Source organism: Coffea arabica, chromosome 6c (genome assembly GCF_036785885.1).
Source record: "Coffea arabica cultivar ET-39 chromosome 6c, Coffea Arabica ET-39 HiFi, whole genome shotgun sequence".
In the NCBI taxonomy this organism is placed as follows: Eukaryota; Viridiplantae; Streptophyta; class Magnoliopsida; order Gentianales; family Rubiaceae; genus Coffea; species Coffea arabica.
Genome location: NC_092320.1, coordinates 42,252,492 through 42,324,580, shown reverse-complemented (window position 1 = coordinate 42,324,580; position 72,089 = coordinate 42,252,492). Strand labels below are relative to the sequence as shown.

The 72,089-nt window shown below is 37.7% G+C and overlaps 3 long non-coding RNA genes across 3 annotated transcripts; all 3 read right to left on the bottom strand.

Moving 5' to 3' along the window:
• Positions 1-3,010: 3,010 nt before the first annotated feature.
• On the bottom strand, positions 3,011-5,541 carry LOC140008127 (uncharacterized). Its single transcript, XR_011815530.1, has 3 exons — positions 5,361-5,541; positions 3,944-4,004; positions 3,011-3,204 (listed from the first exon to the last, which is right to left on the bottom strand). It is a non-coding gene; the product is annotated as an uncharacterized lncRNA (long non-coding RNA).
• Positions 5,542-37,821: 32,280 nt separating this feature from the next.
• On the bottom strand, positions 37,822-38,417 carry LOC113692767 (uncharacterized). The gene is made up of 3 exons (XR_003449051.2): positions 38,366-38,417; positions 38,026-38,098; positions 37,822-37,905 (listed from the first exon to the last, which is right to left on the bottom strand). It is a non-coding gene; the product is annotated as an uncharacterized lncRNA (long non-coding RNA).
• A 10,000-nt stretch (positions 38,418-48,417) lies between these two features.
• On the bottom strand, positions 48,418-52,364 carry LOC140008060 (uncharacterized). Its single transcript, XR_011815475.1, has 3 exons — positions 52,046-52,364; positions 49,803-49,883; positions 48,418-48,625 (listed from the first exon to the last, which is right to left on the bottom strand). It is a non-coding gene; the product is annotated as an uncharacterized lncRNA (long non-coding RNA).
• Between the last annotated feature and the right edge of the window lie 19,725 nt (positions 52,365-72,089).

Sequence of the window (72,089 nt, the reverse complement as noted above, 5' to 3'; positions counted from 1 at the left end):
ATACCTAGATTTCAGCAATACCCCACATACTCATCACCTTATCCATACCATCTAAACGCATGCCCTGTTTACAATACTACTATTGTGATGACCCCACTACCCCCTAAAGCGAACCAAAGGGGTTAGCGGACTGCCTGCCCAACTCTCGCCAGGACTACGGAGTCAAATCACTTAAAACCTACAAAACGCGCGATAGAACCCAAAAAAAATCAAACAATTGGGGACCACAAAGTCAAAACATGATTTACCAATCCATACGGTGAAATGGAACTTCAATAAAACACTCCAACGAAAATGAAAACGAAACGAAAAAAATGGAACGAAACTCGGCCACATATCTTGGCCGGATAGCCGGCCGGATTCCCCTAAACAGTTTCCTGCCAAATTGTTTCTTTTCCGATCAAATCCCACTCTCGCTCAAATCCCCACCGGATACAAGTAAAGTTTATGTAGACCCATGGAACGTACATTCACTAACAAATACACGAAGGAAACATGAATAAACACTTTTATACATATGTTGGAACTTTACAAGTCAAAGTGTGATGGTTGATCAAAATACAATTAGGGTTTTCAACCACAGAGGAGCTATACAAAAGAATAGCTAGAGCTCGCTCTACTCATTTCTTCAAAATCACGGTTCAAAAGTGTTGTTCCCTGTAAGGAAAACAAAAGGTAACGGGAAAGGGGTGAGCTTACGCTCATTGAGGTACCACAATACTAACAGTCAAGAATCATGGAACTCCAACTACTATTGAAGTGTTTGAAGTGTCTGACCAACTACTATTTATATAGGACCAAGAAAGTGCCTTATTAAAGCTTCCAACGGATAGAAAGTAGCTGAAGAGTCAACTAGCCGTTGGAGTGTCGGACGTCCGATAGCCCTGTTTTATGCGTCCGACAGCAGGCAGTGAGTTTCAGAGATTTTCTTCAATTCTTTCGGACGTCCGGTGCAAGCTCTTTGTGTGTCCGACAGCAAACAAACAGATTTGAGAAATTATCTTGTTTCTATCGGACGTCCGGTAGAGACATATTCAGCGTCCGATAGTTTCGTCGACGTCGAAAGATCCTATCGAACGTCCGAAGTGTCGCGCCTCACTTTTTAAAGAGGTGAAGTGTGGTGTGTGAGTAGTGTGAAATATGTATGTGAACGTGTGAAAGTGAAAATAAAGGTCGTGGGATTGTGAAATGCGACGGTTTGGCCAAATAAAGTTCAAAAAGGGGTTTGGATGAATAAATGGAGTCGCCACTTGGTATAGAGTTAGGGTGTACCAAGTCACCCAAAAATGATTTTTGTTTTGTTTTTTGAAAGAAAAAGTAAGCCAACCCTTTTAAAGAACTTTTTAGGTCTACGTAACCAAAAAAAGGGATCGGGGGTCACATTTGATAAGGGAGAAGGCAAAGGCAAAGCCTAATGCACTCCCTTACCCTAGCCAAAGCTAGTTGCGTGACTTAGCCCCATTTTTCCTAATTATTCTACCCAAGGTATGTATCGCATGTTGGATATGACTAATGGATGCGAAAAGGAAAGAAAAATGCAATCCTAAATCTAAAATGTTTCTCATGAGGCTTTTAGGTCCCAACCACATGAATTGTGGTGGCCAATAAGGAAAGCTCTCATAGAAGTCGTGATTAATGCAAGTGAGGACTCAAGTGTAAGTGTGCAAGTGTGACAAAATAAAGGTGTTTGTGTGCAAGTGAATAAAATAGGATAGTAGATACATAAGTGCAATTGGGTGCCATTTGTGAGATAGAAAAATAAATAAGTGATAGGAAGAAAGTGGTGAGAAAGTATAGAGTGAGAAAAAGTCTAAGTAGTGAGAAAATGTGGCTAAAAGAGTGTGGATGTGATATAAAAAGAATGCAAGTGTATGACCCTAAGGGAATGCATCAGGTCGGGCACGGGAAGGACTCCAAACTTTACGACTTTGATTTTCCATTGGATTAGAAGAAAGAACTAGCGTGCTAAGGCTATTTTGTAACCAAACTCGCTCGTTTCCCTTATCGAAAGGGGACTTTCAAGCAAATGTACCCTATAACTAGCATGAGGATGCAAAAACCTAAAATGTGGGGAAAAGGATTGGAGGAGCATGTCAAATGATAAAAACTAAGAAAAATGTATGAAATGTAGTGAACATGCAGGTATGCACTAACGAAAAGGAAATCCCTAAGGGTCTAGCGTTGGACTAGCCCTTTCTATGAATTCCTAAAGGAATAATGAGCCACAACTAGCATTGGACTAGTGTGGTGACGTACATTCATCCATCTGTGAGAACCCGTTTTGCCCTAATATTTTTCCTTGGGTTTATTTCCCCCTTAATTGCATGTTTTCTGCATTTTTGGGCCTAGGAATATTTTTCTGGTAGATTTTATGAGTAATTATAGTTTTTAGATGATTTTTCTAGTATTGGTGAGTTTTTTAGAAAATTAAGAATATATTTTGGACGTGGGACCCACTAGTGCGAAAAGTACGGAAAAATTCGGCCAATAAGGTTAAGTTTCGGATACTGGTGGAAATTTATCGGGTGTTAAGAGATAAGTAGAGGGTGACATGGCATTGATGTGAGAGGAACCAAGTGATAGGAAGGCATTAAATGAAGTGCCAAGTGGCACTATGTGATTGGTCCACTTGTTGGACATTTTTGACTTTTCTTATCATGGATTAAATATCTCAAAAATTGACTAAAAATTCATTCTTTCTTACCTCTTGTTGGCCGATTCTCTCTCTTGGACAAGGAAGAAAAACTTCTTCAATTTACAAGCTTCAAACTATCTCAATCTTCCATTCCAACCAATTAAACTTAGATTTGCTCCATAAAATCACTCCATTAGGTGCTAGTAAGTGACTTGGTGAAGTTTTTGGAGAAGCTAAGGTGTTCCACCACTATCTGTGACGACCCCACCTCCCCCTAAGGCGTACCAAAGGGTTCGGCAGACCGCCTGCCCAGCTCTCGCCAGGACTCACTCCCTATCTCAAACGAGTCATGTACACACATCCATGAACCATAAATAACATTCCCAATTCAAGCTTATAATTTACATTGATAGAAATCGAGGTACAAAGTCTCAATATACTCAAACTGGTTCAAGGCGTATACAATCCAAATACAAAACATTCTATTCGAGGAATAGCACGAGTACAAGTCAAAAATCAAACAACTAGTCTATGCTAGACTTTACATATCTCGCACCTCGCTCGTACCCCTGAAAGGAAAACAAATGGAGTGGAATGAGCTAAAAGCCCAGTGAGGTTCCAAATAGCAAATTGACCATTATTTATAAGTACGAGTTTTCGTTATAGCCAAGTAACGAGCATAAAGTGTTCATGAAGTGTTCATAAATGTGAACAGTAACACGTCAAGTAGCAATCTTAAAATGAGCGAGTGTAAAAGTTTTTCAAAAGAAACAATAATCCAACAAACAATAAGTATTCCAAAGCGTAAGGATACGGATGGCTCTCAGGAGCCAAATTCCCCTTTGCATTACCAGAAGCTTGATCACGTAGTAGTTGACACTCCGTCAACTTTCAAGTAAGTAACCAATCCAGTAGAACACCACTTAAACGACTCTCCGTCCACCGTTCAACCCCCAGCTGGGCCCAAAATCCTCAAGAACATGGGTGGTAATACTCGAGTATACCGATTAGTCGAGGAGATATCACTCCACTCGACAATACAAGAGACCCAGGGTTCGTTACCCAATCGACCAAGCCCTTGCCGGCTCGACTAGAGTAACTCGCCACAGGGTTTCTGGAATTCCAGGAAGTGCGCGCATCATAATCAAGTATATCAAGTCAATTGCAACAATAAACAAGTATATCACGTAAGGGCAAGTGCGATAAAGTACACTCTTGCCCTATCAATTCACGTATATACCATGTACTCATATTGGTCACGTATCAAGTTCAAGTATCTAGTGCAATTCGGTATTTGAAAGCACTCACCAAAAGATATAGTGCCTTTACTGGTCACTTTCAGGTTATACTCCGGGTTCGGAGTCCAAATCTGCGATAAAACTTAATTTGAGAACTTTGAAACATGACTAAGATTCGAAACTTAGACGTTTCGTTCAATAAAATCAAGAAATTGAAATTCGCTCGGATAGTAGTCGTGAAACACTTGCTCGCTTTTTAAACGGTAAAACTTTGTAACATTTATACTTGAAAATGCCATGCGAGTCGAAAGTACAAGAGAAACATATTTCAAATAGTCATTATTTCATTTCTCAAGGGTACAAGTTCGGCCAAGTCCTTCCTTATATACCTCGGAACAAGAATACTCAAGTACCCTAGATGGTTCAAGCAGTAATCACTTTTAACCCTTACTCAAGTTGCAAGTAGTTCTCTAGACCTCGAGCGTAAATTTGGGCAGCATGCCCTTTGTGTTTACCTAATTTTCCAGCCATTTAGGCTTCATTATTTTTCTCAACCACAACCCAACATCACATATCTCAACAATTCAAGCCAAAAGCCGTTCCATAGGCTCACAATATCATAAAAACAAGATTCACAACAATTACAAGTGCAGAAATTCAACTTAGCACAAGATAGATTTGACGTACGAATGCGGAAATAACATATCCGAGGCTACGCTTACCGGATTGAGGCGTAACCTATGCCGTTTCGAATCTAAGACACAGATCTACAATGTTCATGAAGGTCACTTAATCCAGTTTCTAATGTAAATTGGTCAAATTCTCCAATTACCAAACCTGAAATCAATTCACCGGCTGTTTAAATGCAGAACACTGTAATGGACATAACTCAGTGTACACAAGTCCGAATCAGGTGTTCTTAGAGGCATTTTAAAGCTATTTCAGAGCACTACAACTTTCATGTTTTGGTCCAGAGATAAATCAGAATGGATCCTGGTCAAAAACCGTGATAAACTGGACTGAACTGAAGAAACGGACTACTGGGAAATTCTTAAAGCAGTAGGGGTATTTTGGACTTTTCACGTTCTGCGTTGCTCCGATTGAGCTGAAATTTTGTAGGCACCTATAAAACACCATTCTCTACAACTTTCCTTCTTTGACCAAAGACCAATTCGGCCTCTAACATACAGATACAATTCGGACAGAATGCTTGGGAAATTTTCCAGAAATCTGGAATTTTTAGCTCTAAGTGTAGTTTCCTCAAATTTCTGGTTCCAATCACCACTAAACAACCTTATATAACTTTAATTGCAACATTCATGCATCATACATCAACTTGAGCAGAAAATCAGGAACCCTAGTTCATCAAATAAATTGGGGAAAACTACTAAAACATGCTCATCATCCATAATCTCACCATAAAATCAAGTTGCCCATCTTAATTTAACCAAATTAAAAGCAAAACTTGGAGAGATAATCTCTCTTACCTTGAGTAGAGGTCACTAAGAGTAGTCCAAGCTTCCTTCCTTCAAAAACTTACCACAAATCAACACTTAGTCACTCAAGAACAAGTTTAATCGGTTTACTTTGTTTATTTTCTCACTAAGTTGTTGGATTTGAAGATGAAATGGAAGGTTTGCTCTCTTGTTTTTCCTCTCTCTCACTCACGGTTCTTCAGCAGCAAAATGAAGAGGAATGAAGCTAAGTGTTGGTCTTATAAGAAGTAAGAAGGTTAGAGTTAATTATGACCACAAATTTCTACTAACACTTGGACTAATCTTGTCCACTAATTTTTCTCTTTCTTCCCCTTGCTTCTTAGCCACAAATTTCGGTCCTTCTTAGCTGAATATAAGAAGATATTTTGGCTCAAATATCAATGAGCTTGTGGTGCAAGAAAGTGGTAGTCCAGTGGTGCGTTCAAACGGTAGTGCGCGGGACCCGCCGGTTCGCGCCGTTTTTCTTAAAAACTCACGTACTACTGTTTTTTTTTCTTCCCATACTCTAACCTTATATCATTGCTACTACTCACATATGATTTTTCACTTAAAAGTCACTTTTAATCATCAAATTGATCCTTGGCCAGTACCGAAAATTCATCCGGCGGAAAAATCGAAAAACCCTAATTTTGCTAAAATCTTGAAACTGAAGTGTAAAACCCTATTTCCAGGTTCATCTGCACTTATTGTTGAATAATTGGGTAGTAGGGCCTTAATAAATAATAATTTTCAAATAAAAAGAATTTTGTAAGGAAACGTGAGGAATTTACAAGTTCAATAATTAACATCAGGATCTCTAGTAAAATATGAGAGATTTAAGAAACCGTTTAGTCACAAGTAAACTAGGGTTTTTGATTAAAACATTAGGGTTTCTAGTCTTTTAAAACAAAATAAGGTTTTAAATCAAACCCGAAGAAATATACTTTAATATTTTCTTCACAAACAACCTCCTAATATTCGGGTTGTTACACTATCTCTCTCTTGTTTACTAGGTAAGTGGTACTTGAACTTCCTCCTACACTTAATGATGTTTAATTTGTGCCTAATGGGAGCTAAAGTGATGGATTATGTGATTTATTTCTTGGTTTGTAATGAATTGGTGAAGTTTTTATTTTTTTGAGGAATTTTCTGGTTTAATATGATCATGGTGTTGTGGTTGTTTATGATGGTTGATAATGAGGGGTAATGACTATGGTAGGTGTGAATGATAGATAATTGCAACCAATTTTGGATTTGGAAGGAAAAGTGAAAGTTAGGGTTCTATCATCCCCAATTTCTGTCCGGTTTTATATCATGTGGTTAGAGGCCGAATTAGACTTTACTCAAAACATGAAAGTTGTAGGTATTGATGTGTTTGAGGTGCCTGTAAAATTTCAGGTCATTTGGATGAGTGTAGAGTGAGTTATACCGTTTTGACTGTAGCTGTTCTGCTTTGATCAGAATGCGAAAACTGCGATAGTAATTGGCCCTTTTGACTGGAATTGGTTTGGATTTTGAAGTTGGTGTCTTCTGATGAAATGTATCTGAATGTCTTAGCTAACATATGCCTTTGGAATTTCGGCATTTGGACTTGTATGGACTGAGATATACCGATTACAGTTTTCTGTGTTTTGCAAACCTGTTTTGGGAATTCTGGGTTAGTATTTGGCATATTTGACCTAGTTGTGTTAGGAACTGGATTGAGTGGCCTTCTACATTGTTGTAGCCCTGTTTCATAGCTTCGAAACGGTGGGGCTTACACCCCCATCCGATAACCGTAGAGAATTTTACACCATTACCGCATAATAAGGGCAAAACAGTTTTCTATTTGGGGCCAAGACTAAGGCCATTTTCTAATTTCTGGTTTGCTATTATGCTCATTTATGCATATGAAACCCTAGTGGGGTTGTGTTTAGCATTGCTATATGACTCGTTACCGAGTCTCTTTTAGGGCTTGCTTTCATTTCGGTTGTTTCCTAGTTAACTTTTGTACTTGTACCACTTTGAGCCTAGTGAACGGCTTTTGGGAAATGAGATGAATTTTGTGTGAGATGTTGGGACTGATTTGAGGATAGAATGAAGCCTTAATGGCTGGAAAAGTAAGAAATTTAGGGGAAGTGCTGCCCGATTTTCTAGGCCGTTTGGTTCCTTTAAGTTGGGTTTACCTTTTGGTAGAATGAAAGGCTTTTGGGTTGTTTGCGCCTAGGTCTTCATGCTACCTTTTCGTTTCCAAGAAAATCATGTTTTGCACCCTTGCATTAGTAATTATTTGGCGAGGCATATGACTAGTAGTCGAGCCTCACATGTGCATTCTGTTTACTCGATTCTGGAAGTAAAACCTTCAATTGGTTTATTTTGATTATTTTAGGGTTTCTTGGCGATTAAGGCCAATCTGAAGTGAAAACTTTTGAAGTTGAGCCGGTGAGTGTACCACTCCCCTCCATTGCTGTTTAACTTGATTTTTGCTCTGCAATCTGTTTAATTGTTGGAGACGAGGGTGTACTTTATCACACTCGTTCTCTTGTCTGTCCATATGCCAATTTTGAGTGCCTATCTGAATCTGCTATCTGAATCTGCTATTCTGTATCTGTATCTGAATCTGTTATCTGTGTCTGCATCTGTTCGGATTTCTATGACCTATGAGCTCAATCCTGTGGCTAAGTTATTCGAGTCGGGCCAGCAAGGGCCTGGACGATTAGATAACGAACCATGGTAGCCTGTTCGGGGATTTTGGGTATTGAGACCCTTGATTCCGGGTATACTCGAGTATTACCATTTCTGTTCGGTTACGGTGAGCGGGCCCGGTAAAGGGGTGTTTGGTGGACGGAATTCGGTGTAAAGAGGGGTCTACGGACGTTTGGTTCTATATACGTTGACGGAGAGTCAACCGGTTTGGATCAAGTACTGCGCTGGAAATTTGGCTCCTGAGAGCCACCCGTATCCTTCTGATTTGAATCATTGGTTCCTTTGCTTTACATCTGGCATGTGTATCTGATTTGTTAAATGTGAAATGCCATGATTTTGCTGCTATATGTTTGGTACCTCATTGAGCGCAAGCTCACCCCTTTCTGTTCCCTTTTGTTTTCCTTACAGGAAAATAAACACTTTTGGTCTGGACTTGACAAATGGCTGCCAAATTGAGCTAATTGAACATATCTTTTGTATAGCTCATGTATTAAAACCCTAAGTGTACTTTTGGGGCGTTTTCTCTTCTGATTTGGCAAACCATGTATATGTATCAACTTTTGAAAACTTTTGTATGTCCTTTTGGATTGTAATCGCTAAAGTTCAGATGTGAATGTTTGCGTGCTCTTTCGGTTGCGTTCTGACGGGTCGGTTACTATTCATGGCCGACTCCGGATTTCATTTTTTTTGTTTTGGGTTATTTTACCATCTTGACTTGTTTACGCTCGTTTGTAAGTTCCGGATCGCTATTAGTAGCTCTACTCTGATCCGTAGTCCTGGCGAGAGCTGAGCAGGCAGTCCGCTAACCCCTTTGGTTCGCCTTAGGGGAAAGTGGGGCTGTTACAAGTGGTATCAGAGCCACTTCGCGTGGTCTCTGCGCGGAGTGAGACTGGGCCAAGTGGTGTTGTGGTCCTAGTTTCATGAATATGTCTAAGTGCTCGTTTGAGCGTAAGTTATGAACCGGGCATGTGATAAGTGTACGAATCATTATCATGGGACTCGAGGAAGCTAGGTATGTATGTCGGGTAGGAATCCTTAATAAAGATGGTTTACTCTTGGGACCGGCCGGCTCGAGTTGTGAATTATCTTCGATGGGATTCTTGCGCCCGGATACGAAAGATGTGAGGGCCTAGGTTAGAAAGGATTTGGTGAACTAGAAAGGTCTTTCCTCGGTGGATCGTCTATGTTTGTACTTGACTTAACTAGCTGTATGTATGTGTGCGGCCTAATTTTGACTGGCTTGTATATATATGCTTTGATCTTGTTTGGAATGTATAAATGTGTGTTATCATAAAAGTTTTGAGTGTTACTTACATGCATCGTGCTTATTTTGGTTTAGTATTATTGCCTAGACCAAGTAAAACTCATGGAAGGTACACGGAGTGGACGGGGCCGTGGGCGTGGAAATAGGCAACCTACGCCTGAAAGGGGTACTGGGGAAACCTCATCTGGACCAAACCCTGAACTTAGGGTTAACCCCAATATCCAAATAGCTGCTGCCATGCAGCAAATGACTGCTTTGCTAGCCCAAGTGGTGCACCAACAAGGTCAAAACCCTAACCCTAACCCTGAGAATCCTGGTCATCACATGGAGGGCGAGGATAGAGCCCTTGAGAGATTTCAGAAGTTCTCCCCACCCAAATTTCTTGGAGGCCCTGATCCTGACATAGCTGAGAAGTGGCTGGAGAAGATGATCGATATTTTCGCTGCCTTACACTATACCGAGGAGAGACAGGTGACATTTGCTGTCTTTCAACTAGAGGGAGCCGCCCGTTCCTGGTGGAATGTCATTCGAATGAAATGGGAAAGAGAACAAACTCCGAGGACGTGGGCGAACTTTATGAGAGAATTTAATGCCAAGTTTTTCCCTTCTCTCATTCAAGAAAAGAAGGAAGATGAATTTATTCGGCTTCGCCAGGGAACACAAACCGTAGCCGAGTATGAGAGTCAATTCACTCGGTTGTCTAAGTTTGCGCCTGAACTGATCATAACCGAACAAAGACGGATAAGGCGTTTTATTCAGGGGCTAAATGTTGAGATTCAAAAGGATTTGGCTGTAGCTCAACTTAGTACCTTTAGTGACGCTGTGGAGAAAGCTCAACGGGTTGAAGATGCGAGGCTACAAGTTAGAAACTTCCAAACCAAGAAAAGGGGCTTTCCTGGGAGCAGCTCGGAACAGGAAGATAAGAACACACCCCCTAAGAGTGGAAAAGGGAACGGGGGAGTACGACAACCGGGGGTGGCCAGTGGTGTCTCATCGGGAGGATCGGGCACTGCTACTCGAGGTCCCTGTGGATACTGCGGAGGGCCAAAGCACACGGAGGCAAATTGTTGGAAGAAAGAAGGAAAATGCCTGCGCTGTGGTAGCGCCGAACATCGAATTGCTAACTGTCCAGCACGACTGCGCGAAGGGAGAGGGACTCCGCCACCAACCAAGACTAACTCTCAGCAACCAGCTAAGACCAACCCTGGACAGTCGAAAGGAGAAGGGACTGGAGCGAAAGTACCGGCTCGAGTATATTCCCTGGAGCATCATCAGGTCCCTGACTCGTCTGAGGACGTAGAAGGTACGATCCGTTGGGTACCTTAGATTTGATGGATTCCGCTGATAAGGAATTTCGAGGACGAAATTCTTTTAAGGGGGAGAGAGTGTGAGAACCCGTTTTGCCCTAATATTTTTCCTTGGGTTTATTTTCCCCTTAATTGCATGTTTTCTGCATTTTTGGGCCTAGAAATATTTTTCTGGTAGATTTTATGAGTAATTATAGTTTTTAGATGATTTTTCTAGTATTGGTGAGTTTTTAGAAAATTAAGAATATATTTTGGACGTGGGACCCACTAGTGCGAAAAGTACGGAAAAATTCGGCCAATAAGGTTAAGTTTCGGATACTGGTGGAAATTTATCGGCTGTTAAGAGATAAGTAGAGGGTGACATGGCATTGATGTGAGAGGAACCAAGTGATAGGAAGGCATTAAATGAAGTGCCAAGTGGCACTATGTGATTGGTCCACTTGTTGGACATTTTTGACTTTTCTTATCATGGATTAAATATCTCAAAAATTGACTAAAAATTCATTCTTTCTTACCTCTTGTTGGCCGATTCTCTCTCTTGGACAAGGAAGAAAAACTTCTTCAATTTACAAGCTTCAAACTATCTCAATCTTCCATTCCAACCAATTAAACTTAGATTTGCTCCATAAAATCACTCCATTAGGTGCTAGTAAGTGACTTGGTGAAGTTTTTGGAGAAGCTAAGGTGTTCCACCACTATCTCTCTCTTGTTTACTAGGTAAGTGGTACTTGAACTTCCTCCTACACTTAATGATGTTTAATTTGTGCCTAATGGGAGCTAAAGTGATGGATTATGTGATTTATTTCTTGGTTTGTGATGAATTGGTGAAGTTTTTATTTTTTTGAGGAATTTTCTGGTTTAATATGATCATGGTGTTGTGGTTGTTTATGATGGTTGATAATGAGGGGTAATGACTATGGTAGGTGTGAATGATAGATAATTGCAACCAATTTTGGATTTGGAAGGAAAAGTGAAAGTTAGGGTTCTATCATCCCCAATTTCTGTCCGGTTTTATATCATGTGGTTAGAGGCCGAATTAGACTTTACTCAAAACATAAAAGTTGTAGGTGTTGATGTGTTTGAGGTGCCTGTAAAATTTCAGGTCATTTGGATGAGTGTAGAGTGAGTTATGCCGTTTTTACTGTAGCTGTTCTGCTTTGATCAGAATGCGAAAACTGCGATAGTAATTGGCCCTTTTGACTGGAATTGGTTTAGATTTTGAAGTTGGTGTCTTCTGATGAAATGTAGCTGAATGTCTTAGCTAACATATGCCTTTGGAATTTCGGCATTTGGACTTGTATGGACTGAGATATAGCGATTACAGTTTTCTGTGTTTTGCAAACCTGTTTTGGGAATTCTGGGTTAGTATTTGGCATATTTGACCTAGTTGTGTTAGGAACTGGATTGAGTGGCCTTCTACATTGTTGTAGCCCTGTTTCATAGCTTCGAAACGGTGGGTCTTACACCCCCATCCGATAACCGTAGAGAATTTTACACCATTACCGCATAATAAGGGCAAAACAGTTTTCTATTTGGGGCCAAGACTAAGGCCATTTTCTAATTTCTGGTTTGCTATTATGCTCATTTATGCATATGAAACCCTAGTGGGGTTGTGTTTAGCATTGCTATATGACTCGTTACCGAGTCTCTTTTAGGGCTTGCTTTCATTTCGGTTGTTTCCTAGTTAACTTTTGTACTTGTACCACTTTGAGCCTAGTGAACGGCTTTTGGGAAATGAGATGAATTTTGTGTGAGATGTTGGGACTGATTTGAGGATAGAATGAAGCCTTAATGGTTGGAAAAGTAAGAAATTTAGGGGAAGTACTGCCCGATTTTCTAGGCCGTTTGGTTCCTTTAAATTGGGTTTACCTTTTGGTAGAATGAAAGGCTTTTGGGTTGTTTGCGCCTAGGTCTTCATGCTACCTTTTCGTTTCCAAGAAAATCATGTTTTGCACCCTTGCATTAGTAATTATTTGGCGAGGCATATGACTAGTAGTCGAGCCTCACATGTGCATTCTGTTTACTCGATTCTGGAAGTAAAACCTTCAATTGGTTTATTTTGATTATTTTAGGGTTTCTTGGCGATTAAGGCGAATCTGAAGTGAAAACTTTTGAAGTTGAGCCGGTGAGTGTACCACTCCCCTCCATTGCTGTTTAACTTGATTTTTGCTCTGCAATCTGTTTAATTGTTGGAGACGAGGGTGTACTTTATCACACTCGTTCTCTTGTCTGTCCATATGCCAATTTTGAGTGCCTATCTGAATCTGCTATCTGAATCTGCTATTCTGTATCTGTATCTGAATCTGTTATCTGTGTCTGCATCTGTTCGGATTTCTATGACCTATGAGCTCAATCCTGTGGCTAAGTTATTCGAGTCGGGCCAGCAAGGGCCTGGACGATTAGATAACGAACCATGGTAGCCTGTTCGGGGATTTTGGGTATTGAGACCCTTGATTCCGGGTATACTCGAGTATTACCATTTCTGTTCGGTTACGGTGAGCGGGCCCGGTAAAGGGGTGTTTGGTGGACGGAATTCGGTGTAAAGAGGGGTCTACGGACGTTTGGTGCTATATACGTTGACGGAGAGTCAACCGGTTTGGATCAAGTACTGCGCTGGAAATTTGGCTCCTGAGAGCCACCCGTATCCTTCTGATTTGAATCATTGGTTCCTTTGCTTTACATCTGGCATGTGTATCTGATTTGTTAAATGTGAAATGTCATGATTTTGCTGCTATATGTTTGGTACCTCATTGAGCGCAAGCTCACCCCTTTCTGTTCCCTTTTGTTTTCCTTACAGGAAAATAAACACTTTTGGTCTGGACTTGACAAATGGCTGCCAAATTGAGCTAATTGAACATATCTTTTGTATAGCTCATGTATTAAAACCCTAAGTGTACTTTTGGGGCGTTTTCTCTTCTGATTTGGCAAACCATGTATATGTATCAACTTTTGAAAACTTTTGTATGTCCTTTTGGATTGTAATCGCTAAAGTTCAGATGTGAATGTTTGCGTGCTCTTTCGGTTGCGTTCTGACGGGTCGGTTACTATTCATGGCCGACTCCGGATTTCATTTTTTTTGTTTTGGGTTATTTTACCATCTTGACTTGTTTACGCTCGTTTGTAAGTTCCGGATCGCTATTAGTAGCTCTACTCTGATCCGTAGTCCTGGCGAGAGCTGAGCAGGCAGTCCGCTAACCCCTTTGGTTCGCCTTAGGGGAAAGTGGGGCTGTTACACCATCACATTCATCTACGACTATAGAAAGCAAGTAGACATGCCAAACACTCATAAACACATAGCACATAACACTTAGCATGCTCGACTAGATGCAAGAACCTAATAAAGCAAGTAACACATAACATATAGTCATGCAACCAAACTAATGAACCTATTACATTTGCTAGCTAGGCACACGTCTTCAGTAGGTCTTCATCAAATGCTCTCCAAACCCTATCTATTACAAGCCAAGAGGTGTACACATACCCCATAAAAGAATAACTTAATAAAAGCAAGAGTAAATGAAATAAAGGAACTAAAGAAAGGTAAGAAAAGCAAATTAGACATGCAATTCTCACTTAGCACGTTGGATCACATAGGAGAGACAAAAAGATAAAAGAAATTATACCTCCCCCTTTTGTGGTGCTAATAAGGTGGACAAGACTTAACTCGGGCTATAGTCACCAAAGAATGGGATAACTTGGGCTAAATCCATCAAAACAAAAGATTAATGCACCAATTTAATAGTAAATTATAATCAAAAACAAGTTAGACCAAATCAATCCTCAAATCCATCTCAAAATGTAATCAAATAATGCACGGTTACCAAGAAAGATAGATTACCAATCAAATTTTGAAGTAAACACTACTATTGACTCACTTGCATACATTAACAATCTCTCAAGTCCGATCAAACATTATGGAATTTCAAGGGTCCAAGATCAAACAAGGGTCAATGAGTGGTTTAATTTGCATTTTAGGACCCAAAAGCAACCATTAATCAATCAATCAAGGCCAATTGAAATATTCAAGAGCTTCAAAGGTCCCAAAAATAATAAAAGAGCCAAGTAATGATCAAGTAATGGTACAAATGCAAATATTTTAGGGCCTAATTGCAAGAAATCAGCACATATTTGGGCCTTTGAAGAAATAATTGAAAAATTAGGGGTTAAAGCATAAATTTCAGAATTATTTCATGCATGCAACGTAGAAGATTTCTGCATTTGAGCTTTCTACAACTAAACGTACGCCGGCTGCATTTTTTCATTTCATAAGCAACTTCTAAGCAGCTTTTATTCCATCTATCCAAAATTTGTATTAAGCATCAAAACAAACAAATTCCACATCTAACAAACAAAACATGGAAGGAAATTATACAAATACTTATGAAACATTTATGCAAGATGAAAGAAGATTGCTGCAATTCGGAAGCCTTGGCAACAGGTGAAGCTTTTTGGGCAACCAAACTAATTGTGACTTTCATTTCCAAATGCAGACTTCAGACCCAAAAGGATAGCTTTGTTCAAAACAGAAAGTGTTAACCAAAATCATAGTGTGGAACTAAACTACAAGGCCCGAAACTTTGACAGCAAACAAGCAAAAAAAACATAACAAAAACTGATGCAAATTTCTTGGAAACTTTCATGCAAAAATGGTTTGGCTACTTATTGTCTATGTGGCTAACAAACGTTCAATCACAGCTCAAGTATTTTTAGACCCAAACACCAAAACCCAACACTAAATCATTCCATTCCTCGCCCTCAATACAGATTAAACATGCAACTTAGGTGTAAAGACTTGGGGAGCAACCACGGAACAGAAAATGCAACTTCTTTGTGTTTTGCTGCAGAATTTTGCAGCGACAAGCTCATGTAGATTAAATTGCCGAAACATGCATGTGGTATATCAAGTGACCAACAAATCCCAGGTCTCGATCAAATTATAAGTTTCAGCAACAACCAGAACAAGTAACTCCAACATCCGAACAGGCCAAGACAGATTTTTTCACTTTTAAAACCAAAAACTAGCAAACTCATCAATCAATATACAAACGAACCTCAAACAAAAACCAGAAAAACACGCTAAACTAGAACTTCAATGAAGTCGAATCTCCCGTTTTTAGCCAAATCAGATGCGATATGCATATTAATTTAACAGAGACGCAGCAAATGAATCAAAACCCAGTTCCATCTTAGCGAATTGGGCTCCATTTAGCGATAGGAAATGAACAAGAAAAAGGGTGGAAAGTTACCTATTCCACTGCTTTAAACCCGTACCCTCAGCAACAGGCGCAATGGCGGTAGAAAGATAGCAGCACCAGCAATGGCAGCGCTACCACCTCAGTCAATATTTGAACATAAGATCCTCGATGCTCCTTGGTTGCTCTCCAGATGAAACACTCTGACTTTCCCTCTCTCGCGGTTGTTTTTCTCTTAATCCAAGCCCCCCTTCTCTTTTGGCTGCCCTTCTCTTCCGTCGCACACACACACTCTCTACTTCCTCAAGATTTTTCAGCCGCCACTCTACTCAGCTCTCTCCCCATGAGCTTTTTCTGTGTTTTTTTTTTTTCATCCCCTATCGAGCTCTAGCCGATACTCTATCCTTCTCTCCAAAACTTCTAGCCGTCACTAACTCCTCTCTCTCTCTTCTCTAGGTTTCTTCCTCTCCTGACCCGAAGCTTTCTTCTTTTTCTGTTTTTCTCCCAGCCCCTAAAGACCCAATCTTTTTCTTTTTGTTTTTCCGTTCCTCTCTTCTTTGTTTGCTGTTTTCTTTTTCTTTTCCCAGACTTACAGCCATCATGCTCTATCCCCGTATCTCTCTCTTGCATCTCTTTTTTTTTATACCAGGAACTTCCAACCCTAAACCCTTAGCAACTTCTTCTGTATTTGCATCCAAGGGGCTGCCCGATCCTCCCTTGCAAGCTGCGACAAAACGCAGCTTGCATACCGCGTATTCCTCTTTTTTTTTTAAAGATTAATTAAAATAAAAATAAATAAAATGCTAAAAGATTGAATTTAAAAGAAATAAAGATATTTTGTGAGCAATTTTCTTCTTTTTTCAAATTTTATGTTAGAAACTTAAAAATTAAAAAAACTAAAAAACTAAAAAACTAAAAAAGTGAATAAAACTTAACACGACAAATAAAAACTAAGAAATAAATAGTAAATTATGCTAAAAAAATTTGGTATCTACAGTTTGCCCCTCTTTGTCTGAGTTTTGAAAAAACCTGAGACAAAGAAGTAGACACCAAATACTTACCTGTATTATTTGGCTGGGAACGACTCGAACGATGGGGACTGACCCCTTTTGATGAGATTAACTGGGACGAGAAATTTTTAATGGACTATCTGAACAAGAAATTTAAAACGGGACTGACTCGAACAAGAATTTAAAACGGGACTGGCCCGAACAGGAATTTAAATGAGATTGACCCAAACATGAATTTAAAAACGGGACTGACCCGAACAGGAAATTTAAAACGGGACTGGCCCGAACAGGGAAATTTAAAACGGGATAGACCCAAACAAGCTTTTAATCATGGGACTGACCCGAATAAGCTTTAAAATCATGGGACTGACCCGAATAAAATTTTAAAATCATGGGACTGACCCGAACAAGATTTTAATCATGGGACTGACCCGAATAAACTTTAAATCATGGGACTGACCCGAATAAAACGAAAATCATGGGACTGGCCCGAATAAAATGAAAATCATGGGACTGAGCCGAATTAAATGAAAATCATGGGACTTGCCCGAATAAAATGAAAATCATGGGACTGACCCGAACAATCTTTTAATCATGGGACTGACCCGAATAAACTTTAAATCATGGGACTGACCCGAATAAAACGAAAATCATGGGACTGACCCGAATAAAACGAAAATCATGGGACTGACCCGAACAAGTTTTTAATCATGGGACTGACCCGAATAAGCTTTAAATCATGGGACTGACCCGAATAAAATGAAAATCATGGGACTGACCCGAACAAGCTTTTAATCATGGGATTGACCCGAATAAGCTTTAAATCATGGGACTGACCCGAATAAAACGAAAATCATGGGACTGACCCGAATAAGCTTTAAATCATGGGACTGACCCGAATTAAATGAAAATCATGGGACTGGCCCGAATTAAATGAAAATCATGGGACGAACGCTAGTGGGACTGACCCACGGCTAGCGGCGGGGTAAATGAAATGCTCACTGGTGGGACTAACCCATGCTCCAGTGGCTGTGAAAATGAAATGCACACTGGCGGGACTAACCTCACGCTCCAGTGGCTGTGAAAATGAAATGCTTACTAGCGGGACTAACCCACGCTCCAGTAGCGATGTAAATGAAATGCTTACTGGCGGGACAAACCCACGCTCCAGTAGCTGTGAAAATGAAATGCACACTGGCGGGACTAACCTCACGCTCCAGTGGCTGTGAAAATGAAATGCTCACTGGCGGGACTAACCTCACGCTCCAGTGGCTGATTGGTCAGTGGGATAGAACCCAGCTTTACCGAGGTTGGCGGGATAAAACCCAGTTCCAACGTGATATAAGCGGTCAGCGGGATAGAATCCAGTTTTACCGAGGTTGGCGGGATAAAACCCCAGCTCCAACGTGATATAAGCGGTCAGCGGGATAGAACCCAGTTCTGCCGAAGTTGGCGGGAACGTGATATAAGCGGTCAGCGGGATAGAACCCAGTTCTGCCGAAGTTGGCGGGATAAAACCCCAGCTCCAACGTGATATAAGCGGTCAGCGGGATAGAACCCAGTTCTGCCGAATGAAATGTTGGCGGCACGAAGTCCAGGCCCAACAGGATGTTATGAACAAGAAATTGAATTTGATTTGTCAAGAAGCAAGAAGTTAAACTTGAGTTTTTTTTTTGACCTTTCTGATGATGATTTTTTGATTTTTTTGATTTTTTCTTTCTTTTTCTGATTTTTTTTCTGATTTTTTCCTTCCTTTCGGATTTTTCCGACAGAGAAGTTTTTCAAAATAATTTGCCCCAGTGTCGGGTCCATTTTTCCCTCCTTCTTCTTGCTTTTCTTTGCAATATCGGCTTTCCGCCTCACTGGATGCTTTTCGTCATTTTGAACCATGAATACCTGCACAGGGGGGCTTAACAAAGCATGACATGCACTTAAATTCCATGAAAAGAGCAGCGGGATTGATTCGAAAAATGTTATTATTTGATTTTTGGACAAAAATCTCAAATGTATTACAAAAAATTTGCCCCAGTATGGGCTCCCTTGATTGCAAAAATTTGTTCAGATGATTTCCCATTTATTTGAACAAAGAAAACCGCACTTTCTAAAATTTAGAAAAGAATGCACATATACAACAATGTGAAGAAACTTTAAACGTCAAGTTTGAACTCATGCAGAAATTTCATGATGAATTCCTCGAAGTAACACCAAATTCAAGAAGATTTCTTCCTTACTTTTAGCATTGGTGCTTAGGGTAACGGATTACCACTTCTGGTTGGCTCATCTTTCAGGACCAATCAAATGGGTGTTATTTCTGATTTGGAAAGTGGCTAAAGGAAATTGGAGGTCAAGATTTGTCTTATTTTTGTGCTTATTCGATATCACGTCTTAGTGAAAACAAAGAGTTTGTCACCCTTATTTCTTAAGAAAATGTAGTCCACATATGAGCTTTATAGGCTTGCAACAATATGGATAACGATAGCTAATCATGTGGGAACTGGTTATACCCCTATGATCACAAATAATTGATGGATTTTCTTATGAGCATAATCCTCACTTTGGATTGTCATGAAGAAATAAGTCAACGATGGACTTTATTAGCTTGTAATGTGGCTTGAAACGATAGTTGAAGGATAAGTCTTTCAAGGACATTGCACCGAAGATCGCATTTTTCTCAAAATTGCCCTCATTTTGAACTCAAAAAACTCAGACTTTGTTTGCATTTTTTTTCTCATCATTCACCAGGGATTTCAGCGTCGAATTTTTTCTGCATTTTCCTTGCATTTACTCTTCTTGCTTTGTTTTTTTTTGCCTCTTTTTCCTTTCCCTCAATTTGGTGGATTTTCACATGGTGAGTAGCGTCAACCCCATACCCAGGCAATTCAGAAATACAGCTAAAATTTTCCGGCATCAGAAATTTTCTTGACAGGGCCATTGCAAAGAATAGAAGTCAGGACTTTCGGCTTTTGTAATGGAGTCAGGTGGGGTGCTTAGAAAAGTTAAGGCTTGAAAGCAGATTTCAAAAATGGTTTGAAGAATCCGAGATCGCATTGTTGCGCCAACTCTATTTTTAGGGCTAAATCAAGACTTGCCTCAGAGTTTATGCTCAATTGAGGCTTTTTCTCTTTCATTTTCTTTCGATTTTTCGGCCTTCTGCCATTTTTTTTTGAACTTTCACAAAATTTGCCCCAGTTTATTTTTGAACTGAGGTTCTCTTTTCTTCTTTTGCTTTTTGATTTTGTGGCTTTTCACTTTTTCACTTCTTGAAATTTTTCTTTTCAACTCAAACCTACCCCCAGCGTGGGGTTTGCGATTCTCAGGGGTTGCCAAACGAAATAATTTATTCTGATAGCTCAAAAGGGATAACTAGGGATAGAATGTTTGATTGGAAAAGAAGAGGGTCTGACCTTTGTTCCGTCCCTTACAATAACTCTGAAAGGAAACTTTCGTTAATGCGAAATTTTTGCATGTATCTGAATTAACTGACTGAGGAAGACCCTTGTTCATCCATATTTGTGAGACATAGGCGGTCCGTGCGGACAAATCTCTTCCTTTTTTTTTTCAACATTGGAACCCAAGTGGAATCAAATTTTCCCAATTTGCGGTTCCCTTTTCCCTTTTCTTTTTTTCTTTTTCAAAATTCCCCAATGTCCTTCCCCAATGTGGGGTGCGATCATATGTGCACTCGAAAAGAACCTACCAATTTTTTGGCTCAAATGAGGATGCAAGGGATAAATGGTGTTTGGGTCGTAGAAACGATGGCCAAAGCATCATTCTTACGCTTCATGACAACCAAAGTAACGAAATGGTCATTGAAAATTCATTCCCCTTTTTGATATTTGAAAATTTTCCAATATAGGGTAGTGATCATTAGGGCTCTTATTTGAAACAAAATTACTCTTTCAAAGGCTCAAATGGGAGAGCAAATGATAAAATGTGTATAGGTAGAGAAAAGAATGCTCGAAGTATCATTCCAAATTTTCAAAACAAACAAGAATAATGCATATTTTTGCTTTCACTTAGATGTGATTGAATCGGATTAGTCACCGCGGACATTTTCAAGCAAAAGTTGCCCCAATTTGCAATTTATCAATCAATGTGACTAATTTTATTTTGGGGTTAAGTGAAGGAGAAAGGCATCTCACGGGTCTTCTGAGTGACCTCTTTTAATTTTGAGCACTCTTATTGTGTAGCTCGGATCACCAATCGAGCATACACTTGTGAATTTTCAGGCTGGAGGTTGAAAAAATCTCAATTTTGTTTTATTTCTCAAAATTTATCATGAAATCTCCAATGAGTAAGAATAAAGAATGAAATGTACATAAATATACACAAAGCAAACATTGTCCAAAAATTTTATTGCTGAAAAAGTTTGAAACAAAATTTCTCATTCAATTATGATACAAATAAGAGGAGAGAGACTTGTAAAGAGGTCCACATATACACTTTTTGTCTCCTTTTCTTTTGGGAACAAAATGTATTAACAAATATACAAAATTTTCCTTTGGAAAACAATTACAACATCTCTCAGAGGCTTTAGCGTAGAGTTTCTAAATACATCATTTATGTTTCCATTGTAGGATCTGCCCAAGAATCAAATAACACTTGCAGTTTTGACACTTTATTAGATCGGAAGTGCCATCAGATATAGAAAAATATTTTCCCTTTATTGAAATATTTTTATGAATGCAGGGAAGGGGAAAACAAAAGAAAAATACCCTGAATTAGCAAGCAAGATTATAAAATCGGTATGCATGTCCTATGGGGGAACCCTTTTATGCCAAGGGTAGGCCTAGCATGAAAATGCAATCCTCTAGGGCAGGCACTATACCATACCTGATGGATCTGATCAACTCATTGAGTGAGAAATAATTTTGAAAAATTTGGTCAGTTGGAGTGACGAGAGACACTTGTCAAAATGAGGTCAACGTCCGAATGGATTGATCACTTTTGATCAATACAAGAATTTGCAAAAACGCACGGGTTTGACCTTGACAAACTTCCTATCGAAGAGATTGGAATTCGTTGACAAATTTTCTCAGTAAAGCACGGGTCAAAAACCCCAACTAATCAAATGGCTGGATGCAATGGATGGTTTTCTCAAAATCGACTAGGTTTCTCAATTTGAAATTCGACACTGAAACCCTGATTGGTCAAATGGGTTTGAATGAAATTGACCATTTATTTAAAATCGACCGGATTACCCTAAAAAGGGAAACGGGTCAAATGAATTGAGTGACATTTGATAACTTACTCAAAATTAACCGGATCATCCTAAAAAAGGAACTTGGTCAAATGAATTGAATGAAATCGAGAATTTATTCAAAATTGACCAGATCGCCCTAAAAGGGTAAATTGGTCAAATGAATCGGACGAAATTGATGATTTATCGAAAATCGACAAAATTGCCCTAACTAATCAAATGAATTGAATGAAATCGGTGATTTATTCAAAAATCGACTAGATTGCCCTAAAAAGGGTAAATTGGTCAAATGAATTGATGATTTATTCAAAAATCGACCGGATGACCCTAAAAAGGGTAAATTGATAAAATAGACTGAATGAAATTGATGAATGAAATGGTCCAATGGATTGAATGGAAAAACATCAAGCTATCCACTGATAGTTTCAAAAATTTATTGTGATGCATTAGTCTATGAGCCTTCTAAAATCAAGTTTTGACCTCAATTTATTTATCGTCTCAATAGGAGGAATTAGTTGTGAATTTCTTCAAATTAATGTCCGTTACGCAAGGGATTTTTACCAAGTTTGATAAAATGGCCAAAAAGTGATTATTAGATGCTTATATTCCAAAGATCGCTCTATGAAAATGATCGGATCCTACCTTACCTTGTGCACTACCCCTTTGGATGGTACAAAATATAAACATGCAAGTCTCGTTGGATTAAGTATCCGAGACACAAGGTGGTTTAATCCTAACACGGGATCCCCTAAATGGCATTCCCTTCTAAGGCGGATGCATGATGTCAGTTTATTAAAGCAATAAAACATGCGATTTAAAGAAAAACGTGCCCTAAGGGAGCCCTTTATACGCCAGGGTAAGCCTAAAAATGACATGCCATTATTAATTTACGAATGAAATATACCGAAATTTCTAAACGTACAAAAACCTATCTATAAGGGTAGGTCCTAAAAGAAGGTCATGCCAGACCTCTTATTTGCTAGGGGTCTGTGAATGCAATGGGGACACAAAATCAAGAAAAGTTAGTTCAGCCAGATAAATACACATAACATATTGTGGCAACGAGATAAAGCAATAAAATCAATACAAAGCAATAAAAGGGAAAAAGGGGTTGGATCCCTCCCCTCGTGAATAGTGTCCCTAGCTCAGGATAAGGCCGACTCTACCCTAGGCAAGCTATCATGGATGCATGAGGTATTGGCTCACTAATGCATCTAGACTCGATAGGTTTTAGGTCCCCGAGCTTTCAGACTTGGAAACCAAGGGTCATCAATCCCAAGGTTCTTTGTCGGTGGCTCGAGCGATTCCCCAGACATTGCTACGCACACGTCGTGTCACGGCTACATGTCCAGGTGAATCTAAAGAAATCCTCAACCTTCGACTAAAAACTAAAGGCTATCAACCCAAAGTTTAAAGCGGAAGATTGAGTGACCCCTCGGATCATGCTACACACACGTCGTGTCACGATCACATGTCCAGGTAGGTCGCCTAAAATCCTAATAGGGTGGAGTGGCGTGACAAGCCACTAAAAGAAAAATAAATGAGAGGTGAAAAATTAAAGCGTATGCACGTATGCTAGTGCTCGTTTGGAGGGGAGGGATCAAGAACCAATGCGAGGCTCTAGGGTGATGTCCCCCACCCAAATGCAATGCAAAGCGTGAGATAAAACAAGTAAAACATACATCCAATCAACCAATCATACATACATGAGTGAGGGAGTAGTTTGATACGCGCGCGAGGCAAAAGGCCCTAAAATGGAAAATGCAACCCTAATATCCAAATGCTATACATAAAAAGGGCAGAAAAAGGAAAAGAATAGCTAAATCAAATGCTTGGACCCACTTAGGAAATCCCCAGTGGAGTCGCCAAGTTGTCGCGCCCCACTTTTGAAAGAGGTGAAGTGTGGTGTGTGAGTAGTGTGAAATATGTATGTGAACGTGTGAAAGTGAAAATAAAGGCCGTGGGATTGTAAAATGCGACGGTTTGGCCAAATAAAGTTCAATAAGGGTTTTGGATGAATAAATGGAGTCGCCACTTGGTATAGAGTTAGGGTGTACCAAGTCACCCAAAAATGATTTTTGTTTTGTTTTTTGAAAGAAAAAGTAAGCCAACCCTTTTAAAGAACTTTTTAGGTCTACGTAACCAAAGAAAAGGATCGGGGGTCACATTTGATAAGGGAGAAGGCAAAGGCAAAGCCTAAGGCACTCTCTTACCCTAGCCAAATCTAGTTGCGTGACTTAGCCCCACTTTTCCTAATTATTCTACCCAAGGTATGTATCGCATGTTGGATATGACTAATGGATGCGAAAAGGAAAGAAAAATGCAATCCTAAATCTAAAATGTTTCTCATGAGGCTTTTAGGTCCCAACCACATGAATTGTGGTGGCCAATAAGGAAAGCTCTCATAGAAGTCGTGATTAATGCAAGTGAGGACTCAAGTGTAAGTGTGCAAGTGTGACAAAATAAAGGTGTTTGTGTGCAAGTGAATAAAATAGGATAGTAGATACATAAGTGCAATTGGGTGCCATTTGTGAGATAGAAAAATAAATAAGTGATAGGAAGAAAGTGGTGAGAAAGTATAGATTGAGAAAAAGTCTAAGTAGTGAGAAAATGTGGCTAAAAGAGTGTGGATGTGATATAAAAAGAATGCAAGTGTATGACCCTAAGGGAATGCATCAGGTCGGGCACGGGAAGGACTCCTAACTTTACGACTTTGATTTTCCCTTGGATTAGAAGAAAGAACTAGCGTGCTAAGGCTATTTTGTAACCAAACTCGCTCGTTTCCCTTATCGAAAGGGGACTTTCAAGCAAATGTACCCTATAACTAGCATGAGGATGCAAAAACCTAAAATGTGGGGAAAAGGATTGGAGGAGCATGTCAAATGATAAAAAACTAAGAAAAATGTATGAAATGTAGTGAACATGCAGGTATGCACTAACGAAAAGGAAATCCCTAAGGGTCTAGCGTTGGACTAGCCCTTTCTATGAATTCCTAAAGGAATAATGAGCCACAACTAGCATTGGACTAGTGTGGTGACGTACATTCATCCATCACATTCATCTACGACTATAGAAAGCAAGTAGACATGCCAAACACTCATAAACACATAGCACATAACACTTAGCATGCTCGACTAGATGCAAGAACCTAATAAAGCAAGTAACACATAACATATAGTCATGCAACCAAACTAATGAACCTATTACATTTGCTAGCTAGGCACACGTCTTCAGTAGGTCTTCATCAAATGCTCTCCAAACCCTATCTATTACAAGCCAAGAGGTGTACACATACCCCATAAAAGAATAACTTAATAAAAGCAAGAGTAAATGAAATAAAGGAACTAAAGAAAGGTAAGAAAAGCAAATTAGACATGCAATTCTCACTTAGCACGTTGGATCACATAGGAGAGACAAAAAGATAAAAGAAATTATACCTCCCCCTTTTGTGGTGCTAATAAGGTGGACAAGACTTAACTCGGGCTATAGTCACCAAAGAATGGGATAACTTGGGCTAAATCCATCAAAACAAAAGATTAATGCACCAATTTAATAGTAAATTATAATCAAAAACAAGTTAGACCAAATCAATCCTCAAATCCATCTCAAAATGTAATCAAATAATGCACGGTTACCAAGAAAGATAGATTACCAATCAAATTTTGAAGTAAACACTACTATTGACTCACTTGCATACATTAACAATCTCTCAAGTCCGATCAAACATTATGGAATTTCAAGGGTCCAAGATCAAACAAGGGTCAATGAGTGGTTTAATTTGCATTTTAGGACCCAAAAGCAACCATTAATCAATCAATCAAGGCCAATTGAAATATTCAAGAGCTTCAAAGGTCCCAAAAATAATAAAAGAGCCAAGTAATGATCAAGTAATGGTTCAAATGCAAATATTTTAGGGCCTAATTGCAAGAAATCAGCACATATTTGGGCCTTTGAAGAAATAATTGAAAAATTAGGGGTTAAAGCATAAATTTCAGAATTATTTCATGCATGCAACGTAGAAGATTTCTGCATTTGAGCTTTCTACAACTAAACGTACTCCGGCTGCATTTTTTCATTTCATTAGCAACTTCTAAGCAGCTTTTATTCCATCTATCCAAAATTTGTATTAAGCATCAAAACAAACAAATTCCACATCTAACAAACAAAACATGGAAGGAAATTATGCAAATACTTATGAAACATTTATGCAAGATGAAAGAAGATTGCTGCAATTCGGAAGCCTTTGCAACAGGTGAAGCTTTTTGGGCAACCAAACTAGTTGTGACTTTCATTTCCAAATGCAGACTTCAGACCCAAAAGGATAGCTTTGTTCAAAACAGAAAGTGTTAACCAAAATCATAGTGTGGAACTAAACTACAAGGCCCGAAACTTTGACAGCAAACAAGCAAAAAAAACATAACAAAAACTGATGCAAATTTCTTGGAAACTTTCATGCAAAAATGGTTTGGCTACTTATTGTCTATGTGGCTAACAAACGTTCAATCACAGCTCAAGTATTTTTAGACCCAAACACCAAAACCCAACACTAAATCATTCCATTCCTCGCCCTCAATACAGATTAAACATGCAACTTAGGTGTAAAGACTTGGGGAGCAACCACGGAACAGAAAAACAGAACTGAAAATGCAACTTCTTTGTGTTTTACTGCAGAATTTTGCAGCGACAAGCTCATGTAGATTAAATTGCCGAAACATGCATGTGGTATATCAAGTGACCAACAAATCCCAGGTCTCGATCAAATTATAAGTTTCAGCAACAACCAGAACAAGTAACTCCAACATCCGAACAGGCCAAGACAGATTTTTTCACTTTTAAAACCAAAAACTAGCAAACTCATCAATCAATATACAAACGAACCTCAAACAAAAACCAGAAAAACAGGCTAAACTAGAACTTCAATGAAGTCGAATCTCCCGTTTTTAGCCAAATCAGATGCGATATGCATATTAATTTAACAGAGACGCTGCAAATGAATCAAAACCCAGTTCCATCTTAGCGAATTGGGCTCCATTTAGCGATAGGAAATGAACAAGAAAAAGGGTGGAAAGTTACCTATTCCACTGCCTTAAACCCGTACCCTCAGCAACAAGCGCAACGGCGGTAGAAAGATAGCAGCACCAGCAATGGCAGCGCTACCACCTCAGTCAATATTTGAAGATAAGATCCTCGATGCTCCTTGGTTGCTCTCCAGATGAAACACTCTGCCTTTCCCTCTCTCGCGGTTGTTTTTCTCTTAATCCAAGCCCCCCTTCTCTTTTGGCTGCCCTTCTCTTGCTGCCGTTCTCTTCCGTCGTACACACACACTCTCTACTTCCTCAAGATTTTTCAGCCGCCACTCTACTCAGCTCTCTCCCCGTGAGCTTTTTCTGTGTTTTTTTTTATTTTTTTATTTTCATCCCCTATCGAGCTCTAGCCGATACTCTATCCTTCTCTCCAAAACTTCTAGCCATCACTAACTCCTCTCTCTCTCTTCTCTAGGTTTCTTCCTCTCCTGACCCGAAGCTTTCTTCTTTTTCTGTTTTTCTCCCAGCCCCCAAAGACCCAGTCTTTTTCTTTTTGTTTTTCCGTTCCTCTCTTCTTTGTTTGCTGTTTTCTTTTTCTTTTCTTTTCCCAGACTTACAGCCGTCATGCTCTATCCCCGTATCTCTCTCTTGCATCTCTTTCTTTTTATACCAGGAACTTCCAACCCTAAACCCTTAGCAACTTCTTCTGCATTTGCATCCAAGGGGCTGCCCGATCCTCCCTTGCAAGTTACGACAAAACGCAGCTTGCATACCGCGTATTCCTCTTTTTTTTTTTAAAGATTAATTAAAATAAAAATAAATAAAATGCTAAAAGATTGAATTTAAAAGAAATAAAGATATTTTGTGAGCAATTTTCTTCTTTTTTCAAATTTTATGTTAGAAACTTAAAAATTAAAATTAAAAAAACTAAAAAACTAAAAAAGTGAATAAAACTTAACACGACAAATAAAAACTAAGAAATAAATAGTAAATTATGCTAAAAAAATTTGGTGTCTACACGAAGCATGCGTCCGAAGTTGTGCAATGATTATCGGACGTCCGATCCTGACTTCTTGAGCGTCCGACAGCTTCAGCATACTTTGTCATCTTTCAATTGTACTTGATCTTTGGAACTAATTTGCTTCATAACTGAATAGATCTTTTAAGAGACATTAGTAACATCCATTTGTTTTGTAAATATCAAAAGATAGGGATCAAGATCAACAAAGTCAAACATATCTAAAACTCCACTCATTTCATAGAAAAAAAATATCAAAGCTATGGTTCCAATGTTCAAGTATAAAATAAGGTGTCCTTAACCAAGAAAGTGGAACAACCAAGAAAATGTATTAAGAGAGGTTTAACCTTCGGAAACCAAGATTTGAAATGAAGATTTAAAGTTCTAATGGAACCATGTATTCCACCATGAATTTACACCTAAAACCGTTCAACAATTGCAAAGGAGGATGGAAAGTTCTCAAAAGTTCATTTCCTAAGATATCAAGAATTTCAGCTTTTGCGCGACAAACTTGGTAAAATCAGATCTTGAGTTTTGCTTGTCCAAAAATGGAAACCTTTATACCGTTGGAAACTAGATCCAAAGTACTAAAAGTTTTCAGAAGACACTTTTACAAGGTTCCAAACAGAAAGCATTCATTTTTCAGTTCGAAGTTGCTGATTCAAGAAAGCAAGACAGAACCAGTCTTGGTTTTCGGCGATATTTGGAAATTTGGAAAAATTCACAGAAAGTGAATCAGCCTTTGAAATTTGTAACACAATGAGAGTTCCATACAAAGTTTCAAACGCAACAAGTGGAACTAAATTCGGAGTTTTGAGCGTCAAGATATAGTAGTTTAAAATCGGCTGAAATTTGTACACTGATCAGGATTTTCCAGATTTGAAGAGTCATCTTTGGGGCACTATTTGAGTATCGAAATGGCTTTGAAATCATACCAAATTTGGTACACTTAAACTTCCATATATGAGCTACCTCTCTATAAAAAATTTAGATAAAAATTCACATGGGAAGGCAGTTAACAAAATGACAAAAATTTGGAAAAATTTCAAAGCTAATCTGCCAACCGTAGTTCTCTTCCTTTCTCAAACGTTTTGTCCAACACAATCAGCCCCAATTCGCTCCATTTTTTAAACCAAGATTCCAGAAACATTTAATAAGCATTTTATGGGTAAATGACACTAAAATTTTCGAAATATAACCTCCCAAAACAGGTCTGACCGTTCGGCCAACAAGGAAGGAAAAACTTCCAGTTTCCCAGCTTTGTCGCGTTTTTGAAATCAAGTCATATCTAACTCTATACAAACTCAAATTGAGAATGGTTGGTAGCGTTGGAAACTAGGTTCAAAATTCTATGATTTATCAGAAGACATCATTCTGAAAATCTTTTTACAAATGGGACAAAATCAAACCACAACGGGAGATTTTTATACCATTGGAAAGCTACAAATGTCTAGTTTTGAATGCCACAAACGGCATTCAATTTGACTTTTGTACAAAGAGTTACGTTCGAACAAAGAACACTGTCCGAGAACCCCTACTATACGTTTTTCTAGATTTGATTCTTACCAAAACTCAAGTTTTGTGCAACCAAATGAAATGATTTTTGAAAGGCACTTTGTACACACAATATAAAACATATATCCATCAATTTCACAACCAACCAAACATCAAATTTTCGAAATAAAAAGTGAACAACATGACCAGAATTTTCGTCCAGCACTCTAACCAAAATTTTCCAACTTTCTCTCCATTTTCTAACCGTAATCCTTTCATACATCACACAAACAACATTAACCAAGCAACAAATCCTCAAGGCAGCTACCTACAAGCCTCCTTAAGATTGCTAGCCTAGAGATTAAAGCAAGGTAAATGTTTTCCTCAAGTCCTCTAACCTATTTTCTTGCGTAGGGTTGTAAACCCATGAAGATTAACCTTCATTCTTGAAGAAATTGGAAAGATTAAAGGAGATGAAAGCTACCTCTTTAAACCCTTGATGAAGTCAGATTTTTCCCACCAAAAACTCTCCAAGAAACACCACAAGATGTTGCCTTTCTTCAAGCTAAGATGAATCTCCAAGAACTAGAAGGTTGGATGATGATTTGTAGACAAAATGGAAGCTAGAGGAAATGGAGATTTTCTTTCTTTTCTTTCTTGGCTGGTTGGCTGAATGGAGAGGAGAAAGATGAGGGTTTGAGTGTTTAGCTTGTGAAGGAAGATTGGAGGGAAAGTTGTTTTAAGTTGAGTGCAAAAAGTCAACTTCAAATAGTGTCTCGAATAGGGTTGTGTACTACCACTTTCTCTCTCGTTTGGTACACTCATGCACTAATCCTCCAATGTAGCTCCTTTAACACTGTAATTACTTACTCTTATGAGTCGAATATTAATTCTCAAATCTCTAATTTATCACGCAGTGTGACTTTCGAGAAATTATCGACGCGCGCGCTATAAAAGCTTAATTTTAACTAACTCACATTTAATCTCTCAATTAACTTTTCTTAGTTTACTATTGATCATCCTTTATTCTCCAAGATTATTGCACTCTTGGACTGAATATTGCCTCAAAAAACATGCATTCACTTATTTCTCACTAAACGAGTCGTAGAAAATTAATTTTGCTAACGGGACGTTTTAAAAATATGAGTAAGATATTGTTTCAAATAAATGAACTTAAAATGGCTGAAATAAATTATTCGGAGAAAACGGTTGAGTAAATAATTAAATAATCCCGTAAAATTGAATTAAAAGTAGGAAAAATTCAGGTCCTCACAAAAAATATGTCGAAAATTTTAAACTATTCTGTATTATTGCTGGTTCGTTGCATGAAGAAGGAGAAATCGCACGGGTGCAATAAAACCACAAATTTTTTTTTTCACAAACCTACAAGACAAAAGTTAAAATAATCATTCAAACAATTTAATTGAAAAATGGCACACTTGAAATTAAGAAAAATTTGGTGTCTGTAGTTTGCTCCTCTTTGTTTGAGTTTCGAAAAACTCAAGACAAAGACATAGATACCAAATTACCTACCTATCTTCTTCGACTACTACTGAACCAAAACAAACAAAGTGAATATTTAAAACAACATTGAAATATGCACATGTTTATTTACTTTTCCCTCCACATTAGACGTAACTTAAATACAAGATTGAGTGAGACTCATGTTGGAAATAAAATGAAATGAAGAACATCACAAAAAGCAAATATGCGAAGTGAGTAATAAGAGGATTACATTGCAAGTTGATATTCATTGACGGGATTAAACCCAGACCTAAACAATAAGTGAAAAATTTTAAAAAATCATTCTAAATCCGAGTCCAATTAAATAACCAATTGGTGGGATAAAATTCGAATCCAATTGTAGACACCAAATTTTTGTTTTTTTTAGCTTTGCTTAATTAATTTAATTTGAGTTTTATTTGTTTCAATTTTAGGGTTCTTTAATTTAATTTTATTTTTATTTTGTTCTGATTTATTTTATTATTATTATTTATTATTTTATTTTTTGTCTTCATACTAAATTTCAGAAAAAAAAAATGACAAGTGGAGGGGGCATGCAGGGGGACAAGTGTCCCTTTGGTTTTTGGACAACACATCACTTAAGGAGGGGGAGATTGAGACACTTGGAGGTTGTTGATTTGAAAAAGGACTAGGAGGCATATACCGAGCGGTGCGCGGTGGTATACAAAGAGAAGATGCCCAGGCAAGCTGATGCGATTGAGCACGAGACCCAAAGTGTACAAGTAGACCCTGTGAAAGTGCCCCTAGGCCCGGTGACACGAGTACGAGCTAAGAGATTCAAGGAGTCCCTCCAAGCCTTGGTACGTGCCATCCAAATCCAAGAGAAACCGGCCATTGAAGGAATTGAGTTGGAATATCCTTGCACGACTACTAAAATGCTGCTTACAATTGAAGATGCAAGTGTTCAAGCTCCAAATAGCGGGCCAAGCAGCAGTTAAGTACCCTCGCTGAGCCGTACCCTCGAACTTTCCTTGTTATTTTTCCAGTTTATTAGGTCTTAGTCACGGCTATTAATAGCCTCAAGCCGCATGTTACATTCAGTTTTTGAGAGTATTGAATAAAATTTCCAGAATTTCGTCCATTCCTTGTGGCAAATTCCCTTAGCTTGTGAAAGCTAAGTTGAACATCCTAGAGCTGATCCTAGGCTGTTCGTGACTTATCAATCAAGCACACATACTTGATTGTGGCGTCCTCTACCGTTAAATCTGTTCTTGAGTGGTCCAAGTTCGGGTTCAACTCCATCAAATCTTCATCGTGTTCCTCTAGATCCGAAGTTGCTTCCGCGTCTCGCATCACAAGCATATAATGAGGAAGGAAAAGTAATGGAGGAGGATATACTGGCTGAGGCTAATGGTTTTTTTTTCACTGATACTAATTTTTTTTCACGACCCCACTTCTCCCAAGGGCGAACCCAAGGGTATCGGCGGGCCGCCTGCCTAGCTCGCGCCAGGACTCAAAACTTAAAGTTCGAAAGAGCACTAAAAACAATATATACAATTCCAAAAGAGTTATAATTACATTCTCCAAAAGTATCGAGTCAAACCACCAAAACAAAAACAAACATTCTAACTGTTCAACTATTACAAGCCAAACTAACTATACTAGTATACGAGCCAAAAGTCCCCGCGTCGGCCCCTGCTAAGGAAAACAAAAGGAATGGGGTAAGCTATATGCTTAGTAAGTAAACAGGGGCGAAAGCATAAATTTCACGTAACAGTTACACAATAAGAGTAAAGCAAAAGCAGAAAAGTAACATCACATAATAAGGATACAGGTGGCTCCAAAGCCAACTCATGTGCCATGCGTGATCTCCTGCCGACACTCCGTCGACTGCAAATAATAGTCCGTAGAACTTCACTTGTACACCCACCGACACCTTATCACCCTCACTGGCCAGTCACCTCACAAACTTGCCCGGGCGAACGAAATCACAAACTTGAGCTTGAGTCACAAGCTCGGGTCACAAACTTGGTCACTTTCTCGGTGAACCGGATTCACAAAATTGGTTCATAAAATGAACCTACAAACTTGGTGACCTCAGACTAAGTTGGACTGCCTTCGACCAAGCCCTAACCGGCTCGAATAGTCCAACCAGGTCAAGAGTTCGCCCCAAACTCACAAACTTCACAAAATTATTCAAAATCACAAACTTTGCAAACTTCACAAACTTTATTCGAAAGTCGCCCCGAGCCACAAGCTCAAGGGTTTTGGTTCCAAAAGGTTCATATACATATGCCAAGTACAATTATACATTCAAATTAGGGTTTAGGTCGAGTGCGATAAAGTACACCCTCGCCTAAGTGCCCTTTTCACATATCTCAAACACATAGCAAAGAAAACACACCAAACCGGCCTGAATACTTACACAAAGTACAAAAGTAGTACAAATGTGAAAATCACTTCGTGCGTGTTCGCTAGTAGGGCCCACCAGCTCCGCCTAGCTCACCACGATCTGAAATAGAAGATTGCATCACATGATGTCATAAACGGCCACTAACGTGCCCAAAACAAATAAAACAGCAACATCGGCACACGCAAGTACGGAAAGGGCACACGCACGCGTGCGGAAACGGCAAACGGCAGATTTGATACTCATTTCTAGTTCACCCATAAGTTGAGCTACGAATATTGGATTAAGGCGGATGAGATGCCAAATCGAAGCTTAAAGGATGAACAACAACTGTTATGAAGACATCCAGAACTGAAACTGGAGGCTTCAGTCCCAAATGAACCAAACACAATCACTTACGAAATCTGGCCAATGCACAAATGGTCAGTTTTGAATACGAACTGTTTTCTATGCTACACATGGTCAAAAGAGCTGAAAATTGGCAGTTATATAGTTCATTCCAAATGGAACAACTTTCATGAAGGTCGGCAATCCAAATTCGGAACGGAAATTGGTCATCAGGACCAAAACAGATTTCTGGTCATTTTCACGGGCAGGCCTTGTTTGCTCGGCTATATCTCAGGTTTTATAAATCCGATTCATGAAATTCCAAGGGCGTTAGAAAGCTCTGATATAGGGCTATAAGTTTGGTGTTTTGGTCAGAAGCCCAAACAGCTTGTAACTCAGTCAAATGTGAAGCCAAAGTTCCAGCCATAAACTTTCCAAAAACGTACTAGAATCACAAACCGTATTTGACCTCAATATGCGGTAATGGCACCAAATTCACTACGGTTATCGGATGGGGGTGTAAGACCCACCGTTTCGAAGCTAAGAAACAGGAGTACAACAATGTAGAAGGCCACTCAGTCCAAATCCTAGCACAACTAGTTCAAATATGCAAAATACGAAACCAGAATTACCAAAACAGGTTTGCAAAACCAATAAAACTGTAATCGGTATAACTCAGTCTATACAAGTCCAAATGCCGAAATTCCAAAGGCATATGTTAGCTAAGACATCCAGCTACATTTCATCAGAAGACACCAACTTCAAAATCCCAACCAATTCCAGTCAAAATAGCCAAATACAAACGCAGTTTTCGCATTCTGGCCAAAGCAGAACAGCTACAGTAATTTCGACATAACTCACACTACACTAATCCAAATGACCTGAAATTTTACAGGCACCTCAAACACATCAATACCTACAACTTTCATGTTTTGAGAAAAGTCCAATTCGGCCTCTAACCCTATGATCTAAAACCGGACAGAATTGGGGGTTCATGAACCCTAACTTTCCATTTTTCCATCCAAATCCAAAATTGATTGCATTTATCAACAATTCACACTCACTAGAGTCATTTTCCACCATTACAATTCATCATACAAGTCCCCAACATCAAAATCATATTAAACCAGAAAATTCCTCAAAAATAGAAAAACTTCACCAAATCATTTCAAACCAAGATAAAAACCAGAAATTTCAGCACTCTTATCACTAATAAGCACAACATAAGCATCATTAGGTGTAGTAGGGTGTTTCAAGCTTCACTTACCAAGAACCAAGAGAGAGGAAGATGTTGGGCACCTTAGACCTTCAAACAAACTTCACCACAACCCTTACTAGCACTAGAAGATAAGATTTTATGGAGTGAAATCTAGTCTAGGCTTTTGTTTATGGAAGATTGAAGCTTATGGAAGCTTGAGAGATGGAAAATTTCCTCCCTTCTTTGAGCTTAGAGAGCCGGCCACCAAGGAGAGAAAAATGGTGAATTTTGAATGATTTTTGAGATATTTAACCTTTGGTCAAAAAAGTCAAAATTGTGAATAGTAATTCTTAAAGTCCAACCAATCATATTGTGACACTTGTCACACTCATTAATGCATTCTTATCTTCCTTTTCTCTCTCACATCACTCACTTCACACACACTACTTATCTCTTAACACCCGATAAATTTTACACAGTATCCGAAACTTAACCTTATTGGCCGAATTTTTCCGAACTTTTCGCACTAGTGGGTCCCACGTCCGATATACGTTCTTAATTTCTCAAAAACTAACTAATACTAGAAAAATCATCTAAAAACTCTAGTTACTCAATAAAAATTATCTGGGGAATTTTCTAATAAAGAAAATGTAGGAAAACGGGTTTTCAATCTTAACCGGAACTGAGGGTTTAAATCTTAATCCCTACTTAGGGTTTTCGAAATACTCCCAAAACCAAACGTTACCGCCCAATTAATGAATATATCAACGTAGAACGAACTGGGGCCTCACAGAAATGGTGATAATTATTCAAAGGATAAGCTGAGATTGGTTCTTTGGCTATCGTTCCCAGTAAGAAAAGGAAGTGGAGGATTGCTAAAGAAGCTGTGAACTAATGCTAAAATTGAAGTGCGGAATCCAGTAACAGTGAAAATTGGTTTAATTTTTTTTGGCTAGAATACTACAGTGTGATTTGTGCCTTGCATATCTATGTGAGAGAGATGGTGGATGCCTCTTTGTTTCTTCTATTGTATATAAATTCAAAAGAATACATTTCAATTGAATTAGAATTAAATTTTTTTATTATACCAAGAATACAGCAATTTTGAGAGGAGGAATTATCTAGATCATCTATGTTCAACACATAGAACTTACAAGGATAGAGCATTCATCGAAAAGAGTATTCAAATCTTAAGTTGGTCATTGGAGAGAGAGAGAGAGAGAGAATGCTCTCTATAAGCGATTTTAGGATTTTTACAGAACGCAGAGCTAAAGGCCTGCTTGTGCAGGTGATTGGGAAGGCACAGAAACTTGGTCTTGAATTCAATTGAATGTTATAATCAATGTCATAACATAATCCAAAATATCATCTTCAGACATAATTCCATAATTGTAGGCGGCAGCAGATTACAAAATTGGAAATGTACATGAAAGCAAGATAAGCATATGCCAAAATCAACTTCAGTTCAATTTCTGTATAGCACAAATTTGGCAATTTCATGGAGCCCAGCTTCCTGATAACATTCAGCAATCCGGTCCAAATTGTCATCCCAGGTGCCTTCCACAGAAGCCAAATCCAACAAGAAAGTTGCTTCATCCAAAGCAACCTGTAAACAACAGAAGGTGTAAACACACTAAAGCACACGCTGCCAAAAAGTGAAAGAGATATGTGAACTAAAACAACACAATGCAGATAACAAAGCAAATGAAGGGAAGTACAATATATGCAATCTTAAAGGTAATGAATACGACAATAACAATGTAAAGCAACATACTGTCCCCAATTGAGGATGCGTAACATCTTAAGACTTACATTCTTGGCTAGAAGCCATATCCTGTGCTTCTGTACTTGTATCACAGGCATTGGCATCCTGAGGATGCTACAAATTGAGATCAAACAATCTAAGAAGAACATCTCAACTAAGAATATTTGAATTAGTTTACCCAGTTGGGGCAGTAGGCCATCGTAGGAAAGTAGTTACAGAACCTATACACAACAAGCAATGTGTAAAGATAGAATATTGGTCTCAAATCAATATATTTTTTTTTTGACTTTTTAACTCAAACACAAGCCTTATTCACACCTGAGGTGTTTTCTGACAGGTACAGCAAGAGGAATCAAACCTCGCTTGGCCCCAAGAGAGATTAATGACTCGCCTGCTACCGGTCAATATGCCAACCTGAAAAGATAAGAACTTTTTACTGAGTAAAAAAGGAAGAATTTTAGGCACAGTTTTATAATTCAGCAGAAACTGCAAAGCAAGCTAGCTTGTCAATCACAAATTAATTACTAAAATAGATAAAAACAAAGAAAAAAGAAAAATAACAATTTATCAAGAATTGTAATTGAGCACCACAGGCAACAACATGAAACTCGTCACGCAAGTCTTTACACAAGGTAGTATCATGCAACTAAACAAATAACAAAAACAACATAAGAAGATTCAGGGGAAGAATCGCCAGACGAATCGAAAACAAGGATATTAGAAAAACAATTGACTCACTACAACTTATTAGTCTAATTAAGTGCTGTCTTGAGATGTCAATGTTTGTATGTCTGGAATAAGTAGAAGAATAGAATATCCAAAAATTGCTATTTGACATGAGAGAAAGAGATCATCATCAAGTATTTCAAAATGATTGCCTGCGGTGTCCAATCTTCATGGAAATTTAAACAGAATAGATTATCTTTTTTTTTTACAAGTATATAAATATAGTCTACCAAACAGTGACAGGGAACACTATAGCCTAATAATATGCTTAGGTTACAAAAGAAGGCGTACTTATAAACTGACAACCTATGTTGCATTTTCTCCACCAAATAACCAGAGAGATATTTAGAGAAAAAACACGCTTGCAAAAGAAAAAATGACAGGGAGAACGGGGGATGACAGGGCATACTATTTCCAATTGGGAGAGAGCTTCTTGCTTTCTTGATGGTAGAGAGGAATCTCATGTGCAAGTTCTGCTAGTCCAAAAAACTCCCTATGTTATTATAAAAGCTTTAACAACAACAATAGAAATGCAACAATGAAGATGATGTTGGTTTTTTCCCAACAAGTAACAATTTTAAACTATGCCATACCTCGAGTCACACGAAACACCATTCTGAGTGTTGTCGTTCCCCTCTGTGCTAACTTGCAGATGTAATCTTCAACCTATCCAATATACACTTAATTAAAAAAAAAAAAAAGAAAAATAGAACGCTATGAAATGCATGCCTGTACATCTAGAAAAGTAGTAAAATAATGAAATTCAACTAACATCTTGGAAGGACATGTGTGGAAATGCTCTTATTAGATACTATAATCACCGGGAAAAGAAAAAGAAACCAGTCTCTGTTTTCGAAATGAATTAAAATGAGCATGAATGATAGCAATTATTTGTTAGCCTGTGACTCTGTGAGATATATAGAGACAACAGACCTGCAATTGTGCACCCATAAACCTTGTCAAGTCTTGAACCTAGCCAAGTCAAGTTTTTTAGTAACAAAGTGACTTGGTGCACCAATTAATTTGACGCCAACATCAAATGTCTGCAAATTGTGAATGCCAGGTTACAATCTACCAAAAAGAAGTAAAGGATAATGATTAAAACAAGCATTTCAAAAAGGCTTAAAAAAAACTTGTTTAGCTTGATGACCACCCTTGAAAGAAGGCAATAAGCCATGATGAATATTAATAACAGCTTATCCATAACTTTTTAAGAAGTTTCCAGAAAGAACCTGCAGAAATCAACTGAAGTTTTGAAATACAGCCATTGCAATGTGTAATTGAATAATGCTACTCTGGTATGTCAAAGCACAAGCATATGACAACCAAAAAACATTAGAAGCAGCAAATGCAGTGATTCCAATGTTCTACTCTGTTGTATTAAAGCAAAAGACATTTGAACTGAAGATCAAAATGGTAGATGACATGAAGAAACAGAAAAATATTCTAGAATTCTAAATGTCAATCAACCAAGTCTTTGAAGGATGCTGGGAAAAAATCTCACTCTATTGACCTTATGATTGTAAATCCAAAATCATTTAGATGAACACCAACAGCAATCATTACGATATCTGCCATTGAAGAATAAATCACAAAAGGGACCATAACTCTCAACATCTAGCCTAAACCCACTTCACAGTACCTCAAACATAAGCCAGATAATCCAGAAAAGAATAAGAAGAAAGGACAAAACCAACTTATTAACTTGCCATAGAAAAATGTACCAAGAAACAAAGTGCAAGGCAGTGTAATAGACCTTCTAGAGTAAAACACATTCTTGTCCTCAGGCACAAAAACATCAGCATTGAGAATGTTTCCACCTATTGAAGCAATACATTTTGATAGCTTTGCAACTATTCCCAACTCATCCTACAATTTTCACACACCGAAAACAAAATCAAAGAATTAAAAATTCCATCTTTATACCTCATTTGGCCTAATCCAACTAAAAAATGAAAAACCATTTCAATGTCATTAATGATACCGTTACTCACTGGGCAATGGAAGACATGAATACCATGGCTGATGGAGGAAGAGGTAAATTCATCAAGAGACTTCATTTTGAAGGGCCTCTATAGATCATTAAGAATAAATATTTTTTATCAACATTAATGGTTTGGAAATATGCATGAATTTCCATGCAAGATCCTATATGAGTATAGATTACCAAGTTGTAAACTGATATAGATAGGAAAGATAGTCCACAGACAAGAAGAACGACAGTAGATCTAATAGATCAGTCCACATGACACATAACTAGAATAAGTACCAGCTCCTGCCCTGTAGCTCGACAAACATGAATTCCAAGAACGTGTAATCCTAAAGAGTAGAACCCAGTAGCATCTAGTAGATACAAAAGCTGATAAGCAAAAGACAATCCTGCAAAGAATGAACTCCCAAATGGATTTGGCTGTGAGTTAGATGGCTGTCTTGGCATCCCAGGCTGTCCAACATTATCGCACATTTCTGTAAAATCCCAAGATTAAGAATATGTTAAACAGGGAAGAAGCACTTGAACGATATCAAAGTCATGGAATACCTTTTTGGCTAAAAAAAAGGAAACTTAAATTGACAAACCAAGAGGGGCAGCCATGTGTAAAATGCATATTTATTGGTACATACTGGTATATAAGAGTTGGAAACTACCTTCCCCCCAAAAAAAAAATAAAAAAAAAGGGTAACTTCTATTGTACAAAAGGTAACCTAGTCATTTCACCATTGCGACAAAGATTCTCATTTTGTAATTTTCCTCCTTTTTTCCCCTCAGCACTTGAACTTGACCTTCTCATTCTTTTTCTAGAAATTCTGCCAAACAAAAGCATGTCATGGGGGGAGAGGGTGAAAATTTTCTTCTTTTTTTAGCATCATTAACTACAAAACTGCAAGGTGTTCCATTAAATGCTGTCATTCTTCATTTTACAGATCCACTAAATTTAACACCCTTTGAATTCTGCTTCGCTACATCAGCATCCAAACTTAGCATGATCCCTTTATTAAGCAAATTGTAAACAGCATCAAGTAGGCAAATCAAAAGGCAAAAGCAAACGGTAAAACATTTAGATTCAAATAGAAATGTGCAGTCAAGAAACCTAATTGTTTAATTGCTCTATCACATAACAGTTATTTTGATGTTACCTAAATTTCCAAATTCTTGTCTATTTAATCTGAACGTATAGTTGCACCTACATTATTGAGCACTACCAAAAGCAAAGGATATCATTAAAAATGAGGGAAAAAAATAAAACTACACTACTTACCTGTAAAGTATTTAAACATTCACCAAGATGAAGAAAGGTTCCCTAACGACTTTCAGAATCTAGATATTCAAATCCTCAACTCTTTCCACAATTTTCACATTTTTTTGAAACATTTTTCATAGTGTGATAAAGATTTCAATCATATATCAGAATAATTGTCACCTTAATTCACCAGATTCAGGACTGAATCAATCAACAAATAAACTGTCAGGAAATTTTTTCCTTTCTCCAGAAACCGTGTGTAGGACAAATGTGAGAACCCGTAATTTGCATTTTCTAGGTTTTCGTTTTTTCCATGGCTTGTTTTCTGCACTTTCTGTATCCGGAAAATTTTCTAGATAAATTTTATGAGTAAATATGGTTTTTAAATGATTTTTTCTAGTATCGAATAGGTTTTGAGAAATTAAGAACGTATATCGGACGTGGGACCCACTAGGGCGAAAAGTTCGGAAATTTTCGGCCAACTAGGTTAAGTTTTGGATACTGGATTTAATTTACCGGGTGTTAAGAGATAAGTAGAGGATGTTATTTGGATTGGTATAAGAGAGACAAAAGTGATAGACTTGCATTAATTAAGTGACAAGTGTCACGTGGCTATTGGTTGGACCATTTGACTACTATTGCATGTCTTACCAATTGACTTAAATATCTTAAAAATTCACCAAAAATCTCTTATTCTTGTCTTCCTCTTGGCCGACTTTCTTGAGCTTCAAAAGAGAGAAAAACTCTTCAAGTTTTGGCTTTCATCTTGCTTCAATCAAACCATCCAACCTTCTAAACTTGTTTCTACTCCATAAAACCTCTTCATTTAGTGATAGTGAATTGTTTGGTGAAGTTGTTTGGAAGCTTAAGGTGACAAGTTGCTCTCCCTCTTGTTTTACTAAGGTGAATGGTGGATGAACCCCTTTCCTCCCTCTAATGATGTTTAATTTATGTTTAGTAGTGGCATAAGAGGCAATTTTATGGATTAATTCTTGATTTGTGGTTGAAATGATGAAGTTTTATTATTTTTGGGGATTTTTCTGTTTTAATATAAGCATGATTGTGTGGCTATCTAGGATGATTAGAAATGGTATATAATGACTTAAGGAGGTGGGAAAAGTGAACAATTGCAACCAATTTCTGGTTTGGGAAAAATTTCAGCAAGTTAGGGTTTTTGGGTTGCACAATCTGTCCGAATTTTTAGTACCTAGTTAGAGGCCGAATTGGCCTTGACTTAAAACATGAAATTTGTAGGAAATGACATTTTAGAGGTGCCTGTAAAAGTTCAGATCATTTGGAGTAGTGTAGAGTGAGATATGTCGATTTTACTGTTGCTGTTCTGGGTTGATCAGAATGTGCGAACTGCGCTTGTAATCGTCTGTTTTGACTGGAATTGCTTGGGATTTGGATGTTGTTGTCTTCTGATGAAATGTAGCTGGATGTCTTGGTTACTGCATGCCTTTGGAATCGATGCATTTGGACCTGTATAGACTGAGTTGGACTAATTACAGCATAGTGTGATTTGTAAACCTGCAATTACGGTTCTGGTTTGGTATTCTGCATTTTTGACCTAGTTGTGCTAGGATTTGGACTGAGTGGCCTTCTACATTGTTGTAGCCCTGTCTTTTAGCTTCGAGATGGTGGGTCTTACACCTTCATCCGATAATCATAGGGGATTTGGTGCCATTACCGCAAAAAGAGGTCAAAAACTGTTTTTCAAGGCCAAAGCTAATTGCATTTCCGAATTTTCTGGTTTGCTCTAATGTTTGTATATGTTCATGGAACCCTATTGGGGTCATAATTGGCATTGGTTTATGACTCGTTATCGAGTCTCCATGTACTTGTTTGCATGTTTTAGGGCTCGCTCTCATTCCGGTCATTTCCTAACTAACTTTTGTACTTGTACTACTTTGAGCCTAGGGAACGGCTTTTGGTAAATGAGATGACTTTTGTGTGAAACGTTGGGACTGATTTGAGGAAATAATGAAGCCTTAATGGCTGGAAAAGTAAGAATTTTAGGGGAGGTGCTGCCCGATTTTCTAGGCCGTTTGGTTCCTTTAAGTTGGATTTGCCTTTTAGTGGAAATGAAAGGCTTTTGGGTTGTTTGCGCCTAAGTCTTCATGTTACCTTTTCGTTTCCAAGAAAATCATGTTTTCCACCCTTGCATTAGTATTTCTTTGGCAAGGTGTACGACGTGTAGCCGAGCCTCATTTGTGCATTCCGTTTATTCGATTATGGATGTGAAACCTTCAATTGGTTTATTTTGATTATTTTAGGGTTTCTTGGCGATTAAGGCCAATCTGAAGTAAAAAACTTTTGAAGTTGAGCCGGTGAGTGTACCACTCCCCTCCATTGCTGTTTAACTTGATTTCTGCTCTGCAATCTGTTTATTTGTTTGAGACGAGGGTGTACTTTATCACACTCGTTCTCTTGTCTGTTCATATGCCAATTTACTATGCAAAATTTGAATCTGTTATCTGTGTCTGCATCTGTTTGGATTTCTATGACCTATGAGCTCAGTCCTGTGGCTAAGTTATTCGAGTCGGGCCGGCAAGGGCCTGGACGATTAGATAACGAACCACGGTAGTCTGTTCGGGAATTTTGGGTATTGAGACCCTTGATTCCGGGTATACTCGAGTATTACCATTTTGTTCGTTTGAGGTGAGCGGGCCCGGTAAAGGGGTGTTTGGTGGACGGAATTCGGTGTTAAGAGGGGTCTACGGACGCGTTGGTTCTATATACGTTGACGGAGAGTCAACCGGTTTGGATCAAGTACTGCGCTAGAAATTTGGCTCCTGAGAGCCACCCGTATCCTTCTGATTTGAATCATTGGTTCCTTTGCTTTACATCTGACATGTGTATCTGATTTGTTAAATGTGAAATGCCATGATTTTAATGCTATCAGTTTGGTACCTCATTGAGCGCAAGCTCACCCCTTTCTGTTCCTTTTATTTTCCTTACAGGAAAATAAACCCTTTTGGTCTGGATTTGACAAATGGCTGCCAAATTGAGCTAGTTGAACATATCTTTTGTATAGCTCATGTATTAAAACCAAGTGTACTTTTGGGGCGTTTTCTCTTTTGATTTGGCAAACCGTGTATATGTATTAACTTTTGAAAGCTTTTGTATGTCATTTTGATTTGTAAACGCTAAAGATCAGATGTGAATGTTTGTTAGCTATTTCGGTTGGGTTCTGACGGGTCGGTTACTATTCATGGCCGACTCCGGATTTCTTTTTTTTTTATTTTGGGTTATTTTACTATTTTGAATTGTTTACGCGCGTTTGTAAGCTCCGGAATGAAACGGATAGCTCTAATCTGTTCCGTTAGTCCTGGCGAGAGCTGGGCAGGCTGTCCGCCGAACCCTTTGGTTCGCCTTAGGGTAAGGTGGGGCTGTCACAACAAAGACAGGGTAACCACTCCCCAGAAGAATTAAGCGTGAATCACAAATTAGAGGAGACCGTTCGGAAACACAATTAAAATTGAAATTCAAAATTCTCCCAAGCAAAAGCAAGCTGCTAATAAACATGATCCAAACTCAAAACCATAACAAGTCTCTAGATGTAAAAACATCGATTAATTAAAAAAAAAAGATAGCAATATTACCAGTTGGCGTGAGACAGAGAAAAAGGAGCGAGTAGAGTATATAGATCTGCAATCAAAAGTGCTGTAGGAAAATAGCTTGGATTTGGAGTACGGCGGAGGATTCCAAAGAAAAAGAGATCACTATGGAGGACTGGTTTTGCGGCAAGAGGAGCGGCTGCCCTGCTGGTGGTGCTGGGTGGACACGGAGCGAGTTGGGCGAGATTTGAGAGTGATTAATCAGGCAAAAAAGGAATGAAATAGGGAAAGAAATATCAAAGAATGAGAAGGAAAGAAAGATAAGAGATGACGGCGATTTGGAGAGGAAGAGGAAGAAGGAATGAGAGGTCAGAAATCTGTTGAAAAGAAGAGGAGAAGATGAAAAGCGGCGCCTCAAAGCTTGAGCGTGATTTAGGGTTAGAAGAGGCCTAAAAAAAATAGGGCGAATCACATGCTTGTCACGTGAGAGACGACGAAAACCATTCCAGGTCATAAGAGGCCTTCGGCTCTTATTCTATATATGTTGAAAAGGAAAAAAGGCAAGAAAAAAAGGGAAGTGGTGTAGGAGGGGTGATGAGGACGAAAAGGTTTTGAAAAGGCTAGGGGAAAAAAAGCAGCAGAGGAAGCCTGGGAAAAGAGAGCGGGGGTGGAGAGGAAAAATAGAACGGAAAAAATAGAGCAAGAACAGGAGGCGGCAGAGGAGGAATCTCTTCTCATCTCTCTCGAATTCTTTCCACATCGGTATTTTCTTCTTCATCGGTCCAATATCTTACTCCTCAGACAGCCCTCAACCCATGAACCTTTACTCTCGGGTCTTTTTCCTTGTTTCCTCAATTACAGCAGAAACACTTTCGTTAACTTCATAACCACCAAGGCACCAGTACTCCATCCACGCCACCATTACTACCGCCTGAAATTCCAAAGCACCAATGCAAGATGGCCAAAAACAGCCCCAGATTTTTTCCAATTACGCACCTCCACCCTAGCCTCTCCTCCTCCCTCCGCCAGGGCTTCTCCCAGCGTCGCCCCTAGGCTAAATTTCTAGACTGCACCGCCTTTTTCCCGCACCAATAACCCCTCTGATGCTGCCTCCCGCATCCGCAAGAACTTCAACTATTTCTGCCAAGCCTTAACGCCGAAAGAATTGCGGGCAGTGGAGAAAGGCTTCGGAAAGTCCTGTAATCACAGAGCAAGGCAGGAGCAACAGAGAGGAAAAAACAGAGGGGAAGAAATCTGAAAAAGACCGAATAAAAGAAAAACAAAGGAGGAGGTTTTCGACTCAAAAACATAGAGCAAAGGAAAATAAAAAAACAAAAGGGGGCTCTCGGCGGAGAAAGGAACAGGGGAGCAGTTGAGGGGAAAAATGGGCAGAGGAGCAAGATAGAAGAAATAAGGGCAAGTGAAAAGGGGAAGTAAAAAAGGCTATGAGAAGCTAAGGAATAATGGGCAAGAGGAGACGGCTAAGAAAAAGGGGAGAGCTTTGAGGCTTCAGAGGCGGACGGGCAAAGAAAAACTGGAGAAAGGAATACCGCCGCCGCTCATAGCCGCCGCCACTTCACCGAACCCACCATCATCACCGGTCAATTTTCATCAAGCAAGAGCACAGTAAGTCCTTTCTTCTTTGAAACTTCAGTTTTGTTCAAGCTCTCAAAACAGGCTGCCGTGACTATGTTGGTTGCAATTTTCCTGTTGTTGGTTCATGATTTTTGAATACGCATGCCGTATGTGTTAATTGGACCATTTTCTGTGTTGCTGGCAAAATTTTGGGGCTGAAAATAACCTTAATTGAGGAAAAAAGTCGGTGAAATTTTATTGCCTATTTGCTGTTCGACGAAATGCCTAACCGGAAGTCCTGCTTGAAGATGATTTTTGCTTGCGTTTCGCGTGAAAGAAAAAGGAATAGTCAGCTAGTTCAGTGTCTGTCAAAACATAAAATCTGATTTTTCATGGTAGAAGGAATGGTTTTGATCCTGAGGGGCTTGTGCGCAACACCTTTTCCTGTTTTGCCGTTTCATATTTTCCCCCATTTTGTGTGAATTTAAGTTAATGCTAGGAGAGGGGTTTTGTTTGCTTGAGCCAAACTGAATCTGTTTCGTGTGGTTCCTTTTGGGGGGGGGGAGTTACAGAAGAAAAATGCAAGAGATCTTCGGGCAAGATGCATGATAGTTTCTGATTTTTTTTTATTTTAGCCCCCCACTTTCTGTCTAATTGCACTATGGTTCAGAATCTTCTGTAATTGAATCATTCATGCCCCTATTGAGTGTTCATCTTCTCTTCATAATTTAGGTGCATTTCTAAAACATCCTATTTCTGTGATTTGGGGGTATAATTAAACCTTAATTTGTTTTAATGGATTTATTATCTTTTTGGGTTATTGTGAATTGAGTAGCTTGGGTTAATTGGTGGGGCTTGGCTAATGGCTTTTTTTAGCTTATTTATTTGGATTTTTTGGCTTGGGCCTAGGGAATAAAAAACCTCTCCTTTTGTTGGGTTTGCTTTGTTAAGAAAGGAAGGCCAGCCCACCCATAGCCTCTGGGTTGTGCGGCGGGCTTAGGGAGCACTTGGCCCACAACAAATAAAATGGCCCAATGGCCTGTTTTGCCAAAAAGCCTGATGACAAAATTTCACTCCAGCCCCCTGACTTTCGAGTGTTGTCACTATGGCCCTAACAACTTGTAACTTCCTTCAATTGGGTCCCTAATTTAATTGCAAATAGGTCCCTAAACTTTATTTTCTTTAAATTTTGACCTCAAAACTTTGTTAATTTTTGCAATCAAGTCCTTTCTTCTTTTGACTTCTTAAATGTGGGTTGTTTATATGATTTAATTGATTCAATTTCACAATTCATTTTTATCTTTTATGATTATTTGTTAATTAAAGTGATGCCTTGACATTTTCTTTGTATTTTGGAGGATAAATATGTGACTTCACTTCATTAGAGCCCCAACTCAAAGGAGGTACACCTTATCCTTATTTTGACTTATTTGATCCTATGTGCACTTATGTGAAATTATGTGTGAAATTGCATGCTTCTTTTTCTTTTTGAATATTCTCATTATATTTGTTCATTTAGTTACTTTATTTGTTTTAATTTTTGTATATTTATTTTAATTTAATTTGTAATCATTTGGGAGGGCAATTAAATGTCACAATTGTAATAGTTAGGTTATTATATCATTTTATTCCTTCCCCCCCTTTTAGATTGTAGTAGGGTTCCCCGAATGTAATAGTTAGGGATTTATTTGCTTTATTTGCCTTGTGTGTTTTTGCATGCCTATGTGTTATGTGTTACTTGCTTTCCTAGGGTCTTGCATCTAGACATCATGCTTATGTGTTATGTGCTATATGTGATTTATGTGTTTATTTGCTTTATTATGCTTTATCTGATTTCTTAGACCGTAATAAATGCATGTTATCACATTAGTCCAATGCTAGCTGTGATTCCCTTCCCGTCACCACACTAGTCCAACGCTAGTTGTGGCTCTTTGTTCCGATTTTCCACTAGTCCAATGCTAGTGAGGATCCATAGACATGGGTTAGTCCAATGCTAGACCCTTAGGGAGGTCCCTCGCTAAATCATGTTTGTATGATTACATTACACTTCATGCATATTTTTTCATTTTTTAGGATCTTTATCATTTTCGTATAATATTTCCCCTAATAAAACATCCCTTACCCATATGTATATATAACATTAGATTTGCATCTCATTTAGGAAATTAGGGGGTAGATTAGTGCATTTTGCCAGATTAGACTAGAGATAACCCCTTGGATATGGGATATGGACGAGTTTGGCTTTTCTAGCCTTAGCACGCTCGTATTCCCTCTATTAAAGGGACCATTGAAAGTCACGAGTATAAGTCCCCCGCACCCATTATGATGCATTCCTTTAGGTCATACACATTTGTATATTATTATTTTCTTTACTTTTTCTTTCTTTCGAGTCTCACGACTTGCATTATTCGTGACCTCTCCAAAGAGTCCGCATTGAGCATCACAATTAATGTGATTGGCACCAATTGAGTTTTGAAGAGAAATTTCGACCATCTGATACCCTCCTAGGTCTAGGATTTGCATTCATATAGTGTAACGCCCCCACTTCTCCCTAAGGCGAACCAAAGGGTATCCGCGGGACGCTTGCCCAGCTCTCGCCAGGACTCACTACAATCCATCATTCAAAAGCTCGAAATACTTTAAGTAACTTCAATACATAATTAAAGTACTCCAAATATCTCACACTTACAATTATGCAGCTTCCAAGCTTAAATACAACCCAACGGAAAAGGGTACAATAGCCATCCGTTATAATATAACTTAAAGTTTTCAAAAGAAAACAATCTAGTACTACTCACGAGCACCCTTGGTCTCGAACCCTGTAAAAGAAAACCACAACGTGGGATGAGCTACACAGCCCAGTGAGGTTCCAAGACACTCTAACAGTTCAAATAAATCAAGTAAGTTGGGCATATCATATGCATGGTTCAATGTTACACAATGGCGTGTTATCATGAGGTGATAATCATTGTACGAGTAATTTGAGACATTTATCATGGTATGAGACATTTATCATGAGACAGGTATCATGATATAAGTACATTGGTCAGGTAACAGGTATGGAGCGTATCACAGGCATAGTTCAGGATTTCATGTTGACATTTTAGCATGAAACAATTATCATGATACAAGGTAAACATATACGATAGGATACGGTGTTCCAGTGGAATTCTGTCGGTCATCTGCACCTTATGACTTCTGATCCCCACGGTACGGTCTGGCCATCGCCTTATCCCTCCAGTGGTAATACTCGAGTATACCGAAACGGTGGCCCAGGGTTCCAACCTACCCGACCGAGCCCAGTCCTGGCTCGAGTAGGTCAGTAACCAAGGGCAGGGCCCAAGTTCAGCTTAGAGCTTACAACATGCACAGGTAACCAAGTAATTCGACAAAAGGTAAAATTCATCATTTGAGTAGGTCGAGTGAGGTAAAGTACACACTCGCCTAATAATGATGGACAGCTTCATATAACATGTGATTCATGATAATGAAGTAATCAGGTGGTCAAGTAACCAAGTAAGTTGGTGATCACGTAAGCAGATAACCAAGTAAGCAAGTAACCAAATAGATTAGAAAACGGTAAGTAAACACGGTTAACGGTAAACGGTAAACGGTTAACGGTAGTAATTACGGTTAATTGGTAGACATATGTCATTTCAATAGGCCGCCATTGGCCGTTTTTCACTTTCACCACGTAAGAGTCGAGGAGATTTACTCCAACCGACTTATGCTGTCATAGCATAATTAATCATTTAAACACATCATGAAAATATGCTCTCCAAACATTTCATATCTAGTATTTCAAGTAATCACATAAGTATGCTCTTTAAGCATTTCATATCGAATAGTTCAAATATACCTACTTCAAGTGTTTCATGTCGAGTAATTCAAGTATACATTATTCAAATGTGCATGAGTGTGGTAAATACTTAATGACCATGGGTTAAGCATGTCATAGACTTATTCCAATTACGTATTCCTATATGGAACACTCACCTAGTCAAAACAAGCGAGTAGTTCTTAAACAAGCGTCTTAGGTGTCCGCTCCGAGTTCCTCTGGGAGATTCCCTCGAGTGCCTGAGCAAACAATAATCAACTACCACTCAAAATCATTCTAATTATTGAGGAAAATTGTACACTAGTACAATCTAAGAAATTAACGCAGAGACGAGTCTAAGAGTTCGTGTAACTCGAGGTTCAAAAGTGGGTTTTAAAATACAAGACAAATCTGATTTCCATCTTTGAAATCAAATGTAAAACGATCAAATGATATTGAAGGAAAATGGAGGGTTTGAAACCCTTAGTTTCCTTTAAGTTAGAAAATTCCAGATTTAACAAGCAATATTTGAAAAATCATATTTCACTCTCCACAAGTCCAAAATTGGAAAACTTGGTACTGTTGGAATCCTCTTTCAAAGTACTAAAAGTTCTTAGAAGACACTTTTCCACGAATGTAAGTGAAAGGCACTCAAATTTTGGCTCAAAGTTGGTAACTTGAATTACCAAGACAGATTTAAGTTGGTTTTTGGCCAACTTTAGAAATTCGGAAAAATTCACTTGTTTTGAACTAACCTTTGAAATTTGGAAATGAATTAGTGTTAAAATCCAAGAGTATAACAAAACAAGCGGAACGAGAAATGGAGTTTTGAGCACCAAGATATAGTACCTCCAAGTTGCTGAAAAAGTTAAGACTGTTGGGCTATTTTCCAGGTTTAAAACTAGATTCGAAATATCATTTGGTCATCAAGTTGGCATTAGAAATACATCAAACTTGGTACACTAAATCTTCCATGTTTGAAAAACATTTCTACTAAGTTTCGTACAAAAACTCTCACGGTAAGGTAGTCATTAAAACAACCAAAGTTTATGAAGAGTTTCAAGGCTAAACTACCTTCTCACTTTTCTTTCGTTTACAAACTTTTTGTACCATGAAATCAGTTCCAAATCTCTCCATTATTGAAACCAAGAGTTCATAAACATCCACTGAGCAATTTAAAGACCATTGACATCCAAATTCTAGAAATAAAACTCTCCAAATCAGATTTGACCATTTGGCTAAGAGAAAACGAAAAGTTTTCCAGATTCGATGAGCGAATTTTGTGACACCATTTGCATATCAAAATGGTCTTAGAATATTACCAAATTTTGTACAATTAAACCTCCATATGAGGATTACTCTTCTATCAAATTTCATTTGAAAATTCACACGGGAAGGTAGTTAACTAAACCATCAAAGTTCAGGAAATTTCCCAAGGTAAAACTGTCTTCTAGCTCTTCTTTCCTTTTTAAACATTTTGTCCAAAGCAACCAACCCAAATCTGGTTTATTTGTGAAACAAAGTCCAAGGAACATCTAATCTAAAGTTTGGTAGATGTCGGACATCAAAGTTTCCAAAACAACAAGTCCCAAATCATTGTTAGTTACAAATCTGTCCAAGTGGAAAATTCTATCACTGTAGCAGTTTCAAACTTTGGCCACAACTCACTCCATTCAACTTGGAATTGGGCGTGGTTGATGGCGTTGGAAAGCTCTCTTCTAAAGCTGAATTGTCTCAGAAGAAACCATTTTCAAATTCCATTCACAAATAGCTCGTTTTTGAGCATCAAGTAGCAATTTCTGTCCTGTCTCCTGGAGAGCAACGAAACAGGACAGTGATATTCAATCGAATGGTGTGGCTCACTCAAGTGGAACCAGAATGTGAAATTGGTACCGATAGAAAGCTAGGAATGTCTAGTTTCCAATGCCGCAAACGGCACTTGATTTCGACATCGGAACAAAGAGTTATGGCCGTTACAAAATGACTGCCTGGGCAATACGGGATTCATTTTCCAGTTTTGCTAACTTTGGAAATCAACTCATTTGACCAACCAAATCATGTTATTTTTCAATGAAATTTTGTACACACTTACAATAATAGATAAACAACATAATCAATTCATTAGAATCTCAAAATCTGGCACGAAAATGGTCGGACAAGGCAGGGGTAAAACGGTCACTTTTGCTCCAAGCACCTCCTTTGATTTTCTACCAACAATACAACATTAATCTACTAATATAAGCACTAAACCACCATTAATTTCATCATCCAACATCAAATCAGCAACAACCCAAGAGTGGGAGTTCATAGAGCCCACTTTCACATTTTATACCATAAACAAGGCTACCCACATGATTATATAACCTTATATGTGCAATAAATCTTACATAAACTAAGATCTATGGGTTGGATGATTTGCTACCTTCTTGGATGATTAGATCAGAAATTTTGGTCACTCTTTGCTCCAGAAAACCGTGGCTTTTCAGCTCCCTTTTGCAGCTCAAAATACTCCTCAAGTGTTAAGCTAAGTGTAGTTCGAATTTGGAGTGAATTGGAAGAGGTTTGGTGAAGATTTGATGGAGGAATTGGAAGAACTCTTGAGCTGTTTTTCTTGCTTTGTTGTTCGGCCAGATGAGGGAGCAAGAGAGAGAAATTGTGGTCTGAAATGAGGCTTCCAAAGGAAGCTTAATGACTAAGGATTGGGTGCACAAAAGTCAACCGCAAAAAGTGCGCGCACGCGCGCGTTTTGTGCTCGATTCCTCTCGCGTTTGTTTCACTAGTGTACTAAACTTCTAATGCATTTATATTCATATAAATATTATTCACTCTTAATTGTCCCAAAATAAGGGTCTAAAGTTCCTCAATTTAAATTGCGCGTGTGAAAACGCGTATCTCCAATTTAAGCGCAATAACGCGAAACTTCCGAGAAATTCTTATAACGATAGTACTAATAACTATCACTTGAGTATTTAAACATTAAAATGCCTAATTTAGGTCCATTGTACATGTCTCCAATATTTCAAACCTATTGTACTCTCAATCGATCAAGATTTCCAAAGACGTGTTCACTATTTTTACAAAACGAGCTTCCGAAAATTAATTTTTGAAACAAGTCATTTTAAAAATATAATGAAACTATATAAAAGTTTAGGTTTTGGCCAAAACATAAAAGTTTTACCATTATGGCATAGCTTTCTAACGCCTTTGGAATTTCTTGATTTGGATTTATGAGCTGTGAGATATGGTCCGCCAAACAGACCCTGTCCGTCACCCTAAAGTGCAAACTTCTAGTACTGTTCTCCATAATTTCGACCTGCTTCCATTCAGATCTAGATTAAGGTGTCTTCATGAAAATTTTAACCCTTCCTCTTAGCTTCACAACGGTGTCTCATACATTTTGATCCGACATTCCTAGCCTAAGTTTTAATCCAAACGGTTCGGGAGAGCAAATCTGCCCGTTTCCGTTTCCGTTTCCCGTTTACCAATTCTGCACGTGCTCATGTGCCAATTTTGCCGTTTTGCTTAATTTATCCACTTTAGTAGTTGTTTGTGTGATAATATGGCTCAACCTTCTGCTACAGGCGGTGACGGGCTAGACGGAGTCGGTGGGGCCCACTAGCTGGCGACTTGAATTCATTTCTGTACTTTCTCTCGTATACTTGCTCTTTAGGTGAGTAATCAAGGTTTCTGTGTAACTCAATACTAATATGAGTTTACTATGAAAAATGGGCACTTAGGCGAGGGTGTACTTTATCGCACTCGATCTAAACCCTATTAGTTGCTCTTGATACCTGTGAAATATGATTTTGTGATTTGTTATGGAGCATTTATTGCTTGTGAAACATTGCGGAGCATTTATTGCTTGTGACGCAAGTTGGGAGAATTTATTACTTGAACTAGAGCATTTATTGCTTGAACTACGATTTTAGAGCATTTATTGCTTGAAAATATTTTAGAGCATTTATTGCTCGTGACTTGAGCTGAGGCTCATGGTCTCTCTATGTGGGATCCTTTAAGAGAAGCGAGCTGTGTGGCTCAGGATCTCAATGGTCAACCAGTGATCAAACTCGACAAATGAGTTGGCTTGGAAGCCACCCGTATCCTTACCATGTGGTGTTACTTTTCTGCTTTTAATTTGCTCTCACTGTGCAAATGTTGACATATAAAAATTACACTTTTATCCCTGATTAGTCACTAAGCTTCTAGCTTATCCCCTTTTCTTTTGTTTTCCTTAACAGGGCCAACGCGGGGAAATTTTGGCACCATCACTAGTATAGTTGGATTTTGTTTGTAATCACTGAATAATTAAAATGTTTTTCCCTATTATAGTGATCCGTGTAAGGACCCTTCTTAGGGTCTACTCTTTGGGTTTGGTTATAATCATAAGGATGTAATGGTATGGGTAGTTACTTTTGGGGATGTAAATAGTACTCTTTTGCCGTGTGAATAGCTTTTATTTGCTTTTGCCTTCGAGTCCTGGCGCGAGTTGGGCAAGCGATCCACCAAACCCTTTGGTTCGTCTTAGGGGGAGGTGGGGTCGTCACAATGGGGACAAAGTTCGAATGGATTGATTGCTTTGGTTAGCACTTGACGAGATATTAAAAGTTAATTTAGTATGAAAGAGCCTACTCTTGAAAGGATTGTAATGTCTCAACTAGATTTTTTAGTGAAGCATGGATTGAAACCCTAAAAGAGAATAAATGGGTCAAATGGATTGGATGGAATCGATGGTTTACTCAAAGATGAACTGGATTGTGCGCCCATTTGTAGCCGCAAATCTCACAATTCTTGTAACAATACATTAGCCTATAAGCCTTCTAAAAATCAAGATTTTGGCTCGATATGTTTATTATCTCAACAATGAGGACTCATTTGTAAATTTCTTCAACTTAATGTCATTTACGCAAGAAATTTTACTAACTTTGATAAAATGGTCAAAAGATGATTATTAAAGGCTCATATTTTAATGTGCAAATGTTGCTCCATCATCTTCAATGCCATCATCATGGAAAGGATCAGATCCTACCTTACCTCGTGCACTACCCCTTTGGATGAAACAAAAAATATAAACATGCAAGTCTCCTTTGATTACATATCTGAGATAAAAGGATAGTTTATTACTAATGTGAGATTCCATAAGTGGCATTCCCTTTAAGATTAATGCATATGCCAATTTATTAAAGTAAGTAAATATAAACATAACCTAAAGGAACCCCTTTTATATGTTAGGGTAGATCTAAAAATGATGTGCAATTATTAGAACACTTAATGTAATAAATCATAATTTAAACGTGTAATAACCTATCTAATAAGGTAGGCACTTAAAAGAGTTTCATGCCAGGACTTTTATTTCTAAGGTTTGTGAATGCAAGAAAAGAGAAGACAAAGAGAGGTTAGTTCGATTGATACATAACACATTGGAACAACAACAAGATATAGAAATAATAAAGAGAAAAAAGGGTAGAATTCCTCCCTCGTGTCTAGTGTTCTTAATAAGGTAAGGTTGACTCTATGCTTGGCGATTTCTAATATGAATGCATGAGGTTTGACTCACTAATGTATCTAGATTCGACAAGATTTCAGGCTCCCAAACTTTCAGACCAAAAGGCAAAGGGTCATCAATCCCAAGGCCCTTAGTCGGTGATTCGAGTGATCTCTCGAACATTGCTACGTGAACATCATGCCACGGCCACATATCCAAGTGGATCAATCCTAATTCTAATAAGGAAAACTAATGTGACAACCACTAAAAGAAAAATGATGCGCTATATAAAAAAAAATAACGTATGCACGTATGAAATGCTCCTTTGAAATAAGGGATTAATATTATTAAACACATATAAAGGCTCTAGGGTAGTATCACCTTCCACCCCAAAATGTAAAGTACGATAAGAATAAGTAAATACAATTAAATAAGAATAAACCATTCATTATATACGCGAATAATGGGGGACGAATATGAGTATAAGATGCAAAAAGTCCTAAAAAGAAAAAAATGCAACCTAAACATCCAAATGTGATATGTAAAACGATTAGAAAAGGATAAAAACGACTAAACCAAGTGTTTGAACTCACTAGAAGTCCCTAGTGGAGTCGCCAAATTGTTACGCCCCATTTTTGAAAATAAAAGAGAAGGGTGTTAGAAAAATAAAATTTTAATTTTAGAAAATAAAAAAAGGGCCTAAAATGGAACTTTAAATATTGCGATGATTTGGACCCAAAATATTAGTTTAAAAAGGGTTTTAAAAAGAGAGTTACCACTTGGTATGGAATTTAGGGGTACCAAATCACCCAAAAGATATTTTTAATAAATAAAACTCATTTAGACGACTCCAGGTCTTTGAAAATGAGAGAAAAGAATTCGAGAGTCACGGTTGAAGAAAGGGAAGGCAAAATTTTGATTTAAAACACCTTTTCAACCTAAGCAAGGTTAGTTGCAAGATTTAGTCAAAAATTTTCCTAATCTAACTTTTAAATCTTATTACATTTGGATGTTTCTATATAGATGCAAACCAGACCTAGGGGTATCGAGAGGGACGAAATGTCTCTTTGAAATTTAATTAGTGTAAATCACATTAATTGTGAAATCCAAAAATGATCCTTTGAAGAGGTCACGTGAAATGCAAAATATGATACTCGAAAAAAAAATTTATGACATATACAAATATACATGTCCTAGAAGGGAGGTATGCAACATAACGGGTGTGGGAAGTTAAAATTCATGACATAATTTTTCTCCTTACAAAGAGAGATAAGAGCGTGCTAAGGCTAAAGAGCCATACTCGCTCATTTCTCATATTTGAAAGGTGACTCTCCTAATCTAAACAAGCAAATGGACTAAATGATCTAAATGAAATGCAAGTCTAAATGATATGATTTGCGCACATACGGATAAGGAAATAAGAGGACATATCATGCAAATTGAAAATAATCTAAAATGACAAAAAATGCATGAAATGCACTAAATATCACACAAAGCATGAATCTAGTGCATCAATGGTCTAAGGGCATAGCATTGGACTAACCTGTTTCTAGAAGTTCTCACTAGCATTAGACTAGTGAGAAATCGGGAGGAGAGCCGCAACTAGCGTTGGACTAATGTGGTGACACCATACACTCAATATATATATAAATACATAAAGCATATAAAGCGTAAATGAAACAAATAAACATTAAAGTATAAATAAATCAAATAAACACATAAAGCATATAGACCACATAACACGTAAACATGATATTTAGATGCAAAACCCTAGAAAGGTGAGAAAAACACATAAACATGCAAGCACACAAGCAAATAAACACACATAAAAATTTAACTATTACATTTGGATCCCTAACTGCAATCTAAGAAGGAATTTAAAAAATAATAACTTAACTATTACATTTTTCTAACTAAATATATTTTTTGCAAAAAGATCTGACTATTACATTTTCTATCAAAATACATGTCTTGGGTAAGAAAACATCGCTTATCTATTACAATTTTGGCATCTAAACTCCTTCAAATAAGCATTAAAGATTAAATAAAATAAATAAATAAAATAAAGAAAGCTTAAAATGCATAAAAATGAATAAATAAAAGAAGAAAAACATGCGATCACACATAAAAACACATAGGAGCACATAAAGAGAGATTATAGAATAATAGAGGATACCTCCCTTGAAGTAGTGGCTAAATGAGAATGATGAAAAGTTGTCTACTTTTTCAAAATCAAACAAACGGGTCAATGTACCAATTTAATTGATAATTTCAAAAGAGAATATAAACATATACTAAACTCCCCTTTATTGCGCAAAATTGTAAAGAAACATAAAGCAACCAAAACTTACAAATTAAATGCATTTAAATGAAGCACAATTAACAATTAAAGAAAAGAAGCAATTGTCATTAAGAAATAATAAAGATTAGGGAGCTAATTGCAAAAATTGAGAATTTTTACAGTCAAATTATAATTCTTAAAAAGATTGGGGTCAAAATTAAAGAAAAACAAAAGCTTAGGAACCAAAATGCAATTAAATTAAGGACCTAAGTGAAATAAATTCAAAAGTTTTGAGCCAAAATAAAATTACTCAAATAATTAGGGACTAAATTGCAAAATTTGATTTCTAAGTTGGATAAAAGATGAGAAACAGAATTGGGCCCTTGTTTTTGCTTGTGTCAGGCTACTCTAGTTCAGAAGAAAAATGCAAGCCTTTTTCGTTAAAACAAAAATAAGCCCAAATTAAAATTTAAACAAACTCAAATAAGAAACTAATTTGAGCCGAATACCAAAGCCCACAGTCAAGCCCAATAAAATAATAGGACTCAACCCAAACGAAATTAAAAAAAGGCCCAACCTCTTTTTTTCTTTTTATCTCTTTTTCTTTCCTTTCTCTTTTTTTTCTTTCTTTTCTTTTTTTCCTTCTTCTTCCTTTTCTTCTCTTCTTGTTCTTGTTCTTCTTCTCCGATTAGACAGTAGTAGACGCCTAGGAATTTTCTGATCAGAAAAATTTACCAAAATACACCTTCCCAATTGATTTTTCACGTAGAATTCATTTCAAGACTTAGTTTTTGCGAAAAATGTATAAAAACTGGTCAACTTGTGAAATTATAGTCGGGTTTAATTTTTTAAAAAATAATTCAAATCTTCACCAAAATTTATAAAATTTACACCAAAACAACCTTGGTGAATTCTAGAGTGCAACTGTGGCTTTAGTTTGGCAAGAAAACAACAACAAAATGATACATTAAAGCAAAACAGCCCAAAAATGAAGAAAAATATTTCAATGCTTTTAAGGCTCAAAAACTCCAAAAATTTGAATAACCAAACATTTTTCAGGCCACGTGTGTAACATCCCGAATATTAGGAGGTTGTTTGTGAAGAAAATATTAAAGTATATTTCTTCGGGTTTGATTTAAAACCTTATTTCGTTTTAAACGACTAGAAACCCTAATGTTTTAATCAAAAACCCTAGTTTACTTGTGACTAAACGGTTTCTTAAATCTTTCATATTTTACTAGAGATTCTAATGTTAATTATTGAAATTGTAAATTCCTCACGTTTTCTTAAAAAATTTTCTTTTATTTGAAAATTATTATTTATTAAGGCCCTACTACCCAATTGTTCAACAATAAGTGCAGATGAACCTGGAAATAGGGTTTTACACTTCGGTTTCAAGATTTGAGCAAAATTAGGGTTTTCGCGATTTTTCGCCGGATGAATTTTCGGTACTGACCAAGGATCAATTTGGTGATTAAAAGTGACTTTTAAGTGAAAAATCATATGTGAGTAGTAGCAATGATATAAGGTTAGAGTATGGGAAGAAAAAAAAACAGTAGTACATGAGTTTTTAAGAAAAACGGCACGAACCGGCGGGTCCCGCGCACTACCGGTTGAACGTACCACTTGACCACCACTTTCTTACCATACAAGCTTATTGACTTTTGAGCAAAATATCTTCTTGTTTGGCAGCTGCTTTGACCGAAAATTTGAGGCTAGAAAATAGCAAGGAAGAAAATAACTTGTCGCCACCTTAGAGTTTCTTGGCCAAGTGATTAACTAGCCTTCTTAAACCAATTTTCTGCACTTTCCTCTTCATTTTTCCAGCAGCTGGTCGACCAAGAGGGAGAGAGAAAGTGAGAGCAAGAAACAATTCCTTCTTCTTGATTCTAACCAACCAAGTGACAAATTAAATTTTTAAACCGATTAAACTTACCTTTGAGTGATTAGTTAGTGATTGTTGGTGAAATTTTGGAAAGAGAAAGCTTGGCCTACACTTGGTGAACTCTAATCAAGGTAAGAGGATAATATCTCTCTAACTTTCTCTTTCAATCATGGTTAAAGTAAGCTTAGTAGCTTGATTGGTGGTGGATTCATGGATGCTAGCATGTGTAGAAGTTTTTCCCCAATTTGTTTGATGAACTAGGGCTGTGGAATTTCTGCCCAACTTGATGTATGATGCTTGTATGTTACAATTAATGTTGTATAAGATGTTTTGGTAGTGTGAGAGGTGAGAAATTGGGGAAAGTTGCACTAGAAACTACAAATTTCAGATTTCTGGAAATTCTAGCTTACATTCTGTCCGAATTTGTATCTGTGTGTTAGAGGCCGAATTGGCTTTGGGTCAAAGAAGGAAAGTTGTATAGAATGGTATTTTGTAGGTGCCTGTAAAATTTCAGCCCAATCGGAGCAACGTAGGTCATGAAAAGTCCGAAATACCCTTACTGTTTCAAATATTTCCCAGCAGTCCGTTTCATCAGTTAAGTCCAGTTTATCACGTTTTTTGACTAGGAGCCGTACTGATTTAGCTCTGGGCCAAAACATGAAAGTTGTATTATTCTGACTTAGCTTTTAAATTCCTCCAAGAACACCTGATTCGGACTTTTGTACTCTGAGATATGACCATTACAGGGTAATGCGGTTATATAGCCGACGAATTGGTTTCTGGTTTAGTAATTTGAGGATTTGACTAAGCTACATTAGGAACTGGACTAAGTGACCTTCATGAATATTTCAGCCCTATATCTTAGCTTCGAAACGGCATAGTTTACGCCTCAATCCAATAAGCGTAGCCTCGGATATGTTATTTCCGCATTCGTACGTCAAATCTGTCTTGTGCTAAGTTGAATTTCTGCACTTGTCATTGTTGTGATTCTTGTTATTATGATATTGTGAGCCTATGGAACGGCTCTGGACATGAATTGTTGACATATGTGATGTTGGGTTGTGGTTGAGAAAAATAATGAAGCCTAAATGGCTGGAAAATTAGGTAAACACAAAGGGCATGCTGCCCGAATTTACGCTCGAGAACTATATAAATACACTTGCGACTTGGGTCGAATTGATATGAATAGTGCTTGAACCATCTAGGGTACTTGAGTATTTTTGTTCCGGGGTATATAAGGAAGGAGTTGGCCGAACTTGTACCCTTGAGAAAGGAAATAATGATTGCTCGGAGTATGTTTTCCTTATACTTTCGACTTGCATGGCATTTTCAAGTATAAATGTTACAAAGTTTTACCATTTAAAAAGCGAGCAAGTGTTTCACGACTACCATCCGAGTGAATTTCAATTTCTTGATTTTATTGAACGAAACGTCTAAGTTTCGAATCTTAGTCATGTTTCAAAGTTCTCAAACTGAGTTTTATCGCAGATTTGGACTCCGAACCCGGAGTATAACCTGAAAGTGACCAGTAAAGGCACTATATCTTTTGGTGAGTGCTTTCAAATACCGAATTGCACTAGATACTTGAACTTGATACGTGACCAATATGAGTACATGTTATATACGTGAATTGATAGGGCAAGAGTGTACTTTATCGCACTTGCCCTTACGTGATATACTTGTTTATTGTTGCAATTGACTTGATATATTTGATTATGATGCGCGCACTTCCTGGAATTCCAGAAACCCTGTGGCGAGTTACTCTAGTCGAGCCGGCAAGGGCTTGGTCGATTGGGTAACGAACCCTGGGTCTCTTGTATTGTCGAGTGGAGTGATATCTCCTCGACTAATCGGTATACTCGAGTATTACCACCCATGTTCTTGAGGATTTTGGGCCCAGCTGGGGGTTGAACGGTGGACGGAGAGTCGTTTAAGTGGTGTTCTACTGGATTGGTTACTTACTTGAAAGTTGACGGAGTGTCAACTACTACGGGATCAAGCTTCTGGTAATGTAATGGGAATTTGGCTCCTGAGAGTCATCCGTATCCTTATACTTTGGAGTAATTATTGTTTATTGGATTATTGTTTCTTTTGAAAAATTTTCTACATTCGTTCATTTTAAGATTGCTACTTGACGTGTTATTGCTCACCTTTATGAACTCTTCATGCTTGTTACTTTGCTATACCGAAAACTTGTACTTCTAAATAATGGTCAATTTGCTATTTGGAACCTCACTGGGCTTTTAGCTCATTCCACTCCATTTGTTTTCCTTTCAGGGGTACGAGTGACGCGTGAGACTTGTAAAAGACTAGCGTAGCCTTTTGTTTTGACTTTTGACTTTTTGGTCTTGTACTCGCGCTATTCCTCGAATGGAACATGTTGTACTTGGATTGTATACGTATTGAACTAGTTGGGTGTGTTGAGACTTTGTACCTCGATTTCTATTAATGTAAATTATAAGCTTGAATTGGGAATGTTATTTATGGTTCATGGATGTGTGTACGTGACTCGATTAAGATAGTGAGTGAGTCCTGGCGAGAGCTGGGCAGGCGGTCCGCCGAACCCTTTGGTACGCCTTAGGGGGAGGTGGGGTCGTCACAGATGGTATCAGAGCTCCTTTTGAGCTCGTGCCGGGAGAAGGTTCTCGGACTGTGGGAATTGACTTGTTAAGTGTGGAACAGTTGTCTATTGTTTGGGACCTTAGTTAGTTATGCCAGGTAGGAATCTCTAATATGGATGATTTACTCTTGGGACCGGCCGGCTCGAGTTGTGAATTGTCTTATTGTGGATTCTTGTACTTGGGTATCATATAGTGAAGAGCGTTAGAATAAGGGTCTGTATCTTGATTGCACTTGAGGTGAGTTTTGATGGAAAGGTTAAAGCGTGGATGATTCTAACATTTAACCTTGTTATTGGACCGATCAAAGGGGTTTGCAATACTTGAACTGTCTGAGACAGACTAAAATGAGCTCATTTGGGACTTGAACTTGTTTTGGCGAGTGTGCTCTTACGTACATGTAATGGACCTGATTTGATTTTTACACATGAGTAATATGACCTATAGGTGGATTTGAATTCGGCGACTGTTTGAGAATGTGAATTGCTGGGTATAGGCTAGTCGAGTGAGTTCTTATTTGTACCCGTGCTTCTTGAACTTGAAGTAATTGAATCTACTTTTGAACTTATATGTTTGAACCCTGCTTTGACCTTGCTTTTGAACTTATTCGTATTTGTGGGGCTGTAGACCAGCTACTTCTCCTCTGTAGCGGTTGAACTAAAACTCTCTGGTGAGCCTTTGCCTGTTGTGTTTCCAAGCACCGCCAGGGGTAAAATTTTCGACTTGAGAAATTTTCGACTTGAGGCTAAGCCATGTTCTAAATTTTTCGAATATCTGAGACTTTACTTTCAACTCAGGGCTAGTTATGTGAATTGAGCCCTTTTTGCATGATCTATTTGGTTATCTCTTAGCTCTTTACTAAATGATAAGGTCATATATAAGGGATTGGAGTGATTTCTAGTACCTGATTGACTTTAAAGGACTCTTAGTACCCGTTGGAATTTCGAGGGCGAAATTCTTTTAAGGAGGGGAGATTGTAACATCCCGAATATTAGGAGGTTGTTTGTGAAGAAAATATTAAAGTATATTTCTTCGGGTTTGATTTAAAACCTTATTTCGTTTTAAACGACTAGAAACCCTAATGTTTTAATCAAAAACCCTAGTTTACTTGTGACTAAACGGTTTCTTAAATCTTTCATATTTTACTAGAGATTCTAATGTTAATTATTGAAATTGTAAATTCCTCACGTTTTCTTAAAAAATTTTCTTTTATTTGAAAATTATTATTTATTAAGGCCCTACTACCCAATTGTTCAACAATAAGTGCAGATGAACCTGGAAATAGGGTTTTACACTTCGGTTTCAAGATTTGAGCAAAATTAGGGTTTTCGCGATTTTTCGCCGGATGAATTTTCGGTACTGACCAAGGATCAATTTGGTGATTAAAAGTGACTTTTAAGTGAAAAATCATATGTGAGTAGTAGCAATGATATAAGGTTAAAGTATGGGAAGAAAAAAAAACAGTAGTACATGTGTTTTTAAGAAAAACGGCGCGAACCGGCGGGTCCCGCGCACTACCGGTTGAACGTACCACTTGACCACCACTTTCTTACCATACAAGCTTATTGACTTTTGAGCAAAATATCTTCTTGTTTGGCAGCTGCTTTGACCGAAAATTTGAGGCTAGAAAATAGCAAGGAAGAAAGAGAAAAATGAAAGGTGGTGGTGGCGACAAGTGTCGCCACCTTAGAGTTTCTTGGCCAAGTGATTAACTAGCCTTCTTAAACCAATTTTCTGCACTTTCCTCTTCATTTTTCCAGCAGCTGGTCGACCAAGAGGGAGAGAGAAAGTGAGAGCAAGAAACAATTCCTTCTTCTTGATTCTAACCAACCAAGTGACAAATTAAATTTTTAAACCGATTAAACTTACCTTTGAGTGATTAGTTAGTGATTGTTGGTGAAATTTTGGCAAGAGAAAGCTTGGGCTACACTTGGTGAACTCTAATCAAGGTAAGAGGATGATATCTCTCTAACTTTCTCTTTCAATCATGGTTAAAGTAAGCTTAGTAGCTTGATTGGTGGTGGATTCATGGATGCTAGCATGTGTAGAAGTTTTTCCCCAATTTATTTGATGAACTAGTGCTGTGGAATTTCTGCCCAACTTGATGTATGATGCTTGTATGTTACAATTAATGTTGTATAAGATGTTTTGGTAGTGTGAGAGGTGAGAAATTGGGGAAAGTTGCACTAGAAACTACAAATTTCAGATTTCTGGAAATTCTAGCTTACATTCTGTCCGAATTTGGATCTGTGTGCTAGAGGCCGAATTGGCTTTGGGTCAAAGAAGGAAAGTTGTATAGAATGGTATTTTGTAGGTGCCTGTAAAATTTCAGCCCAATCGGAGCAATGTAGGTCATGAAAAGTCCGAAATACCCTTACTGTTTCAAATATTTCCCAGCAGTCCGTTTCATCAGTTAAGTCCAGTTTATCACGTTTTTTGACTAGGAGCCGTACTGATTTAGCTCTGGGCCAAAACATGAAAGTTGTATTATTCTGACTTAGCTTTTAAATGCCTCCAAGAACACCTGATTCGGACTTTTGTACTCTGAGATATGACCATTACAGGGTAATGCGGTTATATAGCCGACGAATTGGTTTCTGGTTTAGTAATTTGAGGATTTGACTAAGCTACATTAGGAACTGGACTAAGTGACCTTCATGAATATTTCAGCCCTATATCTTAGCTTCGAAACGGCATAGGTTACGCCTCAATCCAATAAGCGTAGCCTCGGATATGTTATTTCCGCATTCGTACGTCAAATCTGTCTTGTGCTAAGTTGAATTTCTGCACTTGTCATTGTTGTGATTCTTGTTATTATGATATTGTGAGCCTATGGAACGGCTCTGGACATGAATTGTTGACATATGTGATGTTGGGTTGTGGTTGAGAAAAATAATGAAGCCTAAATGGCTGGAAAATTAGGTAAACACAAAGGGCATGCTGCCCGAATTTACGCTCGAGAACTATATAAATACACTTGCGACTTGGGTCGAATTGATATGAATAGTGCTTGAACCATCTAGGGTACTTGAGTATTTTTGTTCCGGGGTATATAAGGAAGGAGTTGGCCGAACTTGTACCCTTGAGAAAGGAAATAATGATTGCTCGGAGTATGTTTTCCTTATACTTTCGACTTGCATGGCATTTTCAAGTATAAATGTTACAAAGTTTTACCATTTAAAAAGCGAGCAAGTGTTTCACGACTACCATCCGAGTGAATTTCAATTTCTTGATTTTATTGAACGAAACGTCTAAGTTTCGAATCTTAGTCATGTTTCAAAGTTCTCAAACTGAGTTTTATCGCAGATTTGGACTCCGAACCCGGAGTATAACCTGAAAGTGACCAGTAAAGGCACTATATCTTTTGGTGAGTGCTTTCAAATACCGAATTGCACTAGATACTTGAACTTGATACGTGACCAATATGAGTACATGTTATATACGTGAATTGATAGGGCAAGAGTGTACTTTATCGCACTTGCCCTTACGTGATATACTTGTTTATTGTTGCAATTGACTTGATATACTTGATTATGATGCGCGCACTTCCTGGAATTCCAGAAACCCTGTGGCGAGTTACTCTAGTCGAGCCGGCAAGGGCTTGGTCGATTGGGTAACGAACCCTGGGTCTCTTGTATTGTCGAGTGGAGTGATATCTCCTCGACTAATCGGTATACTCGAGTATTACCACCCATGTTCTTGAGGATTTTGGGCCCAGCTGGGGGTTGAACGGTGGACGGAGAGTCGTTTAAGTGGTGTTCTACTGGATTGGTTACTTACTTGAAAGTTGACGGAGTGTCAACTACTACGGGATCAAGCTTCTGGTAATGTAATGGGAATTTGGCTCCTGAGAGTCATCCGTATCCTTATACTTTGGAGTAATTATTGTTTATTGGATTATTGTTTCTTTTGAAAAATTTTCTACATTCGTTCATTTTAAGATTGCTACTTGACGTGTTATTGCTCACCTTTATGAACTCTTCATGCTTGTTACTTTGCTATACCGAAAACTTGTACTTCTAAATAATGGTCAATTTGCTATTTGGAACCTCACTGGGCTTTTAGCTCATTCCACTCCATTTGTTTTCCTTTCAGGGGTACGAGTGACGCGTGAGACTTGTAAAAGACTAGCGTAGCCTTTTGTTTTGACTTTTGACTTTTTGGTCTTGTACTCGCGCTATTCCTCGAATGGAACATGTTGTACTTGGATTGTATACGTATTGAACTAGTTGGGTGTGTTGAGACTTTGTACCTCGATTTCTATTAATGTAAATTATAAGCTTGAATTGGGAATGTTATTTATGGTTCATGGATGTGTGTACGTGACTCGATTAAGATAGTGAGTGAGTCCTGGCGAGAGCTGGGCAGGCGGTCCGCCGAACCCTTTGGTACGCCTTAGGGGGAGGTGGGGTCGTCACAACGTGCTAGCTATAATCATCTATTTCACTAAAAATATGCACAAAAATTCAGTTTTTTAACTTAAGTTTTATTGAGACATTTTATCAAACACAAACAAGGCATAATTTAAGTTCACACGGTTCATGAAATTTGGATAGATTTGAACTCCCAAATTTTACCAACAACTAGTATAGCTGTTGCCACAAAGACAAAGAAATGAAAAAAGGGAACGGAAAGGAAAACCTTGTTTTTTTTGCCGTCTTTCTTTTTCTTTTTCTTCTTCTTTTTTTTTTCTTGAGAGAGCCAGAGAGCTTAGACAGGGAGTTGTATGTGTGTATGATTGTGGTGCGTTATTGGGAGAGAAATCAATAGATTTTTTAGATAGTTGAGGGGAAAGTGGTGGTGTTGTTTTGGGTTGCGTCTTGGGAAGAAAGAGAAAGAACCGAAAGGGAGAAAATAAATTGGTGGAGTGGTTCCTTTTTTTGGGTCTTGCGAAAAATTGAGAGAGAGCTCCAGAGAGGGTTTTGGAATTGAGAGTTTATGAGACCAAAAAATTCTAAAACCTAGTATTGATGGTTAGAATAAAGTAGGATTATGTGTCTCATTTCCCTCCCTTTGATCCATTTTTTATAGGTGTTAAAGAATAGAATCTGGATGATGAGTTGTCCTCGTATTATGCAAAACTTGGAGAGAAAAAAAGGAGAAAAAATCCATACAAAAAATCAGCCCTAAATTTGCAACTATTCTGCATTATTGCTGGTTCGTTGCATGAAGAAGAAGAAATTGCGCGTGTGCAGTGAAACCAAATTTTTTTTTTTTCACAAACCTATAAAATAAAAGTTAAAATAATCATTCAAACAATTTAAGTGAAAAATAGCACACTTGAAATTAAAAAAAAAAATTGGTGTCTACGGCTTCAATAGAAGAACAGATGACGGATTCTCTTTCAATCTCAAATGGACGATAAGGAATAATTTCATTGTTCTTTTTCCATAATTGAGAATCCAGGCTGATGATCTTTTAGTGGTGCACTCCCGCTAGTCAAAGATTCACTTCCACTATTCTTAACATCTATTGGTACTTTATCATGCTCAGTTAATGTTGATATATCTTGGTAGGATTCCTATGATTCATACTATTCTAGATTCCTTTTCAATTCAACAATACTTGAATAATCATCCTTTAGAAAATTTACATCACGAGACTTTATTTCCTCTTTCGTCCATCAGGGTGTTCGCCATACATTATATGGCCATTTGACTATTCAAAATATCTTATAAAAATAGTCTTAGTAGCCTTCGCACCCAATTTCTCATGCTTATGGGAAAAGTTGTGAACGTATCCTGTATAATCCCATGATCATAAATCCATCAAATGAGGTTTCCTACCATTCCGAAGTTCACAGGGCATAGAAGGATAGAAGGAATAAACTTGCAGTACTCTATTGAGCACATAAGCAGCAATGAAAAGTGCATCTCCCTAATAGCTTATTGGGAGATTGGCCTGTGCAATCATAGACCTAACCATATCCAGGAGAGTACAAGTTTTCTTCTCTACAACTTCATTTTGTTGCAAAGTAACTGGAATAGTTAGTTGTCTAATTATTCCTTTCTCCTTACACAGTCCTTTAAACTATTCTGATAAATATTCACGGACTCTATTAGTACGAAGAACCTTTAAGTTCCTTTCTTTTTATTTTCAACCTTTGTGAAGATCAAGCCTCACAGAGATGAGATAGTAGGTATATATTACAATACCGCGAATAATCATGTATGAAAGTAAGAAAATATAAGGCACCATGATGTGCCTCATGTTTATAGGTCTGCATATATTCAAATAGACTAGATCTAATGGATGAGAAGCCCTAATAGCTTTGCCAAAAAGCTTTCTATAGGTTATTCCTGCTATACATAGTTCACATGTAGGGATATTAATTTTAGTGAGAGGTTACAATAAACCTTCTCTAGCAAATCTAATCATTCCATCTTGCCCTATGTGTCTCAATCTTGCATGCAAATTTAATAAAATCAAATGTTAAATTAGAAGATGTCATAGTAAAAGAGTAATTGTCATTATTCAAATCCAAATCTAGCATAAAGAAATCATTATTCAAAGTATCATGACCAAAAATATCCTACCGAAATAAATAGAAAAAATTTGTCTGTTTGAAATGGAAAGAAAATCCTAGTTTCAATAATGCTAAAACTGAAAGTAGATTATGTCGAATAGTAGGTGCATACCATGTAAAATAAGATTTCGCCCTGTGGCATCTTGAGTTGATGAGTGCCCACACTAAGTACCTCCTCTTCTATTCTGTTGCCCACAATAGTGTAAAGAATATTTATTGGTACTCAACAACAATCTACAAAACTTGCTCGATCTGAAGCTACATGTTTTATTGCTCGATCTCAATCCATTCAGAAAGACTATGAGCAACCAAAACATGTGTGCATACACAAATTTGATGAGAGCAATGATTAGGGTTTACCTTTTTCGGCTTAGTACAATCATGAGCTAAATGACCCATTTTCTGACAATTTTAGCATTTGATCTTACTCATATTCTTCTTGCCTTTCTTGCCTTTATGATGCTTGATGTTATTCCTACCTTTTGGAGCCAAATTTGTAGCTTTAGCATTCTTTCTACCCTTTTGGTGTCCATTGCGCTTAGGCCTATGCCTTTGCATTGCCTAAGTTGTGCAACAAGAGTTGCAATATGGTTTGCCTCTACACACTCAGCCTCAAGCTCCAAATGATGTGAAATGTCACCAAAGTTTATGATTGCTTCATCGTGGGTAAGCACTAGCTTCACTTGGCTCCAAGTAGAACCACAAAAAGACCACATCACTACAAGAACCTACTGTTCATCAAAGAGCTCATTGCCAGCTGTCCGCAACTCTCTTATTATAGTTGACATGGTCCTCAAGTGTTCAGCCATGCTTTGATATGGTACCAATTGATACTTGTTGAATTTTAGGGTTAGTGCATGTAGCCCTGTCGCTATTGTGCCACTATATTTCAACCTCAGTTGGTCCCACATCGCCCTGATAATTTTGGAAGTTCTCAAACTCCTTAATTTGGTCATCGTGCATGTAGCTTAACATAATAAAGCGTGCACCCTTGTTCTTCACAAACCAAGTATAGTAGGCTTCCTGCTCATGATGATTTTGAGCAGTTCTACCTTTTTTAGTGGGGTTAATGATTGTGATCAGGGTCTCAAACACTCCTTTCTCATTAAGAAAATATGGAAGTTTTCTTCGCTAGATGTGGTAATTTTTGCTATCAAGTTTTTTATCTTTAGTCAGAATAATAGAGGAAGTTTGGGAGGCCATATCACTACAAAAATTCATTGCACAACATTTAAATTAGGTATATACCTTTATGTTTCATTAGGTTAAAAATTTTGCCTTTTTAAGGCTAATAATCATCTTCCAATTATTTTAGGCAAAAATTTTTTTGCTAATAATTAGTTATAGAACATATGTTAGGCCCAGTCCCAAAAGTAAACAAATATTGCTAAATAAAAAGCAAACTAAATTGGCATTTTGGTGTTCAAATAATTTTTAATCAACAAATATAGTGCCAAAACACAGCCTGTTTTACAAGGCTCTTGGAAACAAAGAAAAATCATAACCAATTTTTATATTTCATTTGCCTACTACAAAATTTCTAGATAGAAATAAATAAGGATGCCACAGTATCTTTGCATTATAAATTTATTTTCATGCACTAAAAAAAAGATACCAAATGTACCAATCACACATATCACAATTATTACCAAATGTACCAATCACACATATCGCAATTATTAAACAATCACGTATTATTTAAAACTAATGCAATTATTTAAACAATAAGACATAATCAAAAAATGAAAAAAGGTATTACAATATTAAACAATCACATATTGTTTAAAATATTGCAATTCATAATATCAATTTCTAATAATATGGATAATAAATAAAACAAGCCATGCAACAAAAATTGCCCACACTAGATAGACCAAATATATAGTCTATTTAGTAGCAACAGGCTCTTATCTGATAATCCACAAGTTAAGAGACAAAAATTAGGCCCATCTGCTTTTATAGCAAGTCAAATAAATCAATAAATGTTATGAAACAATTAAAAGTATGGATGTCCCTTTGTATTCCCAAGAGGATTAATTCTTGATTTATGGTTACATTATGTATAGAAGTTACAATCCATAAATCTATTCATGTAGTGGAGAAACCGTTTCATAAGTTTCTTCATATTATTGTAATAGTGGGTGTTTAATAGGATTTATGTACCTTTGATCTTGTAGTACCTATATATAGGGGTACATTGACACCCTTTGAGAGGACCTTTGATTTTGTTGGAATACAAGAATATCATTCTCCATTGCTCTACTTTTCTCTAATATCTCTATTCATATTATAGTAGTTTATTAGTTTTACAACACGTTATCAGCACGAGTCTCTATTTTTGAGCAAAAGGTGAAAACGGAGGCTCTATCTTGAACAAAAGTAAAACACAAGATTTTGCCGAAATTCTGCTCGCATTTCTTCAAGTAAATTATGAGGTAAATCTCTGACCCACAAACTTATGTCAATTTCTTATGGCTAACATTTGAATTATCGCAAAAAATACAAGTGTCTATTGCTGAACAATCACTAAACACAAACATATACTGTTTGACACCTTTGAGGTAATATTTCTTCTTTTAATTCTATTTATTTACATTTAGAATTATTCGTTATAGATACTTATATTCTGATGCATTGAATTTTGGAGATGCTATTATAGAAAATCAATTATATTTGAGGATCTACTTGTCCTTTGAAATATTTAAAGAAAAAGATTCGATCACCTGAAGATGGTCGTTCTTTAACAAAAAGATTTGGCCACCAGAAAATGGTCATTATTTCAAAAGCCTGGTATGATAAATTTACCTATGGCTACAAGAACATAATTTTACTATGTTTAGAATTATTTCTTAATTGAAAGTGATATTCTCCACAATTGGTTTCTCGAATATGCTCCTGTAGTAGCAATATTAAGAGAAATTTGAGAAGTATTCTGTACTTATTGCATGCTAGTTCTAGTCCATTCCCAGAAGTGAATGCGACTAAATTTCAATTTATTAGTTATGGTTGTTGCCATGATTATGATTTTGGTAAATATATATTTTACCATGACAAGAGAAAAAGTTACCACTTGAAGTGGGATAATAATGATAAGGACACGAAAATAAAGGTCCTAAAGATAAATGTCCCGAAGTACATTTGACGAATCAAAATTATAATAGCATTTTCACATGGCCAATTTCTTTAAACACCCTGAAGGTGTATGATGATTGATTTAATTAGTTTTTCTTCCCGAAGAAGAAATAGATGTTAAACATTTGGGATCAAAGGATTATAGTAATGATATTTGTCCCATAAGAATTATGGTGATAATGATATGTGTCTCATTAATAAGTGTTACTATATACACTATTTTTCAACAAAAGAGACAAACACAATTAGTGTTAGTGCTTAAGTGATTGAAAGCTCCAGAAGAACCACTACTATATTTCTCCCTGTAGGAGAAAAGTTTATCATGAATAAAGTACTACTTTTTACCATGTCTCGAAAAATTTATTGAATTTGAATATCCGTTGAAATGGATATCAAATTGAGACATTAAATGAGACAATAATAAAGATCATATTTAGAAATCAAGTGAGATAAAGGTTAATTATATTATAATAACCATTCGAGAGAGAAATGGTAATCGATATAGTTGTCTTCATTCTCATTTTGATTTATAATCATCAATT